The following is a 72,089-nucleotide window of genomic DNA, read 5'->3' as shown; positions in this document are numbered from 1 at the left end:
AGTAAAAGTTTCTCCTGCAACCCGTTCCCGTTGTGCTAGATGAACGAACGTCTCTCCACATGCTCAGTTCTGAGAGATAAGTGTGTGTGAAAGCCGTCCTTCACCTAGCTTGTTGGGAACACAAAGTTTCTTTTCAGTTGCAAACTCCACTCCATACATATATATGGGGAGGTACGAGCTCCAATTCGGTTTTACAGTGAAAACTGCAGGAACTTCAAACCGGCACTAGGAAACAGACAGAGAATCCAGAGTAAAAGTTTCTCCTGCAACCTGTTCCCTTTGACCTAGATGAACGAACGTCTCTCCACATGCTCAGTTCTGAGAGATAAGTGTGTGTGAAAGCCGTCCTTCACCTAGCTTGTTGAGAACACAAAGTTTCTTTTCAGTTGCCAACTCCAATCCATACATGTATATGGGGTGGTACGAGCTCCAACTCTGTTTTACAGGGAAAACTGCAGGAACTTCAAACCGGAACTAGGAAACAGTCTGAGCAACCAGAGTAATAATTTCCCCTGCAAACCGTTCCATTTGTGCTAGATGAACGAACGTCTCTCCACATGCTAGGTTCTGAGAGATAAGTGTGTGTGAAAGCCCTCCTTCAACTAGCTTGTTGGGAACACAAAGTTTCTTTTAAGTTGCAATCTCCACTACATACATATATATGGGGAGGTACGAGCTCCAACTCGGTTTTACAGTGAAAACTGCAGGAACTTCAAACCGGCACTAGGAAACAGACTGAGAAACCAGAGTAATAGTTTCTCCTGCAACCTGTTTCCTTTGTGCTAGATGACCGAACGGCTCTCCACATGCTCAGTTCTGAGAGAAAAGTGTGTGTGGAAGCCGTCCTTCACCTAGATTTTTGGAACACAAAGTTTCTTTTCACATACAAACTCCAATCCATACATATATATGGGGATGTAAGAGCTCCAACTCGGTTTTACAGTGAAACTGCAGGAAATTCAAACCGGCACTACGAAACAGACTGAAAAACCAGAGGAAAAGTTTCTCCTGGAACCCGTTCCGTTTGTGCTAAATGAACGAACGTCTCTACACTTGCTCAATTCTGAGAAATTATTGTGTGTGAAAGTCGTCCTTCACCTAGCTTGTTGGGAACACTAAGTTAATTTTCACTTGCCAACTCCACTCCATACATATATATGGGGAGGTACGAGCTCCAACTCGGTTTTACAGTGAAAACTGCAGGAACTTCAAACAGGCACTAGGAAACAGACTGAGATACCAGAGTAAAAGTTTCTCCTGCAACACGTTCCCGTTGTGCTAGATGAACGAACGTCTCTCCACATGCTCAGTTCTGAGAGATAAGTGTGTGTGAAAGCCGTCCCTCATCTAGATTGTTGGGAATACAAAGTTTCTTTTCACTTGAAAACTCCACTCCATACATATATATGGGGAGGTACGATCTCCAAATCGGTTTTACAGTGAAAACTGCAGGAACTTCAAACCGGCACTAGAAAACAGACTGAGAATCCAGAGTAAAAGTTTCCCCTGCAAACCGTTCCCTTTGTGCTAGATGAACGAATGTCTCTCCACATGCTCAGTTCTGAGAGATAAGTGTGTGTAAAAGCCGTCCTTAACCTAGCTTGTTGGGAACACAAAGTTTCTTTTCAGTTGCAAACTCCACTCCATACATATATATTGGGAGGTACGAGCTCCAAATCTGTTTTACAGTGAAAACTGCAGGAATTTCAAACCGGCACTAGGAAACAGACTGAGAATCCAGAGTAAAAGTTTCTCCTGCAAACCGTTCCCTTTTTGCTAGATGAACGAATGTCTCTCCACATGCTCAGTTCTGAGAGATAATTGTGTGTGAAAGCCGTCCTTCACCTAGCTTGTTGGGAACACATAGTTTCTTTTCAGTTGCAAACTCCACTCCATACATATATATGGTGAGTTACGAGCTCCAACTCTTTTTTACAGTGAAAAATGCTAGAACATCAAACCGGCAGTAGGAAACAGACTGAGAAACCAGAGTAAAATTTTCTCCTGCAAACCGTTCCATTAGTGCTAGATGAACGAACGTCTCTCCACATGCTCAGTTCTGAGAGATAATTGTGTGTGAAAGCCGTCCTTCACCTAGCTTGTTGGGAACACAATGTTTGTTTTCAGTTTCAAAAACCACTCCATGTATATATATGGGGAGGTACGAGCTCCAACTCGGTTTTACAGTGAAAACTGCTGGAACTTCAACCGGCAATAGGAAACATACTGAGAAACCAGAGTAATACTTTCTCCTGCAACCCATTCCCTTTGTGCTAGATGAACGAAAGTCTCTCCACATGCTCAGTTCTGAGAGATAAGAGGGTGTGAATGCCATCCTTCAACTACCTTGTTGGGAACACAAAGTTTCTCTTCATTGGCAGATACCACACCATAGATATATATGGGGAGGTACGAGCTCCAACACGGTTTTACAGAGAAAACATGCAGGAACTTCAAACCGGCACTAGGAAACAGAATGTGAAACCAGAGTAATAGTTTCTCGTGCAACCCGTTCCCTTTGTGCTAGATGAACGAAAGTCTCTCCACATGCTCAGTTCTGACAGATAAGTGTGTGTGAAAGCCGTCCTTCACCTAGCTTGTTGGGAACACATAGTTTCTTTTCAGTTGCAAACTCCACTCCATACATATATATGGGTAGGTACGAGCTCCAAATAGATTTTACAGTAAAAAAGGCAGGAACTTCAAACCGGCACTAGGGAACAGACTGAGATACAAGAGTAAAAGTGTGTCTTGCAACCCGTTCCCTTTGTGCTAGATGAACGAACGTGTCTCCACATGCTCAGTTCTGAGAGATAAGTGTGTGTGAAAGCCGTCCTTCACCTAGCTTGTTGGGAACACAAAGTTTCTTTTCAGTTGCAAACTCCACTCCATACATATATATGGGGAAGGTACGAGCTCCAACTCGGTTTTACAGTGAAAACTGCAGGAAATTCAAACCGGCACTAGGAAACAGACTGAGAATCCAGAGTAAAAGTTTCTCCTGCAACCTGTTCCCTTTGTGCTAGATGAACGAACGTCTCTCCACATGCTCAGTTCTGAGAGATAAGTGTGTGTGAAAGCCGTCCTTCACCTAGCTTGTTGGGAACACAAAGTTTCTTTTCAGTTGCAAACTCCACTCCATACATATATATGGTGTAGGTACGAGCTCCAACTCTGTTTTACAGTGAAAACTGCAGGAACTTCAAACCAGGCACTAGGAAACAGACTGAGCAACCAGAGTAATAATTTCTCCCTGCAACCCGTTCCATTTGTGCTAGATGAACGAACGTCTCTCCACATGCTAGGTTCTGAGAGATAAGTGTGTGTGAAAACCGTCCTTCAACTAGCTTGTTGGGAACACAAAGTTTCTTTTAAGTTGCAATCTCCACTCCATACATATATATGGGAAGGTACGAGCTCCAACTCGGTTTTACAGTGAAAACTGCAGGAACTTCAAACCGGCACTATGAAACAGACTGAGAAACCAGAGAAATAGTTTCTCCTGCAACCCGTTTCCTTTGTGCTAGATGACCGAACGCCTCTCCACATGCTCAGTTCTGAGAGAAAAGTGTGTGTGGAAGCCGTCCTTCACCTAGCTTTTTGGAACACAAAGTTTCTTTTCACTTGCAAACTATACTCCATACATATATATGGGGATGTACGAGCTCCAAATCTGTTTTAAAGTGAAAACGACATGAACTTCAAACCGGCACTAGGAAACAGACTGAGATACCAGATAAAAGTTTCTCCTGCAACCCGTTCCCGTTGTGCTAGATGAACGAACGTCTCTCCACATGCTCAGTTTTGAGAGATAAGTGTGTGTGAAAGCCGTCCCTCACCTAGATTGTTGGGAATACAAAGTTTCTTTTCACTTGCAAACTCCACTCCATACATATATATGGGGAGGTACGAGCTCCAAATCGGTTTTACAGTGAAAATTGCAGGAACTTCAAATCGGCACTAGGAAACAGACTGAGAATCCAGAGTAAAAGTTTCTCCTGCAACCCGTTCCCTTTTTGCTAGATGAATGAAAGTCTCTCCACATGCTCAGTTCTGAGAGATAAGTGTGTGTGAAAGCCGTCCTTCACCTAGCTTGTTGGGAACACAAAGTTTCTTTTCAGTTGCAAACTCCACTCCATACATATATATGGGGAGGTACGAGCTCCAATTCGGTTTTACAGTGAAAACTGCAGGAACTTCAAACCGGCACTAGGAAACAGACTGAGAATCCAGAGTAAAAGTTTCTCCTGCAACCTGTTCCCTTTGACCTAGATGAACGAACGTCTCTCCACATGCTCAGTTCTGAGAGATAAGTGTGTGTGAAAGCCGTCCTTCACACAGCTTGTTGGGAACACAAAGTTTCTTTTCAGTTGCAAACTCCACTCCATACATATATATGGTGAGGTACGAGCTCCAACTCGGTTTTACAGTGAAAAATGCTAGAACATCAAACCGGCAGTAGGAAACAGACTGAGAAACCAGAGTAAAATTTTCTCCTGCAACCCGTTCCATTTGTGCTAGATGAACGAACGTCTCTCCACATGCTCAGTTCTGAGAGTTAATTGTGTGTGAAAGCCGTCCTTCACCTAGCTTGTTGGGAACACAATGTTTCTTTTCAGTTTCAAAAACCACTCCATATATATATATGGGGAGGTACGAGCTCCAACTCTGTTTTACAGTGAAAACTGCAGGAACTTCAACCGGCAATAGGAAACATACTGAGAAACCAGAGTAATACTTTCTCCTGCAACCCATTCCCTTTGTGCTAGATGAACGAAAGTCTCTCCACATGCTCAGTTCTGAGAGATAAGAGGGTGTGAATGCCATCCTTCAACTACCTTGTTGGGAACACAAAGTTTCTCTTCATTGGAAGATTCCACTCCATACATATATATGGGGAGGTACGAGCTCCAACACGGTTTTACAGAGAAAACTGCAGGAACTTCAAACCGGCACTAGGAAACAGAATGAGAAACCAGAGTAATAGTTTCTCGTGCAACCCGTTCCCTTTGTGCTAGATGAAAGAACGTCTCTCCACATGCTCAGATCTGAGAGAAAATTGTGTGTGAAAGCCGTCCTTCACCTAGATTGTGGGAACACAAAGTTTCTTTTCACTTGCAAACTCAAATCTATACATATATATGGGGAGGTACGAGCTCCAACTCGATTTTACAGTGAAAACAGCTGGAACTTCAAACCGGCAGTAGGAAACAGACTGAGAAACCAGAGAAAAAAGTTTCTCCTACAACCCGTTCCCTTTGTGCTAGATGAACGAACGTCTCTCCACATGCTAGTTCTGAGAGCTAAGTGTGTGTGAAAGCCGTCCTTCACCTAGCTTGTTGGGAACACAAAGTTTCTTTTCAGTTGCAAAATCAACTCCATACATATGTATGGGGAGGTACGAACTCCAACTCGGTTTTACAGTGAAAACTGCAGGAACTTCAAACCGGCACTAAGAAACAGACTGAGATACCAGAGTAAAAGTTTCTCCTGCAAACATTTCCCGTTGTGCTAGATGAACGAAAGTCTCTCCACATGCTCAGTTCTGAGAGCTAAGTGTGTGTGAAATCCGTCCCTCACCAAGATTGTTGGGAATACAAAGTTTCTTTTCACTTGCAAACTCCACTCCATACATATATATGGGGAGGTACGAGCTCCAAATCGGTTTTACAGTGAAAACTGCAGGAACTTCAAACCGGCACTAGGAAACAGACTGAGAATCCAGAGTAAAAGTTTCTCCTGCAACCCGTTCCCTTTGTGCTAGATGAATGAAAGTCTCTCCACATGCTCAGTCTGAGAGATAAGTGTGTGTGAAAGCCGTTCTTCACCTTGCTTGTTGGGAACACAATGTTTCTTTTCAGTTTCAAAAACCACTCCATACATATATATGGGGAGGTACGAGCTCCAACTCGGTTTTACAGTGAAAACTGCAGGAACTTCAACCGGCTATAGGAAACATACTGAGAAACCAGAGTAATACTTTCTCCTGCAACCCATTCCCTTTGTGCTAGATGAACGAAAGTCTCTCCACATGCTCAGTTCTGAGAGATAAGAGGGTGTGAATGCCATCCTTCAACTACCTTGTTGGGAACACAAAGTTTCTCTTCATTGGCAGATTCCACACCATACATATATATGGGGAGGTACGAGCTCCAACTCGGTTTTACAGAGAAAACTGCAGGAACTTCAAACCGGCACTAGGAAACAGAATGAGAAACCAGAGTAAAAGTTTCTCCTGCAACCCGTTCCCTTTGTGCTAGATGAAAGAACGTCTCTCCACATGCTCAGTTCTGAGAGATAATTGTGTGTGAAAGCCGTCCTTCACGTAGCTTGTTGGGAACACAAAGTTTCTTTTCACTTGCAAACTCCACTCCATACATATATATGGGGAGGTACTAGCTCCAACTCGGTTTTACAGTGAAAACTGCAGGAACTTCAAACCGGCACTAGGAAACAGACTGAGAAACCAGAGTAAAAGTTTCTCCTGCAACCCGTTCCCTTTGTGCTAGATGAACGAACGTCTCTCCACATGCTCAGTTCTGAGAGATAAGTGTGTGTGAAAGCCGTCCTTCACCTAGCTTGTTGGGAACACAAAGTTTCTTTTCAGTTGCAAACTCACTCCATACATATATATGGGGAGGTACGAGCTCCAACTCGGTTTTACAGTGAAAACTGCAGGAACTTCAAACCGGCACTAGGAAACAGACTGAGAAACCAGAGTAAAAGTTTCTCCTGCAACCCGTTCCCTTTGTGCTAGATGAACGAACGTCTCTCCACATGCTCAGTTCTGAGAGATAAGTGTGTGTGAAAGCCGTCCTTCACCTAGCTTGTTGGGAACACAAAGTTTCTTTTCATTTGCAAACTCCACTCCATACATATATATGGGGAGGTACTAGCTCCAACTCGGTTTTACAGTGAAAACTGCAGGAACTTCAAACCGGCACTAGGAAACAGACTGAGAAACCAGAGTAAAAGTTTCTCCTGCAACCCGTTCCCTTTGTGCTAGATGAACGAACGTCTCTCCACATGCTCAGTTCTGAGAGATAAGTGTGTGTGAAAGCCGTCCTTCACCTAGCTTGTTGGGAACACAAAGTTTCTTTTCACTTGCAAACTCCACTCCATACATATATATGGGGAGGTACTAGCTCCAACTCGGTTTTACAGTGAAAACTGCAGGAACTTCAAACCGGCACTAGGAAACAGACTGAGAAACCAGAGTAAAAGTTTCTCCTGCAAACCGTTCCCTTTGTGCTAGATGAACGAACGTCTCTCCACATGCTCAGTTCTGAGAGATAAGTGTGTGTGAAAGCCGTCCTTCACCTAGCTTGTTGGGAACACAAAGTTTCTTTTCACTTGCAAACTCCACTCCATACATATATATGTGGAGGTACGAGCTACAACTCGGTTTTACAGTGAAAACTGCAGGAACTTCAAACCGGCACTAGGAAACAGACTGAGAATCCAGAGTAAAATTTCTCCTGCAACCCGTTCTCTTTGTGCTAGATGAACGAACGTCTCTCCACATGCTCAGTTCCGAGAGATAAGTGTGTGTGAAAGCCGTCCTTCACCTAGCTTGTTGGGAACACAAAGTTTCTTTTCAGTTGCAAACTCCACTCCATACATATATATGGGTAGGTACGAGCTCCAAATCGATTTTATAGTGAAAAACTGCAGGAACTTCAAACCGGCACTAGGAAACAGACTGAGATACCAGAGTAAAAGTTTGTCTCTGCAACCCGTTCCCTTTGTGCTAGATGAACGAACGTCTCTCCACATGCTCAGTTCTGAGAGATAAGTGTGTGTGAAAGCCAGTCCTTCACCTAGCTTGTTGGGAACACAAAGTTACTTTTCACTTGCAAACTCCACTCCATACATATATATGGGGAGGTACTAGCTCCAACTCGGTTTTACAGTGAAAACTGCAGGAACTTCAAACCGGCACTAGGAAACAGACTGAGAATACCAGAGTAAAAGTTTCTCCTGCAACCCGTTCCCTTTGTGCTAGATGAACGAACGTCTCTCCACATGCTCAGTTCTGAGAGATAAGTGTGTGTGAAAGCCGTCCTTCACCTAGCTTGTTGGGAACACAAAGTTTCTTTTCAGTTGCAAACTCCACTCCATACATATATATGGGGAGGTACTAGCTCCAACTCGGTTTTACAGTGAAAACTGCAGGAACTTCAAACCGGCACTAGGAAACAGACTGAGAACCAGAGTAAAAGTTTCTCCTGCAACCCGTTCCCTTTGTGCTAGATGAACGAACGTCTCTCCACATGCTCAGTTCTGAGAGATAAGTGTGTGTGAAAGCCGTCCTTCACCTAGCTTGTTGGGAACACAAAGTTTCTTTTCAGTTGCAAACTCCACTCCATACATATATATGGGGAGGTACTAGCTCCAACTCGGTTTTACAGTGAAAACTGCAGGAACTTCAAACCGGCACTAGGAAACAGACTGAGAAACCAGAGTAAAAGTTTCTCCTGCAACCCGTTCCCTTTGTGCTAGATGAACGAACGTCTCTCCACATGCTCAGTTCTGAGAGATAAGTGTGTGTGAAAGCCGTCCTTCACCTAGCTTGTTGGGAACACAAAGTTTCTTTTCAGTTGCAAACTCCACTCCATACATATATATGGGGAGGTACTAGCTCCAACTCGGTTTTACAGTGAAAACTGCAGGAACTTCAAACCGGCACTAGGAAACAGACTGAGAAACCAGAGTAAAAGTTTCTCCTGCAACCCGTTCCCTTTGTGCTAGATGAACGAACGTCTCTCCACATGCTCAGTTCTGAGAGATAAGTGTGTGTGAAAGCCGTCCTTCACCTAGCTTGTTGGGAACACAAAGTTTCTTTTCACTTGCAAACTCCACTCCATACATATATATGGGGAGGTACTAGCTCCAACTCGGTTTTACAGTGAAAACTGCAGGAACTTCAAACCGGCACTAGGAAACAGACTGAGAAACCAGAGTAAAAGTTTCTCCTGCAACCCGTTCCCTTTGTGCTAGATGAACGAACGTCTCTCCACATGCTCAGTTCTGAGAGATAAGTGTGTGTGAAAGCCGTCCTTCACCTAGCTTGTTGGGAACACAAAGTTTCTTTTCAGTTGCAAACTCCACTCCATACATATATATGGGGAGGTACGAGCTCCAACTCGGTTTTACAGTGAAAACTGCAGGAACTTCAAACCGGCACTAGGAAACAGACTGAGAAACCAGAGTAAAAGTTTCTCCTGCAACCCGTTCCCTTTGTGCTAGATGAACGAACGTCTCTCCACATGCTCAGTTCTGAGAGATAAGTGTGTGTGAAAGCCGTCCTTCACCTAGCTTGTTGGGAACACAAAGTTTCTTTTCAGTTGCAAACTCCACTCCATACATATATATGGTGAGGTACGAGCTCCAACTCGGTTTTACAGTGAAAACTGCTAGGAACTTCAAACCGGCACTAGGAAACAGACTGAGAAACCAGAGTAAAATTTTCTCCTGCAACCCGTTCCCTTTGTGCTAGATGAACGAACGTCTCTCCACATGCTCAGTTCTGAGAGATAAGTGTGTGTGAAAGCCGTCCTTCACCTAGCTTGTTGGGAACACAATGTTTCTTTTCAGTTTGCAAACTCCACTCCATATATATATATGGGGAGGTACTAGCTCCAACTCGGTTTTACAGTGAAAACTGCAGGAACTTCAACCGGCACTAGGAAACATACTGAGAAACCAGAGTAATACGTTTCTCCTGCAACCCATTCCCTTTGTGCTAGATGAACGAAAGTCTCTCCACATGCTCAGTTCTGAGAGATAAGTGTGTGTGAATGCCGTCCTTCAACTAGCTTGTTGGGAACACAAAGTTTCTCTTTCATTGCAAATTCCACACCATACATATATATGGGGAGGTACTAGCTCCAACTCGGTTTTACAGTAGAAAACTGCAGGAACTTCAAACCGGCACTAGGAAACAGACTGAGAAACCAGAGTAAAAGTTTCTCCTGCAACCCGTTCCCTTTGTGCTAGATGAACGAACGTCTCTCCACATGCTCAGTTCTGAGAGATAAGTGTGTGTGAAAGCCGTCCTTCACCTAGCTTGTTGGGAACACAAAGTTTCTTTTCACTTGCAAACTCCACTCCATACATATATATGGGGAGGTACGAGCTCCAACTCGGTTTTACAGTGAAAACTGCAGGAACTTCAAACCGGCACTAGGAAACAGACTGAGAAACCAGAGTAAAAGTTTCTCCTGCAACCCGTTCCCTTTGTGCTAGATGAACGAACGTCTCTCCACATGCTCAGTTCTGAGAGATAAGTGTGTGTGAAAGCCGTCCTTCACCTAGCTTGTTGGGAACACAAAGTTTCTTTTCAGTTGCAAACTCCACTCCATACATATATATGGGGAGGTACTGGCTCCAACTCGGTTTTACAGTGAAAACTGCAGGAACTTCAAACCGGCACTAGGAAACAGACTGAGAAACCAGAGTAAAAGTTTCTCCTGCAACCGTTCCCTTTGTGCTAGATGAACGAACGTCTCTCCACATGCTCAGTTCTGAGAGATAAGTGTGTGTGAAAGCCGTCCTTCACCTAGCTTGTTGGGAACACAAAGTTTCTTTTCAGTTGCAAACTCCACTCCATACATATATATGGGGAGGTACTAGCTCCAACTCGGTTTTACAGTGAAAACTGCAGGAACTTCAAACCGGCACTAGGAAACAGACTGAGAAACCAGAGTAAAAGTTTCTCCTGCAACCCGTTCCCTTTGTGCTAGATGAACGAACGTCTCTCCACATGCTCAGTTCTGAGAGATAAGTGTGTGTGAAAGCCGTCCTTCACCTAGCTTGTTGGGAACACAAAGTTTCTTTTCAGTTGCAAACTCCACTCCATATATATATATGGGGAGGTACGAGCTCCAACTCGGTTTTACAGTGAAAACTGCAGGAACTTCAACCGGCATAGGAAACATACTGAGAAACCAGAGTAATAATTTCTCCTGCAACCCATTCCCTTTGTGCTAGATGAACGAAAGTCTCTCCACATGCTCAGTTCTGAGAGATAAGAGGGTGTGAATGCCATCCTTCAACTAGCCTTGTTGGGAACACAAAGTTTCTCTTCAGTTGCAGATTCCACATCCATACATATATATGGGGAGGTACAAGCTCCAACTCGGTTTTACAGATGAAAACTGCAGGAACTTCAAACCGGCACTAGGAAACAGAATGAGAAACCAGAGTAATAGTTTCTCCTGCAACCCGTTCCCTTTGTGCTAGATGAACGAATGTCTCTCCACATGCTCAGATTCTGAGAGATAATTGTGTGTGAAAGCCGTCCTTCACCTAGATTGTGGGAACACAAAGTTTCTTTTCACTTGCAAACTCCAATCCATACATATATATGGGGAGGTACTAGCTCCAACTCGATTTTACAGTGAAAACTGCAGGAACTTCAAACCGGCACTAGGAAACAGACTGAGAAACCAGAGTAAAATGTTTCTCCTGCAACCCGTTCCCTTTGTGCTAGATGAACGAACGTCTCTCCACATGCTCAGTTCTGAGAGATAAGTGTGTGTGAAAGCCGTCCTTCACCTAGCTTGTTGGGAACACAAAGTTTCTTTTCAGTTGCAAACTCCACTCCATACATATATATGGGGAGGTACGAGCTCCAACTCGGTTTTACAGTGAAAACTGCAGGAACTTCATACCGGCACTAGGAAACAGCATGAGAAACCAGAGTAAAAGTTTCTCCTGCTAACCCGTTCCCTTTGTGCTAGATGAACGAACGTCTCTCCACATGCTCAGTTCTGAGAGATAAGTGTGTGTGAAAGCCGTCCTTCACCTAGCTTGTTGGGAACACAAAGTTTCTTTTCAGTTGCAAACTCCACTCCATACATATATATGGGTAGGTACGAGCTCCAAATCGATTTTACAGTGAAAACTGCAGGAACTTCAAACCGGCACTAGGAAACAGACTGAGAACCAGAGTAAAAGTTTCTCCTGCAACCCGTTCCCTTTGTGCTAGATGAACGAACGTCTCTCCACATGCTCAGTTCTGAGAGATAAGTGTGTGTGAAAGCCGTCCTTCACCTAGCTTGTTGGGAACACAAAGTTTCTTTTCACTTGCAAACTCCACTCCATACATATATATGGGGAGGTACGAGCTCCAACTCGGTTTTACAGTGAAAACTGCAGGAACTTCAAACCGGCACTAGGAAACAGACTGAGAAACCAGAGTAAAAGTTTCTCCTGCAACCCGTTCCCTTTGTGCTAGATGAACGAACGTCTCTCCACATGCTCAGTTCTGAGAGATAAGTGTGTGTGAAAGCCGTCCTTCACCTAGCTTGTTGGGAACACAAAGTTTCTTTTCAGTTGCAAACTCCACTCCATACATATATATGGGGAGGTACGAGCTCCAACTCGGTTTTACAGTGAAAACTGCAGGAACTTCAAACCGGCACTAGGAAACAGACTGAGAACCAGAGTAAAAGTTTCTCCTGCAACCCGTTCCCTTTGTGCTAGATGAACGAACGTCTCTCCACATGCTCAGTTCTGAGAGATAAGTGTGTGTGAAAGCCGTCCTTCACCTAGCTTGTTGGGAACACAAAGTTTCTTTTCAGTTGCAAACTCCACTCCATACATATATATGGTGAGGTACGAGCTCCAACTCGGTTTTACAGTGAAAACTGCAGGAACTTCAAACCGGCACTAGGAAACAGACTGAGAAACCAGAGTAAAAGTTTCTCCTGCAACCCGTTCCCTTTGTGCTAGATGAACGAACGTCTCTCCACATGCTCAGTTCTGAGAGATAAGTGTGTGTGAAAGCCGTCCTTCACCTAGCTTGTTGGGAACACAAGTTTCTTTTCAGTTGCAAAACTCCACTCCATACATATATATGGGGAGGTACGAGCTCCAACTCGGTTTTACAGTGAAAACTGCAGGAACTTCAAACCGGCACTAGGAAACAGATCTGAGCAACCAGAGTAATAATTTCCCCTGCAACCCGTTCCATTTGTGCTAGATGAACGAACGTCTCTCCACATGCTAGGTTCTGAGAGATAAGTGTGTGTGAAAGCCCTCCTTCAACTAGCTTGTTGGGAACACAAAGTTTCTTTTAAGTTGCAATCTCCACTACATACATATATATGGGGAGGTACGAGCTCCAACTCGGTTTTACAGTGAAAACTGCAGGAACTTCAAACCGGCACTAGGAAACAGACTGAGAAACCAGAGTAATAGTTTCTCCTGCAACCTGTTTCCCTTTGTGCTAGATGACCGAACGGCTCTCCACATGCTCAGTTCTGAGAGAAAAGTGTGTGTGGAAGCCGTCCTTCACCTAGATTTTTGGAACACAAAGTTTCTTTTCACATACAAACTCCAATCCATACATATATATGGGGATGTAAGAGCTCCAACTCGGTTTTACAGTGAAACTGCAGGAAATTCAAACCGGCACTAGGAAACCGACTGAAAACCAGAGTAAAAGTTTCTCCTGCAACCCGTTCCGTTTGTGCTAAGATGAACGAACGTCTCTACACTTGCTCAGTTCTGAGAATTATTGTGTGTGAAAGTCGTCCTTCACCTAGCTTGTTGGGAACACTAAGTTAATTTTCACTTGCCAACTCCACTCCATACATATATATGGGGAGGTACGAGCTCCAACTCGGTTTTACAGTGAAAACTGCAGGAACTTCAAACCGGCACTAGGAAACAGACTGAGATACCAGAGTAAAAGTTTCTCCTGCAACACGTTCCCTTTGTGCTAGATGAACGAACGTCTCTCCACATGCTCAGTTCTGAGAGATAAGTGTGTGTGAAAGCCGTCCTCATCTAGATTGTTGGGAACACAAAGTTTCTTTTCACTTGCAAACTCCACTCCATACATATATATGGGGAGGTACGATCTCCAAATCGGTTTTACAGTGAAAACTGCAGGAACTTCAAACCGGCACTAGGAAACAGACTGAGAATCCAGAGTAAAAGTTTCTCCTGCAACCCGTTCCCTTTGTGCTAGATGAACGAACGTCTCTCCACATGCTCAGTTCTGAGAGATAAGTGTGTGTGAAAGCCGTCCTTCACCTAGCTTGTTGGGAACACAAAGTTTCTTTTCAGTTGCAAACTCCCACTCCATACATATATATGGGGAGGTACTAGCTCCAAATCGTGTTTTACAGTGAAAACTGCAGGAACTTCAAACCGGCACTAGGAAACAGACTGAGAATCCAGAGTAAAAGTTTCTCCTGCAACCAGTTCCCTTTGTGCTAGATGAACGAACGTCTCTCCACATGCTCAGTTCTGAGAGATAAGTGTGTGTGAAAGCCGTCCTTCACCTAGCTTGTTGGGAACACAAAGTTTCTTTTCAGTTGCAAACTCCACTCCATACATATATATGGGGAGGTACGAGCTCCAACTCGGTTTTACAGTGAAAACTGCAGGAACTTCAAACCGGCACTAGGAAACAGACTGAGAATCCAGAGTAAAAGTTTCTCCTGCAACCCGTTCCCTTTGTGCTAGATGAACGAACGTCTCTCCACATGCTCAGTTCTGAGAGATAAGTGTGTGTGAAAGCCGTCCTTCACCTAGCTTGTTGGGAACACAAAGTTTCTTTTCAGTTGCAAACTCCACTCCATACATATATATGGGGAGGTACGAGCTCCAACTCGGTTTTACAGTGAAAACTGCAGGAACTTCAAACCGGCACTAGGAAACAGACTGAGAAACCAGAGTAAAATTTTCTCCTGCAACCCGTTCCATTTGTGCTAGATGAACGAACGTCTCTCCACATGCTCAGTTCTGAGAGATAAGTGTGTGTGAAAGCCGTCCTTCACCTAGCTTGTTGGGAACACAAGTTTCTTTTCAGTTGCAAACTCCACTCCATATATATATATGGGGAGGTACTAGCTCCAACTCGGTTTTACAGTGAAAACTGCAGGAACTTCAAACCGGCACTAGGAAACAGACTGAGAAACCAGAGTAATAAGTTTCTCCTGCAACCCGTTCCCTTTGTGCTAGATGAACGAAAGTCTCTCCACATGCTCAGTTCTGAGAGATAAGTGTGTGTGAAAGCCGTCCCTTCACCTAGCTTGTTGGGAACACAAAGTTTCTTTTCACTTGCAAACTCCACTCCATACATATATATGGGGAGGTACTAGCTCCAACTCGGTTTTACAGTGAAAACTGCAGGAACTTCAAACCGGCACTAGGAAACAGACTGAGAATCCAGAGTAAAAGTTTCTCCTGCAACCCGTTCCCTTTGTGCTAGATGAACTGAAAGTCTCTCCACATGCTCAGTTCTGAGAGATAAGTGTGTGTGAAAGCCGTCCTTCACCTAGCTTGTTGGGAACACAATGTTTCTTTTCAGTTGCAAACTCCACTCCATACATATATATGGGGAGGTACTAGCTCCAACTCGGTTTTACAGTGAAAACTGCAGGAACTTCAAACCGGCTACTAGGAAACAGACTGAGAAACCAGAGTAAAAGTTTCTCCTGCAACCCATTCCCTTTGTGCTAGATGAACGAAAGTCTCTCCACATGCTCAGTTCTGAGAGATAAGTGTGTGTGAATGCCATCCTTCAACTAGCTTGTTGGGAACACAAAGTTTCTCTTTCATTGCAAACTCCACTCCATACATATATATGGGGAGGTACGAGCTCCAACTCGGTTTTACAGTGAAAACTGCAGGAACTTCAAACCGGCACTAGGAAACAGACTGAGAAACCAGAGTAAAAGTTTCTCCTGCAACCCGTTCCCTTTGTGCTAGATGAACGAACGTCTCTCCACATGCTCAGTTCTGAGAGATAATTGTGTGTGAAAGCCGTCCTTCACCTAGCTTGTTGGGAACACAAAGTTTCTTTTCACTTGCAAACTCCACTCCATACATATATATGGGGAGGTACGTAGCTCCAACTCGATTTTACAGTGAAAACTGCAGGAACTTCAAACCGGCACTAGGAAACAGACTGAGAAACCAGAGTAAAAGTTTCTCCTGCAACCCGTTCCCTTTGTGCTAGATGAACGAACGTCTCTCCACATGCTCAGTTCTGAGAGATAAGTGTGTGTGAAAGCCGTCCTTCACCTAGCTTGTTGGGAACACAAAGTTTCTTTTCAGTTGCAAACTCCACTCCATACATATATATGGGGAGGTACGAGCTCCAACTCGGTTTTACAGTGAAAACTGCAGGAACTTCAAACCGGCACTAGGAAACAGACTGAGAAACCAGAGTAAAAGTTTCTCCTGCAACCCGTTCCCTTTGTGCTAGATGAACGAACGTCTCTCCACATGCTCAGTTCTGAGAGATAAGTGTGTGTGAAAGCCGTCCTTCACCTAGCTTGTTGGGAACACAAAGTTTCTTTTCAGTTGCAAACTCCACTCCATACATATATATGGGGAGGTACTAGCTCCAACTCGGTTTTACAGTGAAAACTGCAGGAACTTCAAACCGGCACTAGGAAACAGACTGAGAAACCAGAGTAAAAGTTTCTCCTGCAACCCGTTCCCTTTGTGCTAGATGAACGAACGTCTCTCCACATGCTCAGTTCTGAGAGATAAGTGTGTGTGAAAGCCGTCCTTCACCTAGCTTGTTGGGAACACAAAGTTTCTTTTCACTTGCAAACTCCACTCCATACATATATATGGGGAGGTACTAGCTCCAACTCGGTTTTACAGTGAAAACTGCAGGAACTTCAAACCGGCACTAGGAAACAGACTGAGAACCAGAGTAAAAGTTTCTCCTGCAACCCGTTCCCTTTGTGCTAGATGAACGAACGTCTCTCCACATGCTCAGTTCTGAGAGATAAGTGTGTGTGAAAGCCGTCCTTCACCTAGCTTGTTGGGAACACAAAGTTTCTTTTCAGTTGCAAACTCCACTCCATACATATATATGGGGAGGTACTAGCTCCAACTCGGTTTTACAGTGAAAACTGCAGGAACTTCAAACCGGCACTAGGAAACAGACTGAGAACCAGAGTAAAAGTTTCTCCTGCAACCCGTTCCCTTTGTGCTAGATTAACGAACGTCTCTCCACATGCTCAGTTCTGAGAGATAAGTGTGTGTGAAAGCCGTCCTTCACCTAGCTTGTTGGGAACACAAAGTTTCTTTTCAGTTGCAACTCCACTCCATACATATATATGGGGAGGTACTAGCTCCAACTCGGTTTTACAGTGAAAACTGCAGGAACTTCAAACCGGCACTAGGAAACAGACTGAGAAACCAGAGTAAAAGTTTCTCCTGCAACCCGTTCCCTTTGTGCTAGATGAACGAACGTCTCTCCACATGCTCAGTTCTGAGAGATAAGTGTGTGTGAAAGCCGTCCTTCACCTAGCTTGTTGGGAACACAAAGTTTCTTTTCAGTTGCAAACTCCACTCCATACATATATATGGGGAGGTACGAGCTCCAACTCGGTTTTACAGTGAAAACTGCAGGAACTTCAAACCGGCACTAGGAAACAGACTGAGAAACCAGAGTAAAAGTTTCTCCTGCAACCCGTTCCCTTTGTGCTAGATGAACGAACGTCTCTCCACATGCTCAGTTCTGAGAGATAAGTGTGTGTGAAAGCCGTCCTTCACCTAGCTTGTTGGGAACACAAAGTTTCTTTTCACTTGCAAACTCCACTCCATACATATATATGGGGAGGTACTAGCTCCAACTCGGTTTTACAGTGAAAACTGCAGGAACTTCAAACCGGCACTAGGAAACAGACTGAGAAACCAGAGTAAAAGTTTCTCCTGCAACCCGTTCCCTTTGTGCTAGATGAACGAACGTCTCTCCACATGCTCAGTTCTGAGAGATAAGTGTGTGTGAAAGCCGTCCTTCACCTAGCTTGTTGGGAACACAAAGTTTCTTTTCACTTGCAAACTCCACTCCATACATATATATGGGGAGGTACTAGCTCCAACTCGGTTTTACAGTGAAAACTGCAGGAACTTCAAACCGGCACTAGGAAACAGACTGAGAAACCAGAGTAAAAGTTTCTCCTGCAACCCGTTCCCTTTGTGCTAGATGAACGAACGTCTCTCCACATGCTCAGTTCTGAGAGATAAGTGTGTGTGAAAGCCGTCCCTTCACCTAGCTTGTTGGGAACACAAAGTTTCTTTTCACTTGCAAACTCCACTCCATACATATATATGGGGAGGTACGAGCTCCAACTCGGTTTTACAGTGAAAACTGCAGGAACTTCAAACCGGCACTAGGAAACAGACTGAGAACCAGAGTAAAAGTTTCTCCTGCAACCCGTTCCCTTTGTGCTAGATGAACGAATGTCTCTCCACATGCTCAGTTCTGAGAGATAAGTGTGTGTGAAAGCCGTCCTTCACCTAGCTTGTTGGGAACACAAAGTTTCTTTTCAGTTGCAAACTCCACTCCATACATATATATGGGGAGGTACGAGCTCCAACTCGGTTTTACAGTGAAAACTGCAGGAACTTCAAACCGGCACTAGGAAACAGACTGAGAATCCAGAGTAAAAGTTTCTCCTGCAACCCGTTCCCTTTGTGCTAGATGAACGAACGTCTCTCCACATGCTCAGTTCTGAGAGATAAGTGTGTGTGAAAGCCGTCCTTCACCTAGCTTGTTGGGAACACAAAGTTTCTTTTCAGTTGCAAACTCCACTCCATACATATATATGGGGAGGTACGAGCTCCAACTCGGTTTTACAGTGAAAACTGCAGGAACTTCAAACCGGCACTAGGAAACAGACTGAGAAACCAGAGTAAAAGTTTCTCCTGCAACCCGTTCCCTTTGTGCTAGATGAACGAACGTCTCTCCACATGCTCAGTTCTGAGAGATAAGTGTGTGTGAAAGCCGTCCTTCACCTAGCTTGTTGGGAACACAAAGTTTCTTTTCAGTTGCAAACTCCACTCCATACATATATATGGGGAGGTACGAGCTCCAACTCGGTTTTACAGTGAAAACTGCAGGAACTTCAAACCGGCACTAGGAAACAGACTGAGAAACCAGAGTAAAAGTTTCTCCTGCAACCCGTTCCCTTTGTGCTAGATGAACGAACGTCTCTCCACATGCTCAGTTCTGAGAGATAAGTGTGTGTGAAAGCCGTCCTTCACCTAGCTTGTTGGGAACACAAAGTTTCTTTTCAGTTGCAAACTCCACTCCATACATATATATGGGGAGGTACGAGCTCCAACTCGGTTTTACAGTGAAAACTGCAGGAACTTCAAACCGGCACTAGGAAACAGACTGAGAAACCAGAGTAAAAGTTTCTCCTGCAACCCGTTCCCTTTGTGCTAGATGAACGAACGTCTCTCCACATGCTCAGTTCTGAGAGATAAGTGTGTGTGAAAGCCGTCCTTCACCTAGCTTGTTGGGAACACAAAGTTTCTTTTCAGTTGCAAACTCCACTCCATACATATATATGGGGAGGTACGAGCTCCAACTCGGTTTTACAGTGAAAACTGCAGGAACTTCAAACCGGCACTAGGAAACAGACTGAGAAACCAGAGTAAAAGTTTCTCCTGCAACCCGTTCCCTTTGTGCTAGATGAACGAACGTCTCTCCACATGCTCAGTTCTGAGAGATAAGTGTGTGTGAAAGCCGTCCTTCACCTAGCTTGTTGGGAACACAAAGTTTCTTTTCACTTGCAAACTCCACTCCATACATATATATGGGGAGGTACTAGCTCCAACTCGGTTTTACAGTGAAAACTGCAGGAACTTCAAACCGGCACTAGGAAACAGACTGAGAAACCAGAGTAAAAGTTTCTCCTGCAACCCGTTCCCTTTGTGCTAGATGAACGAACGTCTCTCCACATGCTCAGTTCTGAGAGATAAGTGTGTGTGAAAGCCGTCCTTCACCTAGCTTGTTGGGAACACAAAGTTTCTTTTCAGTTGCAAACTCCACTCCATACATATATATGGGGAGGTACTAGCTCCAACTCGCTTTTAATGTGAAAACTGCAGGAACTTCAAACCGGCACTAGGAAACAGACTGAGAAACCAGAGTAAAAGTTTCTCCTGCAACCCGTTCCCTTTGTGCTAGATGAACGAACGTCTCTCCACATGCTCAGTTCTGAGAGATAAGTGTGTGTGAAAGCCGTCCTTCACCTAGCTTGTTGGGAACACAAAGTTTCTTTTCAGTTGCAAACTCCACTCCATACATATATATGGGGAGGTACGAGCTCCAACTCGGTTTTACAGTGAAAACTGCAGGAACTTCAAACCGGCACTAGGAAACAGACTGAGAAACCAGAGTAAAAGTTTCTCCTGCAACCCGTTCCCTTTGTGCTAGATGAACGAACGTCTCTCCACATGCTCAGTTCTGAGAGATAAGTGTGTGTGAAAGCCGTCCTTCACCTAGCTTGTTGGGAACACAAAGTTTCTTTTCAGTTGCAAACTCCACTCCATACATATATATGGGGAGGTACGAGCTCCAACTCGGTTTTACAGTGAAAACTGCAGGAACTTCAAACCGGCACTAGGAAACAGACTGAGAAACCAGAGTAAAAGTTTCTCCTGCAACCCGTTCCCTTTGTGCTAGATGAACGAACGTCTCTCCACATGCTCAGTTCTGAGAGATAAGTGTGTGTGAAAGCCGTCCTTCACCTAGCTTGTTGGGAACACAAAGTTTCTTTTCAGCTTGCAAACTCCACTCCATACATATATATGGGGAGGTACTAGCTCCAACTCGGTTTTACAGTGAAAACTGCAGGAACTTCAAACCGGCACTAGGAAACAGACTGAGAAACCAGAGTAAAAGTTTCTCCTGCAACCCGTTCCCTTTGTGCTAGATGAACGAACGTCTCTCCACATGCTCAGTTCTGAGAGATAAGTGTGTGTGAAAGCCGTCCTTCACCTAGCTTGTTGGGAACACAAAGTTTCTTTTCACTTGCAAACTCCACTCCATACATATATATGGGGAGGTACTAGCTCCAACTCGGTTTTACAGTGAAAACTGCAGGAACTTCAAACCGGCACTAGGAAACAGACTGAGAAACCAGAGTAAAAGTTTCTCCTGCAACCCGTTCCCTTTGTGCTAGATGAACGAACGTCTCTCCACATGCTCAGTTCTGAGAGATAAGTGTGTGTGAAAGCCGTCCTTCACCTAGCTTGTTGGGAACACAAAGTTTCTTTTCAGTTGCAAACTCCACTCCATACATATATATGGGGAGGTACGAGCTCCAACTCGGTTTTACAGTGAAAACTGCAGGAACTTCAAACCGGCACTAGGAAACAGACTGAGAACCAGAGTAAAAGTTTCTCCTGCAACCCGTTCCCTTTGTGCTAGATGAACGAACGTCTCTCCACATGCTCAGTTCTGAGAGATAAGTGTGTGTGAAAGCCGTCCTTCACCTAGCTTGTTGGGAACACAAAGTTTCTTTTCAGTTGCAAACTCCACTCCATACATATATATGGGGAGGTACGAGCTCCAACTCGGTTTTACAGTGAAAACTGCAGGAACTTCAAACCGGCACTAGGAAACAGACTGAGAAACCAGAGTAAAAGTTTCTCCTGCAACCCGTTCCCTTTGTGCTAGATGAACGAACGTCTCTCCACATGCTCAGTTCTGAGAGATAAGTGTGTGTGAAAGCCGTCCTTCACCTAGCTTGTTGGGAACACAAAGTTTCTTTTCAGTTGCAACTCCACTCCATACATATATATGGGAGGTACGAGCTCCAACTCGGTTTTACAGTGAAAACTGCAGGAACTTCAAACCGGCACTAGGAAACAGACTGAGAAACCAGAGTAAAAGTTTCTCCTGCAACCCGTTCCCTTTGTGCTAGATGAACGAACGTCTCTCCACATGCTCAGTTCTGAGAGATAAGTGTGTGTGAAAGCCGTCCTTCACCTAGCTTGTTGGGAACACAAAGTTTCTTTTCACTTGCAAACTCCACTCCATACATATATATGGGGAGGTACGAGCTCCAACTCGGTTTTACAGTGAAAACTGCAGGAACTTCAAACCGGCACTAGGAAACAGACTGAGAAACCAGAGTAAAAGTTTCTCCTGCAACCCGTTCCCTTTGTGCTAGATGAACGAACGTCTCTCCACATGCTCAGTTCTGAGAGATAAGTGTGTGTGAAAGCCGTCCTTCACCTAGCTTGTTGGGAACACAAAGTTTCTTTTCACTTGCAAACTCCACTCCATACATATATATGGGGAGGTACGAGCTCCAAATCGGTTTTACAGTGAAAACTGCAGGAACTTCAAACCGGCACTAGGAAACAGACTGAGAACCAGAGTAAAAGTTTCTCCTGCAACCCGTTCCCTTTGTGCTAGATGAACGAAAGTCTCTCCACATGCTCAGTTCTGAGAGATAAGTGTGTGTGAAAGCCGTCCTTCACCTAGCTTGTTGGGAACACAAAGTTTCTTTTCAGTTGCAAACTCCACTCCATACATATATATGGGGAGGTACGAGCTCCAACTCGGTTTTACAGTGAAAACTGCAGGAACTTCAAACCGGCACTAGGAAACAGACTGAGAATCCAGAGTAAAAGTTTCTCCTGCAACCCGTTCCCTTTGTGCTAGATGAACGAACGTCTCTCCACATGCTCAGTTCTGAGAGATAAGTGTGTGTGAAAGCCGTCCTTCACCTAGCTTGTTGGGAACACAAAGTTTCTTTTCAGTTGCAAACTCCACTCCATACATATATATGGGGAGGTACTAGCTCCAACTCGGTTTTACAGTGAAAACTGCAGGAACTTCAAACCGGCACTAGGAAACAGACTGAGAAACCAGAGTAAAAGTTTCTCCTGCAACCCGTTCCCTTTGTGCTAGATGAACGAACGTCTCTCCACATGCTCAGTTCTGAGAGATAAGTGTGTGTGAAAGCCGTCCTTCACCTAGCTTGTTGGGAACACAAAGTTTCTTTTCAGTTGCAAACTCCACTCCATACATATATATGGGGAGGTACTAGCTCCAACTCGGTTTTACAGTGAAAACTGCAGGAACTTCAAACCGGCACTAGGAAACAGACTGAGAAACCAGAGTAAAAGTTTCTCCTGCAACCCGTTCCCTTTGTGCTAGATGAACGAACGTCTCTCCACATGCTCAGTTCTGAGAGATAAGTGTGTGTGAAAGCCGTCCTTCACCTAGCTTGTTGGGAACACAAAGTTTCTTTTCAGTTGCAAACTCCACTCCATACATATATATGGGGAGGTACTAGCTCCAACTCGGTTTTACAGTGAAAACTGCAGGAACTTCAAACCGGCACTAGGAAACAGACTGAGAAACCAGAGTAAAGTTTCTCCTGCAACCCGTTCCCTTTGTGCTAGATGAACGAACGTCTCTCCACATGCTCAGTTCTGAGAGATAAGTGTGTGTGAAAGCCGTCCTTCACCTAGCTTGTTGGGAACACAAAGTTTCTTTTCACTTGCAAACTCCACTCCATACATATATATGGGGAGGTACTAGCTCCAACTCGATTTTACAGTGAAAACTGCAGGAACTTCAAACCGGCACTAGGAAACAGACTGAGAAACCAGAGTAAAAGTTTCTCCTGCAACCCGTTCCCTTTGTGCTAGATGAACGAACGTCTCTCCACATGCTCAGTTCTGAGAGATAAGTGTGTGTGAAAGCCGTCCTTCACCTAGCTTGTTGGGAACACAAAGTTTCTTTTCAGTTGCAAACTCAACTCCATACATATATATGGGGAGGTACGAGCTCCAACTCGGTTTTACAGTGAAAACTGCAGGAACTTCAAACCGGCACTAGGAAACAGACTGAGATACCAGAGTAAAAGTTTCTCCTGCAAACAGTTCCCTTTGTGCTAGATGAACGAACGTCTCTCCACATGCTCAGTTCTGAGAGATAAGTGTGTGTGAAATCCGTCCCTCACCAAGATTGTTGGGAATACAAAGTTTCTTTTCACTTGCAAACTCCACTCCATACATATATATGGGGAGGTACGAGCTCCAAATCGGTTTTACAGTGAAAACTGCAGGAACTTCAAACCGGCACTAGGAAACAGACTGAGAATCCAGAGTAAAAGTTTCTCCTGCAACCCGTTCCCTTTGTGCTAGATGAATGAAAGTCTCTCCACATGCTCAGTTCTGAGAGATAAGTGTGTGTGAAAGCCGTCCTTCACCTAGCTTGTTGGGAACACAATGTTTCTTTTCAGTTGCAAACTCCACTCCATACATATATATGGGGAGGTACGAGCTCCAACTCGGTTTTACAGTGAAAACTGCAGGAACTTCAAACCGGCACTAGGAAACAGACTGAGAAACCAGAGTAAAAGTTTCTCCTGCAACCCGTTCCCTTTGTGCTAGATGAACGAACGTCTCTCCACATGCTCAGTTCTGAGAGATAAGTGTGTGTGAAAGCCGTCCTTCAACTAGCTTGTTGGGAACACAAAGTTTCTTTTCAGTTGCAAACTCCACTCCATACATATATATGGGGAGGTACGAGCTCCAACTCGGTTTTACAGTGAAAACTGCAGGAACTTCAAACCGGCACTAGGAAACAGACTGAGAAACCAGAGTAAAAGTTTCTCCTGCAACCCGTTCCCTTTGTGCTAGATGAACGAACGTCTCTCCACATGCTCAGTTCTGAGAGATAAGTGTGTGTGAAAGCCGTCCTTCACCTAGCTTGTGGGAACACAAAGTTTCTTTTCACTTGCAAACTCCACTCCATACATATATATGGGGAGGTACGTAGCTCCAACTCGATTTTACAGTGAAAACTGCATGGAACTTCAAACCGGCACTAGGAAACAGACTGAGAAACCAGAGTAAAATGTTTCTCCTGCAACCCGTTCCCTTTGTGCTAGATGAACGAACGTCTCTCCACATGCTCAGTTCTGAGAGCTAAGTGTGTGTGAAAGCCGTCCTTCACCTAGCTTGTTGGGAACACAAAGTTTCTTTTCAGTTGCAAAATCCACCTCCATACATATATATGGGGAGGTACGAGCTCCAACTCGGTTTTACAGTGAAAACTGCAGGAACTTCAAACCGGCACTAGGAAACAGACTGAGAAACCAGAGTAAAAGTTTCTCCTGCAACCCGTTCCCTTTGTGCTAGATGAACGAACGTCTCTCCACATGCTCAGTTCTGAGAGATAAGTGTGTGTGAAAGCCGTCCTTCACCTAGCTTGTTGGAACACAAAGTTTCTTTTCATTTGCAAACTCCACTCCATACATATATATGGGGAGGTACGAGCTCCAACTCGGTTTTACAGTGAAAACTGCAGGAACTTCAAACCGGCACTAGGAAACAGACTGAGAATACCAGAGTAAAAGTTTCTCCTGCAACCCGTTCCCTTTGTGCTAGATGAACGAACGTCTCTCCACATGCTCAGTTCTGAGAGATAAGTGTGTGTGAAAGCCGTCCTTCACCTAGCTTGTTGGGAACACAAAGTTTCTTTTCAGTTGCAAACTCCACTCCATACATATATATGGGGAGGTACGAGCTCCAACTCGGTTTACAGTGAAAACTGCAGGAACTTCAAACCGGCACTAGGAAACAGACTGAGAAACCAGAGTAAAAGTTTCTCCTGCAACCCGTTCCCTTTGTGCTAGATGAACGAACGTCTCTCCACATGCTCAGTTCTGAGAGATAAGTGTGTGTGAAAGCCGTCCTTCACCTAGCTTGTTGGGAACACAAAGTTTCTTTTCACTTGCAAACTCCACTCCATACATATATATGGGGAGGTACGAGCTCCAACTCGGTTTTACAGTGAAAACTGCAGGAACTTCAAACCGGCACTAGGAAACAGACTGAGAAATCCAGAGTAAAAGTTTCTCCTGCAACCCGTTCCCTTTGTGCTAGATGAACGAACGTCTCTCCACATGCTCAGTTCTGAGAGATAAGTGTGTGTGAAAGCCGTCCTTCACCTAGCTTGTTGGGAACACAAAGTTTCTTTTCAGTTGCAAACTCCACTCCATACATATATATGGGGAGGTACTAGCTCCAACTCGGTTTTACAGTGAAAACTGCAGGAACTTCAAACCGGCACTAGGAAACAGACTGAGAAACCAGAGTAAAAGTTTCTCCTGCAACCTGTTCCCTTTGTGCTAGATGAACGAACGTCTCTCCACATGCTCAGTTCTGAGAGATAAGTGTGTGTGAAAGCCGTCCTTCACCTAGCTTGTTGGGAACACAAAGTTTCTTTTCAGTTGCAAACTCCACTCCATACATATATATGGGGAGGTACTAGCTCCAACTCGGTTTTACAGTGAAAACTGCAGGAACTTCAAACCGGCACTAGGAAACAGACTGAGAAACCAGAGTAAAAGTTTCTCCTGCAACCCGTTCCCTTTGTGCTAGATGAACGAACGTCTCTCCACATGCTCAGTTCTGAGAGATAAGTGTGTGTGAAAGCCGTCCTTCACCTAGCTTGTTGGGAACACAAAGTTTCTTTTCAGTTGCAAACTCCACTCCATACATATATATGGGGAGGTACTAGCTCCAACTCGGTTTTACAGTGAAAACTGCAGGAACTTCAAACCGGCACTAGGAAACAGACTGAGAAACCAGAGTAAAAGTTTCTCCTGCAACCCGTTCCCTTTGTGCTAGATGAACGAACGTCTCTCCACATGCTCAGTTCTGAGAGATAAGTGTGTGTGAAAGCCGTCCTTCACCTAGCTTGTTGGGAACACAAAGTTTCTTTTCAGTTGCAAACTCCACTCCATACATATATATGGGGAGGTACTAGCTCCAACTCGGTTTTACAGTGAAAACTGCAGGAACTTCAAACCGGCACTAGGAAACAGACTGAGAAACCAGAGTAAAAGTTTCTCCTGCAACCCGTTCCCTTTGTGCTAGATGAACGAACGTCTCTCCACATGCTCAGTTCTGAGAGATAATTGTGTGTGAAAGCCGTCCTTCACCTAGCTTGTTGGGAATACAAAGTTTCTTTTCAGCTTGCAAACTCCACTCCATACATATATATGGGGAGGTACGAGCTCCAACTCGGTTTTACAGTGAAAACTGCAGGAACTTCAAACCGGCACTAGGAAACAGACTGAGAAACCAGAGTAAAAAGTTTCTCCTGCAACCCGTTCCCTTTGTGCTAGATGAACGAACGTCTCTCCACATGCTCAGTTCTGAGAGATAAGTGTGTGTGAAAGCCGTCCTTCACCTAGCTTGTTGGGAACACAAAGTTTCTTTTCAGTTGCAAACTCCACTCCATACATATATATGGGGAGGTACGAGCTCCAACTCGGTTTTACAGTGAAAACTGCAGGAACTTCAAACCGGCACTAGGAAACAGACTGAGATACCAGAGTAAAAGTTTCTCCTGCAACCCTTTCCCTTTGTGCTAGATGAACGAACGTCTCTCCACATGCTCAGTTCTGAGAGATAAGTGTGTGTGAAATCCGTCCTTCACCTAGCTTGTTGGGAACACAAAGTTTCTTTTCACTTGCAAACTCCACTCCATACATATATATGGGGAGGTACGAGCTCCAACTCGGTTTTACAGTGAAAACTGCAGGAACTTCAAACCGGCACTAGGAAACAGACTGAGAATCCAGAGTAAAAGTTTCTCCTGCAACCCGTTCCCTTTGTGCTAGATGAACGAACGTCTCTCCACATGCTCAGTTCTGAGAGATAAGTGTGTGTGAAAGCCGTCCTTCACCTAGCTTGTTGGGAACACAAAGTTTCTTTTCAGTTGCAAAACTCCACTCCATACATATATATGGGGAGGTACTAGCTCCAACTCGGTTTTACAGTGAAAACTGCAGGAACTTCAAACCGGCACTAGGAAACAGACTGAGAAACCAGAGTAAAAGTTTCTCCTGCAACCCGTTCCCTTTGTGCTAGATGAACGAACGTCTCTCCACATGCTCAGTTCTGAGAGATAAGTGTGTGTGAAAGCCGTCCTTCACCTAGCTTGTTGGGAACACAAAGTTTCTTTTCAGTTGCAAACTCCACTCCATACATATATATGGGGAGGTACTAGCTCCAACTCGGTTTTACAGTGAAAACTGCAGGAACTTCAAACCGGCACTAGGAAACAGACTGAGAAACCAGAGTAAAAGTTTCTCCTGCAACCCGTTCCCTTTGTGCTAGATGAACGAACGTCTCTCCACATGCTCAGTTCTGAGAGATAAGTGTGTGTGAAAGCCGTCCTTCACCTAGCTTGTTGGGAACACAAAGTTTCTTTTCAGTTGCAAACTCCACTCCATACATATATATGGGGAGGTACTAGCTCCAACTCGGTTTTACAGTGAAAACTGCAGGAACTTCAAACCGGCACTAGGAAACAGACTGAGAAACCAGAGTAAAAGTTTCTCCTGCAACCCGTTCCCTTTGTGCTAGATGAACGAACGTCTCTCCACATGCTCAGTTCTGAGAGATAAGTGTGTGTGAAAGCCGTCCTTCACCTAGCTTGTTGGGAACACAAAGTTTCTTTTCAGTTGCAAACTCCACTCCATACATATATATGGGGAGGTACGAGCTCCAACTCGGTTTTACAGTGAAAACTGCAGGAACTTCAAACCGGCACTAGGAAACAGACTGAGAAACCAGAGTAAAAGTTTCTCCTGCAACCCGTTCCCTTTGTGCTAGATGAACGAACGTCTCTCCACATGCTCAGTTCTGAGAGATAAGTGTGTGTGAAAGCCGTCCTTCACCTAGCTTGTTGGGAACACAAAGTTTCTTTTCAGTTGCAAACTCCACTCCATACATATATATGGGGAGGTACGAGCTCCAAATCGATTTTACAGTGAAAACTGCAGGAACTTCAAACCGGCACTAGGAAACAGACTGAGATACCAGAGTAAAAGTTTCTCCTGCAACCCGTTCCCTTTGTGCTAGATGAACGAACGTCTCTCCACATGCTCAGTTCTGAGAGATAAGTGTGTGTGAAAGCCTTCCTTCACCTAGCTTGTTGGGAACACAAAGTTTCTTTTCAGTTGCAAACTCCACTCCATACATATATATGGGGAGGTACTAGCTCCAACTCGGTTTTACAGTGAAAACTGCAGGAACTTCAAACCGGCACTAGGAAACAGACTGAGAAACCAGAGTAAAAGTTTCTCCTGCAACCCGTTCCCTTTGTGCTAGATGAACGAACGTCTCTCCACATGCTCAGTTCTGAGAGATAAGTGTGTGTGAAAGCCGTCCTTCACCTAGCTTGTTGGGAACACAAAGTTTCTTTTCACTTGCAAACTCCACTCCATACATATATATGGGGAGGTACGAGCTCCAACTCGGTTTTACAGTGAAAACTGCAGGAACTTCAAACCGGCACTAGGAAACAGACTGAGAATCCAGAGTAAAAGTTTCTCCTGCAACCCGTTCCCTTTGTGCTAGATGAACGAACGTCTCTCCACATGCTCAGTTCTGAGAGATAAGTGTGTGTGAAAGCCGTCCTTCACCTAGCTTGTTGGGAACACAAAGTTTCTTTTCAGTTGCAAACTCCACTCCATACATATATATGGGGAGGTACGAGCTCCAACTCGGTTTTACAGTGAAAACTGCAGGAACTTCAAACCGGCACTAGGAAACAGACTGAGAAACCAGAGTAAAGTTTCTCCTGCAACCCGTTCCCTTTGTGCTAGATGAACGAACGTCTCTCCACATGCTCAGTTCTGAGAGATAAGTGTGTGTGAAAGCCGTCCTTCACACTAGCTTGTTGGGAACACAAAGTTTCTTTTCAGTTGCAAACTCCACTCCATACATATATATGGGTAGGTACGAGCTCCAACTCGGTTTTACAGTGAAAACTGCAGGAACTTCAAACCGGCACTAGGAAACAGACTGAGAAACCAGAGTAAAAGTTTCTCCTGCAACCCGTTCCCTTTGTGCTAGATGAACGAACGTCTCTCCACATGCTCAGTTCTGAGAGATAAGTGTGTGTGAAAGCCGTCCTTCACCTAGCTTGTTGGGAACACAAGTTTCTTTTCAGTTGCAAACTCCACTCCATACATATATATGGGGAGGTACTAGCTCCAACTCGGTTTTACAGTGAAAACTGCAGGAACTTCAAACCGGCACTAGGAAACAGACTGAGAAACCAGAGTAAAGTTTCTCCTGCAACCCGTTCCCTTTGTGCTAGATGAACGAACGTCTCTCCACATGCTCAGTTCTGAGAGATAAGTGTGTGTGAAAGCCGTCCTTCACCTAGCTTGTTGGGAACACAAAGTTTCTTTTCAGTTGCAAACTCCACTCCATACATATATATGGGGAGGTACTAGCTCCAACTCGGTTTTACAGTGAAAACTGCAGGAACTTCAAACCGGCACTAGGAAACAGACTGAGAAACCAGAGTAAAGTTTCTCCTGCAACCCGTTCCCTTTGTGCTAGATGAACGAACGTCTCTCCACATGCTCAGTTCTGAGAGATAAGTGTGTGTGAAAGCCGTCCCTTCACCTAGATTGTTGGGAACTACAAAGTTTCTTTTCACTTGCAAACTCCACTCCATACATATATATGGGGAGGTACGAGCTCCAACTCGGTTTTACAGTGAAAACTGCAGGAACTTCAAACCGGCACTAGGAAACAGACTGAGAATCCAGAGTAAAAGTTTCTCCTGCAACCCGTTCCCTTTGTGCTAGATGAACGAACGTCTCTCCACATGCTCAGTTCTGAGAGATAAGTGTGTGTGAAAGCCGTCCTTCACCTAGCTTGTTGGGAACACAAAGTTTCTTTTCAGTTGCAAACTCCACTCCATACATATATATGGGGAGGTACTAGCTCCAATTCGGTTTTACAGTGAAAACTGCAGGAACTTCAAACCGGCACTAGGAAACAGACTGAGAAACCAGAGTAAAAGTTTCTCCTGCAACCCGTTCCCTTTGTGCTAGATGAACGAACGTCTCTCCACATGCTCAGTTCTGAGAGATAAGTGTGTGTGAAAGCCGTCCTTCACCTAGCTTGTTGGGAACACAAAGTTTCTTTTCAGTTGCAAACTCCACTCCATACATATATATGGGGAGGTACGAGCTCCAACTCGGTTTTACAGTGAAAACTGCAGGAACTTCAAACCGGCACTAGGAAACAGACTGAGAAACCAGAGTAAAAGTTTCTCCTGCAACCCGTTCCCTTTGTGCTAGATGAACGAACGTCTCTCCACATGCTCAGTTCTGAGAGATAAGTGTGTGTGAAAGCCGTCCTTCACCTAGCTTGTTGGGAACACAAAGTTTCTTTTCAGTTGCAAACTCCACTCCATACATATATATGGGGAGGTACGAGCTCCAACTCGGTTTTACAGTGAAAACTGCAGGAACTTCAACCGGCACTAGGAAACAGACTGAGAAACCAGAGTAAAAGTTTCTCCTGCAACCCGTTCCCTTTGTGCTAGATGAACGAACGTCTCTCCACATGCTCAGTTCTGAGAGATAAGTGTGTGTGAAAGCCGTCCTTCACCTAGCTTGTTGGGAACACAAAGTTTCTTTTCAGTTGCAAACTCCACTCCATACATATATATGGGGAGGTACTAGCTCCAACTCGGTTTTACAGTGAAAACTGCAGGAACTTCAAACCGGCACTAGGAAACAGACTGAGAAACCAGAGTAAAAGTTTCTCCTGCAACCCGTTCCCTTTGTGCTAGATGAACGAACGTCTCTCCACATGCTCAGTTCTGAGAGATAAGTGTGTGTGAAAGCCGTCCTTCACCTAGCTTGTTGGGAACACAAAGTTTCTTTTCAGTTGCAAACTCCACTCCATACATATATATGGGAGGTACTAGCTCCAACTCGGTTTTACAGTGAAAACTGCAGGAACTTCAAACCGGCACTAGGAAACAGACTGAGAAACCAGAGTAAAATGTTTCTCCTGCAACCCGTTCCCTTTGTGCTAGATGAACGAACGTCTCTCCACATGCTCAGTTCTGAGAGATAAGTGTGTGTGAAAGCCGTCCTTCACCTAGCTTGTTGGGAACACAAAGTTTCTTTTCACTTGCAAACTCCACTCCATACATATATATGGGGAGGTACTAGATCCAACTTCGGTTTTACAGTGAAAACTGCAGGAACTTCATACCGGCACTAGGAAACAGCATGAGAAACCAGAGTAAAAGTTTCTCCTGCAACCCGTTCCCTTTGTGCTAGATGAACGAACGTCTCTCCACATGCTCAGTTCTGAGAGATAAGTGTGTGTGAAAGCCGTCCTTCACCTAGCTTGTTGGGAACACAAAGTTTCTATTCAGTTGCAAACTCCACTCCATACATATATATGGGTAGGTACGAGCTCCAACTCGATTTTACAGTGAAAAATGCAGGAACTTCAAACCGGCATTAGGAAACAGACTGAGAAACCAGAGTAAAAGTTTCTCCTGCAACCCGTTCCCTTTGTGCTAGATGAACGAACGTCTCTCCACATGCTCAGTTCTGAGAGATAAGTGTGTGTGAAAGCCGTCCTTCACCTAGCTTGTTGGGAACACAAAGTTTCTTTTCACTTGCAAACTCCACTCCATACATATATATGGGGAGGTACGAGCTCCAACTCGGTTTTACAGTGAAAACTGCAGGAACTTCAAACCGGCACTAGGAAACAGACTGAGAACCAGAGTAAAAGTTTCTCCTGCAACCCGTTCCCTTTGTGCTAGATGAACGAAAGTCTCTCCACATGCTCAGTTCTGAGAGATAAGTGTGTGTGAAAGCCGTCCTTCACCTAGCTTGTTGGGAACACAAAGTTTCTTTTCAGTTGCAAACTCCACTCCATACATATATATGGGGAGGTACTGAGCTCCAACTCGGTTTTACAGTGAAAACTGCAGGAACTTCAAACCGGCACTAGGAAACAGACTGAGAATCCAGAGTAAAAGTTTCTCCTGCAACCGTTCCCTTTGTGCTAGATGAACGAACGTCTCTCCACATGCTCAGTTCTGAGAGATAAGTGTGTGTGAAAGCCGTCCTTCACCTAGCTTGTTGGGAACACAAAGTTTCTTTTCAGTTGCAAACTCCACTCCATACATATATATGGGGAGGTACTAGCTCCAACTCGGTTTTACAGTGAAAACTGCAGGAACTTCAACCGGCACTAGGAAACAGACTGAGAAACCAGAGTAAAAGTTTCTCCTGCAACCCGTTCCCTTTGTGCTAGATGAACGAACGTCTCTCCACATGCTCAGTTCTGAGAGATAAGTGTGTGTGAAAGCCGTCCTTCACCTAGCTTGTTGGGAACACAAAGTTTCTTTTCAGTTGCAAACTCCACTCCATACATATATATGGGGAGGTACTAGCTCCAACTCGGTTTTACAGTGAAAACTGCAGGAACTTCAACCGGCACTAGGAAACAGACTGAGAAACCAGAGTAAAAGTTTCTCCTGCAACCCGTTCCCTTTGTGCTAGATGAACGAACGTCTCTCCACATGCTCAGTTCTGAGAGATAAGTGTGTGTGAAAGCCGTCCTTCACCTAGCTTGTTGGGAACACAAAGTTTCTTTTCAGTTGCAAACTCCACTCCATACATATATATGGGGAGGTACTAGCTCCAACTCGGTTTTACAGTGAAAACTGCAGGAACTTCAAACCGGCACTAGGAAACAGACTGAGAACCAGAGTAAAAGTTTCTCCTGCAACCCGTTCCCTTTGTGCTAGATGAACGAACGTCTCTCCACATGCTCAGTTCTGAGAGATAAGTGTGTGTGAAAGCCGTCCTTCACCTAGCTTGTTGGGAACACAAAGTTTCTTTTCAGTTGCAAACTCCACTCCATACATATATATGGGAGGTACGAGCTCCAACTCGGTTTTACAGTGAAAACTGCAGGAACTTCAAACCGGCACTAGGAAACAGACTGAGAAACCAGAGTAAAAGTTTCTCCTGCAACCCGTTCCCTTTGTGCTAGATGAACGAACGTCTCTCCACATGCTCAGTTCTGAGAGATAAGTGTGTGTGAAAGCAGTCCTTCACCTAGCTTGTTGGGAACACAAAGTTTCTTTTCACTTGCAAACTCCACTCCATACATATATATGGGGAGGTAAGAGATCCAACTCGGTTTTACAGTGAAAACTGCAGGAACTTCATACCGGCACTTAGGAAACAGACTGAGAAACCAGAGTAAAAGTTTCTCCTGCTACCCGTTCCCTTTGTGCTAGATGAACGAACGTCTCTCCACATGCTCAGTTCTGAGAGATAAGTGTGTGTGAAAGCCGTCCTTCACCTAGCTTGTTGGGAACACAAAGTTTCTTTTCAGTTGCAAACTCCACTCCATACATATATATGGGTAGGTACGAGCTCCAACTCGATTTTACAGTGAAAACTGCAGGAACTTCAAACCGGCACTAGGAAACAGACTGAGAATACCAGAGTAAAAGTTTCTCCTGCAACCCGTTCCCTTTGTGCTAGATGAACGAACGTCTCTCCACATGCTCAGTTCTGAGAGATAAGTGTGTGTGAAAGCCATCCTTCACCTAGCTTGTTGGGAACACAAAGTTTCTTTTCACTTGCAAGCTCCACTCCATACATATATATGGGGAGGTACGAGCTCCAACTCGGTTTTACAGTGAAAACTGCAGGAACTTCAAACCGGCACTAGGAAACAGACTGAGAACCAGAGTAAAAGTTTCTCCTGCAACCCGTTCCCTTTGTGCTAGATGAACGAACGTCTCTCCACATGCTCAGTTCTGAGAGATAAGTGTGTGTGAAAGCCGTCCTTCACCTAGCTTGTTGGAACACAAAGTTTCTTTTCAGTTGCAAACTCCACTCCATACATATATATGGGGAGGTACTGAGCTCCAATTCGGTTTTACAGTGAAAACTGCAGGAACTTCAAACCGGCACTAGGAAACAGACTGAGAATCCAGAGTAAAAGTTTCTCCTGCAACCTGTTCCCTTTGTGCTAGATGAACGAACGTCTCTCCACATGCTCAGTTCTGAGAGATAAGTGTGTGTGAAAGCCGTCCTTCACCTAGCTTGTTGGGAACACAAAGTTTCTTTTCAGTTGCAAACTCCACTCCATACATATATATGGGGAGGTACTAGCTCCAACTCGGTTTTACAGTGAAAACTGCAGGAACTTCAAACCGGCACTAGGAAACAGACTGAGAAACCAGAGTAAAATTTTCTCCTGCAACCCGTTCCCTTTGTGCTAGATGAACGAACGTCTCTCCACATGCTCAGTTCTGAGAGATAAGTGTGTGTGAAAGCCGTCCTTCACCTAGCTTGTTGGGAACACAAAGTTTCTTTTCAGTTGCAAACTCCACTCCATACATATATATGGGGAGGTACTAGCTCCAACTCGGTTTTACAGTGAAAACTGCAGGAACTTCAAACCGGCACTAGGAAACAGACTGAGAAACCAGAGTAAAAGTTTCTCCTGCAACCCGTTCCCTTTGTGCTAGATGAACGAACGTCTCTCCACATGCTCAGTTCTGAGAGATAAGTGTGTGTGAAAGCCGTCCTTCACCTAGCTTGTTGGGAACACAAAGTTTCTTTTCAGTTGCAACTCCACTCCATACATATATATGGGGAGGTACTAGCTCCAACTCGGTTTTACAGTGAAAACTGCAGGAACTTCAAACCGGCACTAGGAAACAGACTGAGAAACCAGAGTAAAGTTTCTCCTGCAACCCGTTCCCTTTGTGCTAGATGAACGAACGTCTCTCCACATGCTCAGTTCTGAGAGATAAGTGTGTGTGAAAGCCGTCCTTCACCTAGCTTGTTGGGAACACAAAGTTTCTTTTCAGTTGCAAACTCCACTCCATACATATATATGGGGAGGTACTAGCTCCAACTCGGTTTTACAGTGAAAACTGCAGGAACTTCAAACCGGCACTAGGAAACAGACTGAGAAACCAGAGTAAAAGTTTCTCCTGCAACCCGTTCCCTTTGTGCTAGATGAACGAACGTCTCTCCACATGCTCAGTTCTGAGAGATAAGTGTGTGTGAAAGCCGTCCTTCACCTAGCTTGTTGGGAACACAAAGTTTCTTTTCAGTTGCAAACTCCACTCCATACATATATATGGGGAGGTACGAGCTCCAACTCGGTTTACAGTGAAAACTGCAGGAACTTCATAACCGGCACTAGGAAACAGACTGAGAAACCAGAGTAAAAGTTTCTCCTGCAACCCGTTCCCTTTGTGCTAGATGAACGAACGTCTCTCCACATGCTCAGTTCTGAGAGATAAGTGTGTGTGAAAGCCGTCCTTCACCTAGCTTGTTGGGAACACAAAGTTTCTTTTCAGTTGCAAACTCCACTCCATACATATATATGGGAGGTACTAGCTCCAACTCGGTTTTACAGTGAAAACTGCAGGAACTTCAAACCGGCACTAGGAAACAGACTGAGAAACCAGAGTAAAAGTTTCTCCTGCAACCCGTTCCCTTTGTGCTAGATGAACGAACGTCTCTCCACATGCTCAGTTCTGAGAGATAAGTGTGTGTGAAAGCCATCCTTCACCTAGCTTGTTGGGAACACAAAGTTTCTTTTCACTTGCAAACTCCACTCCATACATATATATGGGGAGGTACTAGATCCAACTCAGTTTTACAGTGAAAACTGCAGGAACTTCAAACCGGCACTAGGAAACAGACTGAGATACCGAGAGTAAAAGTTTCTCCTGCAACCCGTTCCCTTTGTGCTAGATGAACGAAAGTCTCTCCACATGCTCAGTTCTGAGAGATAATTGTGTGTGAAAGCCGTCCTTCACCTAGCTTGTTGGGAACACAAAGTTTCTTTTCAGTTGCAAACTCCACTCCATAATATATATGGGGAGGTACTGAGCTCCAATTCGGTTTTACAGTGAAAACTGCAGGAACTTCAAACCGGCACTAGGAAACAGACTGAGAATCCATAGTAAAAGTTTCTCCTGCAACCCTGTTCCCTTTGACTAGATGAACGAACGTCTCTCCACATGCTCAGTTCTGAGAGATAGGTGTGTGTGAAAGCCGTCATTCACCTAGCTTGTTGGGAACACAAAGTTTCTTTTCAGTTGCAAACTCCACTCCATACATATATATGGGTAAGGTACTAGCTCCAACTCGGTTTTACAGTGAAAACTGCAGGAACTTCAAACCGGCACTAGGAAACAGACTGAGAAACCAGAGTAAAGTTTCTCCTGCAACCCGTTCCCTTTGTGCTAGATGAACGAACGTCTCTCCACATGCTCAGTTCTGAGAGATAAGTGTGTTTGAAAGCCGTCCTTCACCTAGCTTGTTGGGAACACAAAGTTTCTTTTCACTTGCAAACTCCTACTCCATACATATATATGGGGAGGTACTAGCTCCAACTCGGTTTTACAGTGAAAACTGCAGGAACTTCAAACCGGCACTAGGAAACAGACTGAGAATACCAGAGTAAAAGTTTCTCTTGCAACCCGTTCCCTTCGTGCTAGATGAACGAACGTCTCTCCACATGCTCAGTTCTGAGAGATAAGTGTGTGTGAACGCCGTCCTTCACCTATCTTGTTGGGAACACAAAGGTTCTTTTCACTTGCAAACTCCACTCCATACATATATATGGGTAGGTACGAGCTCCAATTCGGTTTTACAGTGAAAACTGCAGGAACTTCAAACCGGCACTAGGAAACAGACTGAGAATACCAGAGTAAAAGTTTCTCCTGCAACCCGTTCCATTGCTGCTAGATGAACGAACGTCTCTCCACATGCTCAGTTCTGAGAGATAAGTGTGTGTGAAAGCCGTCCTTCACCTTAGCTTGTTGGGAACACACAGTTTCTTTTCAGTTGCAAACTCCACTCCATACATATATATGGGGAGGTACGAGCTCCAACTCTGTTTTACAGTGATAACTGCAGGAACTTCAAACCGGCACTAGGAAACAGACTGAGAAACCAGAGTAATAGTTTCTCCTGCAACCCGTTCCCTTTGTGCTAGATGAACGAACGTCTCTCCACATGCTCAGTTCTGAGAGATAAGTGTGTGTGAAAGCCGTCCTTCACCTAGCTTGTTGGGAACACAAAGTTTCTTTTCAGTTGCAAAACTCCACTCCATATATATATATGGGGAGGTACGAGCTCCAACTCGGTTTTACAGTGAAAACTGCAGGAACTTCAAACCGGCACTAGGAAACAGACTGAGAAACCAGAGTAATACGTTTCTCCTGCAACCCATTCCCTTTGTGCTAGATGAACGAAAGTCTCTCCACATGCTCAGTTCTGAGAGATAAGTGTGTGTGAAAGCCTGTCCTTCACCTAGCTTGTTGGGAACACAAAGTTTCTCTTCAGTTGCAAACTCCACTCCATACATATATATGGGGAGGTACTAGCTCCAACTCGGTTTTACAGTGAAAACTGCAGGAACTTCAAACCGGCACTAGGAAACAGACTGAGAAACCAGAGTAATAGTTTCTCCTGCAACCCGTTCCCTTTGTGCTAGATGAACGAACGTCTCTCCACATGCTCATTTCTGAGAGATAAGTGTGTGTGAAAGCCGTCCTTCACCTAGCTTGTTGGGAACACACAGTTTCTTTTCAGTTGCAAACTCCACTCCATTACATATATATGGGGAGGTACGAGCTCCAAATCTGTTTTACAGTGATAACTGCAGTAATTTCAAACCGGCACTAGGAAACAGACTGAGAAACCAGAGTAATAGTTTCTCCTGCAACGCGTTCCCTTTGTGCTAGATGAACGAACGTCTCTCCACATGCTCATTTCTGAGAGATAAGTGTGTGTGAAATCTGTCCTTCACCTAGCTTGTTGGGAACACAAATGTTTCTTTTCAGTTGCAAAACTCCACTCCATACTATATATATGGGGAGGTACGAGCTCCAACTCGGTTTTACAGTGAAAACTGCAGGAACTTCAACCGGCACTAGGAAACATACTGTAGAAACCAGAGTAATACGTTTCTCCTGCAACCCGTTCCCTTTGTGCTAGATGAACGAAAGTCTCTCCACATGCTCAGTTCTGAGAGATAAGTGGGTGTGAATGCCTGTCCTTCAACTAGCTTGTTGGGAACACAAAGTTTCTTTTCAGTTGCAAATCCACATCCATACATATATATGGGGAGGTACTAGCTCCAACTCGGTTTTACAGTGAAAACTGCAGGAACTTCAAACCGGCACTAGGAAACAGACTGAGAAACCAGAGTAATAGTTTCTCCTGCAACCCGTTCCCTTTGTGCTAGATGAAAGAACGTCTCTCCACATGCTCAGTTCTGAGAGATAAGTGTGTGTGAAAGCCGTCCTTCACCTAGCTTGTTGGGAACACAAAGTTTCTTTTCACTTGCAAACTCCAATCCATACATATATATGGGGAGGTACTAGCTCCAACTCGATTTTACAGTGAAAACTGCAGGAACTTCAAACCGGCACTAGGAAACAGACTGAGAAACCAGAGTAAAATGTTTCTCCTGCAACCCGTTCCCTTTGTGCTAGATGAACGAACGTCTCTCCACATGCTAGGTTCGGAGAGATAAGTGTGTGTGAAAGCCGTCCTTCACCTAGCTTGTAGGGATCACAAAGTTTCTTTTCAGTTGCAAATTCAACTCCATACATATATATGGGGAGGTACGAACTCCAACTCGGTTTTACAGTGAAAACTGCAGGAACTTCAAACCGGCACTAGGAAACACATGAGAAACCAGAGTAAAAGTTTCTACTGCTACCCGTTCCCTTTGTGCTAGATGAACGAACGTCTCTCCACATGCTCAGTTCTGAGAGATAAGTGTGTGTGAAAGCCACCTTCACCTAGCTTGTTTGGAACACAAAGTTTCTTTTCAGTTGCAAACTCCACTCCATACATATATATGGGTAGGTACGAGCTCCAAATCGATTTTACAGTAAAAATGCAGGAACTTCAAACCGGCACTAGGAAACAGACTGAGATACCAGAGTAAAAGTTTGTCTTGCAAACCGTTCCCTTTGTGCTAGATGAACGAATGTCTCTCCACATGCTCAGTTCTGAGAGATAAGTGTGTGTGAAAGCCATCCTTCACCTAGCTTGTTGGGAACACTAAGTTTCTTTTCACTTGCAAACTCCACTCCATACATATATATGGGGAGGTACGAGATCCAATTCGGTTTTACAGTGAAAACTGCAGGAACTTCAAACCGGCACTAGGAAACAGACTGAGATACCAGAGTAAAAGTTTCTCCTGCAACCCGTTCCCGTTGTGCTAGATGAACGAACGTCTCTCCACATGCTCAGTTCTGAGAGATAAGTGTGTGTGAAAGCCGTCCCTCACCTAGATTGTTGGGAATACAAAGTTTCTTTTCACTTGCAAACTCCAATCCATACATATATATGGGGAGGTACGAGCTCCAAATCGGTTTTTCAGTGAAAACTGCAGGAACTTCAAACCGGCACTAGGATACATACTGACAATCCAGAGTATAAGTTTCTCCTGCAACCTGTTCCCTTTGTGCTAGATGAACGAACGTCTCTCCACATGCTCAGTTCTTAGAGATAAGTGTGTGTGAAATCCGTCCTTCATTTAGCTTGTTGGGAACACAATGTTTCTTTTCAGTTGCAAAAACCACTCCATATATATATATGGGGAGGTACGATCTCCAACTCTGTTTTACAGTGAAATCTGCAGGAACTTCAAACCGGCAATAGGAAACATACTGAGAAACCAGAGTAATACTTTTCCCCTGCAACCTATTCCCTTTGTGCTAGATGAAAGAAAGTCTCTCCACATGCTCAGATCTGAGAGATAAGTGGGTGTGAATGCCGTCCTTTAACTACCTTGTTGGGAACAAAAATTTTCTCTTCATTGGCAGATTCCACACCATACGTATATATGGGGAGGTACGAGCTCCAACTCGGTTTTACAGAGAAAACTGCAGGAACTTCAACCGGCACTAGGAAACAGAATGAGAAACCAGAGTAGTAGTTTCTCGTGCAACACGTTCCCTTTGCGCTAGATGAAAGAACGTCTCTCCACATGCTCAGATCTGAGAGAAAATTGTGTGTGAAAGCCGTCCTTCACCTAGATTGTGGGAACACAAAGTTTCTTTTCACTTGCAAATTCCAATCCATACATATATATGGGGAGGTACGAGCTCCAACTCGATTTTACAGTGAAAACAGCTGGAACTTCAAACCGGCACTAGGAAACAGACTGAGAAACCAGAGAAAATGTTTCTCCTGCAACCCGTTCCCTTTGTGCTAGATGAACGAACGTCTCTCCACATGCTAGGTTCTGAGAGATAAGTGTGTGTGAAAGCCGTCCTTCACCTAGCTTGTTGGGAACACAAAGTTTCTTTTCAGTTGCAAACTCAACTCCATACATATATATGGGGAGGTACGAACTCCTACTCGGTTTTACTGTGATAACTGCAGGAACTTCAACCGGCAATAGGAAACATACTGAGAAACCAGAGTAATACTTTCTCCTGCAACCCATTCCCTTTGTGCTAGATGAACGAAAGTCTCTTCACATGCTCAGTTCTGAGAGATAAGAGGGTGTGAATGCCATCCTTCAACTACCTTGTTGGAAACACAAAGTTTCTCTTCATTGGCAGATTCCACACCATACATATATATGGGGAGGTATGAGCTCCAACTCGGTTTTACAGAGAAAACTGCAGGAACTTCAAACCGGCACTAGGAAACAGAATGAGAAACCAGAGTAATAGTTTCTCGTGCAACCGGTTCCCTTTGTGCTAGATGAAAGAACGTCACTCAACATGCTCAGATGTGAGAGAAAATTGTTTGTGAAAGCCGTCCTTCACCTAGATTGTGGGAACACAAAGTTTCTTTTCACTTGCAAACTCCAATCCATACATGTATATGGGGTGGTACGAGCTCCAAATCTTTTTTACAGGGAAAACTGCGGGAACTTCAACCCGGAACTAGGAAACAGACTGAGAAAACAGAGTAATAGTTTCTCCTGCAACCCGTTCCATTTGTGCTAGATGACCGAACGGCTCTCCACATGCTCAGTTCTGAGAGAAAAGTGTGTGTGGAAGCCGTCCTTCACCTAGCTTTTTGGAACACAAAGTTTCTTTTCACTTGCAAACTATACTCCATACATATATATGGGGATGTACGAGCTCCAAATCGGTTTTAAAGTGAAAACGGCATGAACTTCAAATCGGCACTAGGAAACAGACTGATATACCAGAGTAAAAGTTTGACTTGCAACACGTTCCGTTCGTGCTAGATGAACGAACGTCTCTCCACATGCTCAGTTCTGAGAGATAAGTGTGTGTGAAAGCCGTCCTTCATCTTGCTTGTTGGGAACACACAGTTTCTTTTCAGTTGCAAACTACACTCCATTCATATATATGGGGAGGTACGAGCTCCAACTCGGTTTTACAGTGATAACTGCAGTAACTTCAAACCGGCACTAGGAAACATACTGAGAAACCAGAGTAAAAGTTACCCCTGCAACCCGTTCACTTTGTGCTAGATGAGCGAAATTCTCTCCACATGCTCAGTTCTGAGAGATAAGTGTGTGTGAATGCCGTCCTTCACCTACCTTGTTGGGAACACAAAGTTTCTCTTCATTGGCAGATTCCACTCCATACATATATATGGGGAGGTACGAGCTCCAAATCGGTTTTACAGTGAAAACTGCAGGAACTTCAAACCGGCACTAGGATACAGACTGACAATCCAGAGTATAAGTTTCTCCTGCAACCCGTTCCCTTTGTGCTAGATGAACGAACGTCTCTCCACATGCTCAGTTCTTAGAGATAAGTGTGTGTGAAATCCGTCCTTCATTTAGCTTGTTGGGAACACAATGTTTCTTTTCATTTGCAAAAACCACTCCATATATATATATGGGGAGGTACGATCTCCAACTCTGTTTTACAGTGAAATCTGCAGGAACTTCAACCGGCAATAGGAAACATACTGAGAAACCAGAGTAATACTTTCCCCTGCAACCTATTCCCTTTGTGCTAGATGAAAGAAAGTCTCTCCACATGCTCAGATCTGAGAGATAAGTGGGTGTGAATGCCGTCCTTTAACTAACTTGTTGGGAACACAAATTTTCTCTTCATTGGCAGATTCCACACCATACGTATATATGGGGAGGTACGAGCTCCAACTCGGTTTTACAGAGAAAACTGCAGGAACTTCAAACCGGCACTAGGAAACAGAATGAGAAACCAGAGTAGTAGTTTCTCGTGCAACACGTTCCCTTTGCGCTAGATGAAAGAACGTCTCTCCACATGCTCAGATCTGAGAGAAAATTGTGTGTGAAAGCCGTCCTTCACCTAGATTGTGGGAACACAAAGTTTCTTTTCACTTGCAAATTCCAATCCATACATATATATGGGGAGGTACGAGCTCCAACTCGATTTACAGTGAAAACAGCTGGAACTTCAAACCGGCACTAGGAAACAGACTGAGAAACCAGAGAAAATGTTTCTCCTGCAACCCGTTCCCTTTGTGCTAGATGAACGAACGTCTCTCCACATGCTAGGTTCTGAGAGATAAGTGTGTGTGAAAGCCGTCCTTCACCTAGCTTGTTGGGAACACAAAGTTTCTTTTCAGTTGCAAACTCAACTCCATACATATATATGGGGAGGTACGAACTCCTACTCGGTTTTACTGTGAAAACTGCAGGAACTTCAACCGGCAATAGGAAACATACTGAGAAACCAGAGTAATACTTTCTCCTGCAACCCATTCCCTTTGTGCTAGATGAACGAAAGTCTCTTCACATGCTCAGTTCTGAGAGATAAGAGGGTGTGAATGCCATCCTTCAACTACCTTGTTGGAACACAAAGTTTCTCTTCATTGGCAGACTCCACACCATACATATATATGGGGAGGTATAGCTCCAACTCGGTTTTACAGAGAAAACTGCAGGAACTTCAAACCGGCACTAGGAAACAGAATGAGAAACCAGAGTAATAGTTTCTCGTGCAACCGGTTCCCTTTGTGCTAGATGAAAGAACGTCATCTCAACATGCTCAGATGTGAGAGAAATTGTTTGTGAAAGCCGTCCTTCACCTAGATTGTGGGAACACAAAGTTTCTTTTCACTTGCAAACTCCAATCCATACATGTATATGGGGTGGTACGAGCTCCAAATCTTTTTTACAGGGAAAACTGCAGGGAACTTCAACCCGGAACTAGGAAACAGACTGAGAAAACAGAGTAAATAGTTTCTCCTGCAACCCGTTCCATTTGTGCTAGATGACCGAACGTCTCTCCACATGCTCAGTTCTGAGAGAATAAGTGTGTGTGGAAAGCCGTCCTTCACCTAGCTTTTTGGAACACAAAGTTTCTTTTCAGCTTGCAAACTATACTCCATACATATATATGGGGATGTACGAGCTCCAAATCGGTTTTACAGTGAAAACTGCAGGAACTTCAAATCCGGCACTAGGAAACAGACTGATATATCAGAGTAAAAGTTTGACTTGCAACACGTTCCTTTCGTGCTAGATGAACGAACGTCTCTCCACATGCTCAGTTCTGAGAGATAAGTGTGTGTGAAAGCCGTCCTTCATCTTAGCTTGTTGGGAACACACAGTTTCTTTTCAGTTGCAAACTACACTCCATTACATATATATGGGGAGGTACGAGCTCCAACTCGGTTTTACAGTGAATAACTGCAGGAACTTCAAACCGGCACTAGGAAACATACTGAGAAACCAGAGTAAAAGTTACCCCTGCAACCCGTTCACTTTGTGCTAGATGAGCGAAATTCTCTCCACATGCTCAGTTCTGAGAGATAAGTGTGTGTGAATGCCGTCCTTCACCTAGCTTGTTGGGAACACAAAGTTTCTTTTCAGTTGCAAACTCCACTCCATAAATATATATGGGGAGGTACGAGCTCCAATTCGGTTTTACAGTGAAAACTGCAGGAAATTCAAACCGGCACTAGGAAACAGACTGAGAATCCAGAGTAAAATTTTTTCCTGCAACCTGTTCCCTTTGACCTAAATGAACGAACGTCTCTCCACATGCTCAGTTCTGAGAGATAAGTGTGTGTGAAAGCCGTCCTTCACCTAGCTTGTTGGGAACACAAAGTTTCTTTTCAGTTGCAAACTCCACTCCATACATGTATATGGGGTGGTACGAGCTCCAACTCTGTTTTACAGGGAAAACTGCAGGAACTTCAAACCGGCACTAGGAAACAGACTGAGGAAACCAGAGTAATAATTACTCATGCACACATCCCTTTCCTTGGCCTAACTGAACGAAGTCTCTCCAAAACTCATGTTCTGAGAGATTAGTGTGTGGTGGAAAGTCCGTCTTCACCTAGCGTGTGGGAACAAAAAGTTTTCTTTCACTTGCAAACTCCTACTCCATACATTTATAAAAAAGGGAGGTAGCCATCTCCACCGTTTTAAACGTGTAAACTGGCAGAACTCAAACCTCACTGAAACAGACTGAGAAACAGAGTAAAGTTCTCCTGCACCCGTACCCTTTGTTCAAGATGAACGAACGTCTCCCCACATGCTCAGTTCTGAGAGAGAAGTGTGTTGAAAGCCGTCTTCAACTAACTTGTTTGGGAACACAAGTCTTTTCACTTGTCAAACCCCTTCCATACATATAATAATTGGGGAGGTACTGAGCTCCACTCGTTTTACAGGTGAAAAACTGAAGGAACTTCAATCGGCACTAGGAAACACATGAGAAACCAGAGTAAAAGTTCCACCTGCTACCCGTTCCCTTTGTGATAGATGAAACAAACGTCACTCCACATGCTCAGTTCTGAGAGATATGTGTGTGTGAAAGCCGTACTTCACCTAGCTTGTTTGGAACACAAAGTTTCTTTTCAGTTGCAAACTCCACTCCATACATTATATATGGGTAGGTACGAGCTCCAAATCGATTTTACAGTAAAAAAGGCAGGAACTTCAAACCGGCACTATGAAACAGACTGAGATACCAGAGTAAAAGTTGACTTGCAACCCGTTCCCTTTTTGCTAGATGAACGAACGTTTCTCCACATGCTCAGTTCTGAGAGATAATTGTGTGTGAAAGCCATCCTTCACCTAGCTTGTTGGGAACACAAAGTTTCTTTTCACTTGCAAAATCCACTCCATACATATATATGGGGAGGTACGAGATCCAATTCGGTTTACAGTGAAAACTGCAGGAACTTCAAACCGGCACTAGGAAACTGACTGAAATACCAGAGTAAAAGTTTCTCCTGCAACCCGTTCCCGTTGTGCTAGATGAACGAACGTCTCTCCACATGCTCAGTTCTGAGAGATAAGTGTGTGTGAAAGCCGTCTTTCACCTAGATTGTTGGGAATACAAATTTCTTTTCACTTGCAAACTCCACTCCATACATATATATGGGGAGGTACGAGCTCCAAATCAGTTTTACAGTGAAAACTGCAGGAACTTCAAACCGGCACTAGGAAACAGACTGAGAATCCAGAGTAAAAGTTTTTCTTGCAACCCTTTCCCTTTGTGCTAGATGAACGAACATCTCTCCACATGCTCAGTTCTGAGAGATAAGTGTGTGTGAAAGCCATCCTTCACCTAGCTGGTTGGGAACACAAAGTTTCTTTTCACTTGCAAACTCCACTCCATACATATATATGGGGAGGTACGAGATCCAATTCGGTTTACAGTGAAAACTGCAGGAACTTCAAACCGGCACTAGGAAACAGACTGAGATACCAGAGAAAAAGTTTCTCCTGCAACCCGTTCCCTTTGTGCTAGATGAAAGAAAGTCTCTCCACATGCTCAGTTCTGAGAGATAAGTGTGTGTGAAAGCCGTCCTTCACCTAGCTTGTTGGGAACACAAAGTTTCTTTTCAGTTGCAAACTCCACTCCATACATGTATATGGGGTGGTACGAGCTCCAACTCTTTTTTACAGGGAAAACTGCAGGAACTTCAAACCAGAACTAGGAAACAGACTGAGAAAACAGAGTAATACTTTCTCCTGCAACCCGTTCCATTTGTGCTAGATGAACGAACGGCTCTCCACATGCTCAGTTCTGAGAGAAAAGTGTGTGTGGAAGCCGTCCTTCACCTAGCTTTTTGGAACACAAAGTTTCTTTTCACTTGCAAACTATACTCCATACATATATATGGGGATGTACGAGCTCCAAATCGGTTTTAAAGTGAAAACAGCATGAACTTCAATCCGGCACTAGGAAACAGACTGATATACCAGAGTAAAAGTTTGACTTGCAAACCGTTCCCTTCGTGCTAGATGAACGAACGTCTCTCCACATGCTCAGTTCTGAGAGATAAGTGTGTGTGAAAGCCGTACTTCACCTAGCATGTTGGGAACACAAAGTTTCTTTTCAGTTGCAAACTCCACTCCATACATATATATGGGTAGGTACGAGCTCCAAATCGGTTTTACAGTGAAAACTGCAGGAACTTCAAACCGGCACTAGGAAACATACTGAGAAGCCAGAGTAGAAGTTCACCCTGCAACCCGTTCAATTTGTGCTAGATGAGCGAAATTCTCTCCACATTCTCAGTTCTGAGAGATAAGTGTGTGTGAATGCCGTCCTACATCTACCTTGTTGGGAACACAAAGTTTCTCTTCATTGGCTGATTCCACTCCATACATATATATGGGGAGGTACGAGCTCCAAATCGGTTTTACAGTGAAAACTGCAGGAACTTCAAACCGGCACTAGGAAACAGACTGAGAATCCAGAGTAAAAGTTTCCCCTGCAACCCGTTCCCTTTTTGCTAGATGAACGAAAGTCTCTCCACATGCTCAGTTCTGAGAGATAAGTGTGTGTGAAAGCCGTACTTCACCTGGCTTGTTGGGAACACAAAGTTTCTTTTCAGTTGCAAACTCCACTCCATACATATATATGGGGAGGTACGAGCTCCAATTCGGTTTTACAGTGAAAACTGCAGGAAATTCAAACCGGCACTAGGAAACAGACTGAGAATCCAGAGTAAAACTTTCTCCTGCAACCTGTTCCCTTTGACCTAAATGAACGAACGTCTCTCCACATGCTCAGTTCTGAGAGATAATTGTGTGTGAAAGCCGTCCTTCACCTAGCTTGTTGGGAACACAAAGTTTCTTTTCAGTTGCAAACTCCACTCCATACATGTATATGGGGTGGTACGAGCTCCAACTCTGTTTTACAGGGAAAACTGCAGGAACTTCAAACCGGAACTAGGAAACAGACTGAGCAACCAGAGTAATAATTTCCCCTGCAACCCGTTCCATTTGTGCTAGATGAACGAACTTCTCTCCACATGCTATGTTCTGAGAGATAAGTGTTTTTGAAAGCCGTACTTCAACTAGCTTGTTGGGAACACAAAGTTTCTTTTCAGTTGCAATCTCCACTCCATACATATATATGGGGAGGTACGAGCTCCAACTCGGTTTTACAGTAAAAACTGCAGGAAATTCAAACCGGCACTAGGAAACAGACTGAGAAACCAGAGTAATAGTTTCTCCTGCAACCCATTCCCTTTGTGCTAGATGACCGAACGGCTCTCCACATGCACAGTTCTGAGAGAAAAGTGTGTGTGGAAGCCGTCCTTCACCTAGCTTTTTGGAACACAAAGTTTCTTTTCACTTGCAAACTATACTCCATACATATATATGGGGATGTACGAGCTCCAAATCTGTTTTAAAGTGAAAACGGCATGAACTTCAAACCGGCACTAGGAAACAGACTGAGATACCAGAGTAAAAGTTTGACTTGCAACCCGTTCCCTTCATGCTAGATGAACGAACGTCTTTCCACATGCTCAGTTCTGAGAGTTAAGTGTGTGTGAAAGCCGTCCTTCACCTATCTTGTTGGGAACACAAAGATTCTTTTCACTTGCAAACTCCACTCCATACACATATATGGGTAGGTACGAGCTCCAATTCGGTTTTACAGTGAAAACTGCAGGGACTTCAAACCGGCACTAGGAAACACACTGAGATACCAGAGAAAAAGTTTCTCCGGAAACCCGTTCCATTTGTGCTAGATGAACGAACGTCTATCCACATGCTCAGTTCTGAGAGATAAGTGTGTGTGAAAGCCGTCCTTCACCTAGCTTGTGGGGAACACAAAGTTTCTTTTTATTTGCAAACTCCACTCCATACATATATATGGGGAGGTATGAGCTCCAACACCGATTTACTGTGAAAACTGCAGGAACTTCAAACCGGCACTAGGAAACAGACTGAGAATCCAGAGAAAAATTTCCCCTGCAACCTGTTCCCTTTGTGCTAAATGAAAGGAAGTCTCTCCACATGCTCAGTTCTGAGAGATAAGTGTGTGTGAAAGCAGTCCTTCACCTAGCTTGTTGGGAACACAAAGTTTCTTTTCACTTGCAAACTCCACTCCATACATATACATGGGGATGTACGAGCTCCAACTCGGTTTTACAGTGAAAACTGCAGTAACATCAAACCGGCACTAGGAAACAGAGTGAGAAACCAGAGTAAAATTTCTCCTGCAAACAGTTCCCTTTGTGCTAGATGAACGAACGTCTCTCCACATGCTTAGTTCTGAGAGATAAGTGTGTGTGAAAGCCGTCCTTCACCTATCATATTGGGAAAACAAAGATTCTTTTCATTTGCAAACTCCACTCCATACATACATATGGGGAGGTACGAACTCCAACTCGGTTTTGAAGTGAAAACTGCAGTAACTTCAAAACGGGACTAGGAAACAGACTGAGAAACCAGAGAAAATATTTCCCCTTCTACCCGTTCCCTTTGTCCTAGATGAAAGAACGTCTATCCACATGCTAAGTTCTGAGAGATAAATTTGTGTGAATGCCGTCATTCAAATAGATTGTTGGGAACACAAAGATTCTTTTCACTTGCAAATTCCACTTCATACATATATATGGGGTGGTACGAGCTCCAACTCGGTTTTACAGTGAAAACTTCTGGAACTTCAAACCGGCACTAGAAACAGACTGAGAAACCAGAGTAAAAGTTTCTCCTGCAAAACGTTCCCTTTGTGCTAGATGAACGAACGTCTCTCCACATGCTCAGTTCTGAGAGATAATTGTGTGTGAAAGCCGTCCTTCACCTAGCTTGTTGGGAACACAAAGTTTCTTTTCACTAGCAAACTCCACTCCATACATATAAATGGGGAGGTAACAGCTCCAAATCGGTTTTACTGTGAAAACTGCAGGAACTTCAAACCGGCACTAGGAAACAGACTGAGAAACCAGAGTAAATGTTTTCCCTGCAATCCATTCCCCTTGTGCTAGATGAACGAACTTCTCTCCACATCCTCAGTTCTGAGAGATAATTGTGTGTGAAAGCCGTCCCTCAACAAGCTTGTTGGGAACACAAAGTTTCTTTTCATTTGCAAACTCTACTCCATACATATATATGGGGAGGTACGAGCTCCAACAAGTTTTCACAGTGTAAAATGCAGGAACTTCAAACCAGCACTAGGAAACAGACTGAGAACCAGAGAAAAAGTTTCAGCTACAACCCGTTCCCTTTGTGCTAGAGGAACGAACGTCTCTCCACATGCTCAGTTCTGAGAGATATGTGTGTGTGAAAGCCGTACTTCACCTAGCTTGTTGGGAACACAAAGTTTCTTTTCACTTGCAAACAACACTCCATACATATATATGGGGAGGTACGAGCTCCAACTCGGTTTTACAGTGAAAACTGCAGGATCTTCAAACCGGCACTAGGAAACAGACTGAGAAACCAGAGTAAAAGTTTCCCCTGCAACCCGTTCCCTCTATGCCAGATGAACGAACGTCTTTCCACATGCTCATTTCTGAGAGATAACTATGTGTGAAAGAAGTCCTTCACCTAGCTTGTTGGGAACACAAAGTTTCTTTTCAGTTGCTAACTCCACTCCATACATATATATGGGGAGGTACGAGCTCCAACTCTGTTTTACAGTGAAAACTGCAGGAACTTCAAACCGGCTCAATGAAACAGACTGAGAAAACAGAGAATAGTTTCCCCTGCAACCCGTTCCTTTGTGCTAGATGAACGAGCGTCTCTCCACATGCTCAGTTCTGAGAGATAATTGAGTGTGAAAGCCGTCCTTCAACTAGCTTGTTGGGAACACAAATTTTCTTTTCAGTTGCAAACACCACTCCATACATAAATAAGGGTTGGTAAGAGCTCCAACTCGGTTTTACAGTGAATACTGCAGGAACTTCAAACCGGCACTAGGAAACACACTGAGAAACCAGAATTAATTTCCCCTGCAACCCGTTCCCTTTGTGCTAGATGAACGAACGTCTCTCCACATGTTCAGTTCTGAGAGATAAGTGTGTTTGAAAGCCGCCCTTCACCTAGCTTGTTGGGAACACAAAGTTACTTTTCAGTTCCAAACTCCACTCCAAATATATATATGTTGAGATACGAGCTCCAAGTCGGTTTTACAGTGAAAACTGCAGGAAATTCAAACCGGCACTAGGAAAAAGACTGAGAAACCAGAGTAATAGTTTCTCCTGCAACCCATTCCCTTTGTGCTGGATGACCGAACGGCTCTCCACATGCACAGTTCTGAGAGAAATGTGTGAGTGGAAGCAATCCTTCACCTAGCTTTTTGGAACACAAAGTTTCTTTTCACTTGCAAACTATACTCCATACATATATATGGGGATGTACGAGCTCCAAATCTGTTTTAAAGTGAAACGGCATGAACTTCAAACCGGCACTAGGAAACAGAATGAGATTCCAGAGTAAAAGTTTGACTTGCAACCCGTTCCCTTCATGCTAGATGAACGAACGTCTTTCCACATGCTCAGTTCTGAGAGTTAAGTGTGTGTGAAAGCCGTCCTTCACCTATCTTGTTGGGAACACAAAGATTCTTTTCACTTGCAAACTCCACTCCATACATATATATGGGTAGGTACGAGCTCCAATTCGGTTTTACAGTGAAAACTGCAGGAACCTCAAACCGGCACTAGGAAACACACTGAGATACCAGAGAAAAAGTTTCTCCGGCAACCCGTTCCATTTGTGCTAGATGAACGAACGTCTCTCCACATGCTAGTTTCTGAGGGATAAGTGTGTGTGAAAGCCGTCCTTCAAATAGCTTGTTGGGAACACAAAGTTTCTTTTCAGTTGCAATCTCCACTCCATACTTATATATGGGGAGGTACGAGCTCCAACTCGGTTTTACAGTGATAACTGCAGTAACTTCAAACCGGCAATAGGAAACAGACTGAGAAACCAGAGAAATAGTTTATCCTGCAACCCGTTCCCTTTGAGCTAGATGAACGAAAGTCTCTCCACATGCTCAGTTCTGAGAGATAAGTGTGTGTGAATGCCGTCCTTCACCTACCTTGTTGGGAACACAAAGTTTCTCTTCATTGGCAGATTCCACTCCATACATATATATGGGGAGGTACGAGCTCCAAATCGGTTTTACAGTGAAAACTGCAGGAACTTCAAACCGGCACTAGGAAACAGACTGAGAATCCAGAGTAAAAGTTTCTCCTGCAACCCGTTCCCTTTTTGCTAGATGAATGAAAGTCTCTCCACATGCTCAGTTCTGAGAGATAATTGTGTGTGAAAGCCGTCCCTCACCTAGCTTGTTGCGAACACAAAGTTTCTTTTCAGTTGCAAACTCCACTCCATACATATATATGGGGAGGTACGAGCACCAATTCGGTTTTACAGTGAAAACTGCAGGAACTTCAAACCGGCACTAGGAAACAGACTGAGAATCCAGAGTAAAAGTTTCACCTGCAACCTGTTCCCTTTGACCTAGATGAACGAACGTCTCTCCACATGCTCAGTTCTGAGAGATAAGTGTGTGTGAAAGCCGTCCTTCACCTAGCTTGTTGGGAACACAAAGTTTCTTTTCAGTTGCAAACTCCACTCCATACATGTATATGGGTTGGTACGAGCTCCAACTCTGTTTTACAGGGAAAACTGCAGGAACTTCAAACCGGAACTAGGAAACAGACTGAGCAACCAGAGTAATAATTTCCCCTGCAACCCGTTCCATTTGTGCTAGATGAACGAACGTCTCTCCACATGCTAGGTTCTGAGAGATATGTGTGTGTGAAATCCGTCCTTCAAATACCTTGTTGGGAACACAAAATTTCTTTTCAGTTGCAATCTCCACTCCATACATATATATGGGGAGGTACGAGCTCCAACTCTGTTTTACAGTGAAAACTGCAGGAACTTCAAACCGGCACTAGGAAACACAATGAAAAACCAGAGTAATAGTTTCTCGTGCAACCGGTTCCCTTTGTGCTAGATGAAAGAACGTCACTCCACATGCTCAGATCTGAGAGAAAATTGTGTGTGAAAGCCGTCCTTCACCTAGATTGTGGGAACACAAAGATTCTTTTCACTTTCAAACTCCAATCCATACATATATATGGGGAGGTACGAGCTCCAACTCGATTTTACAGTGAAAACAGCTGGAAGTTCAAAACGGCACTAGGAAACAGACTGAGAAACCAGAGAAAATGTTTCTCCTGCCACCCGTTCCCTTTGTGCTAGATGAACGAACGTCTCTCCACATGCTAAGTTCTGAGAAATAAGTGTGTGTGAAAGCCGTCCTTCACCTAGCTTGTTATGAACACAAAGTTTCTTTTCAGTTGCAAACTCAACTCCATACATATATATGGGGAGGTACGAACTCCTACTCGGTTTTACAGTGAAAACTGCAGGAACTTCAAACCGGCACTAGGAAACACATGAGAAACCAGAGTAAAAGTTCCTCCTGCTACCCGTTCCCTTGGTGATAGATGAACAAACGTCACTCCACATGCTCAGTTCTGAGAGATAAGTGTGTGTAAAAGCCGTACTTCACCTAGCTTGTTTGGAACACAAAGTTTCTTTTCAGTTGCAAACTCCACTCCATACATATATATGGGTAGGTACGAGTTCCAAATCGATTTTACAGTAAAAAAGGCAGGAACTTCAAACCGGCACTGGGAAACAGACTGAGAATCCAGAGTAAAAATTTCTCCTGCAACCTGTTCCCTTTGACCTAGATGAACGAACGTCTCTCCACATGCTCAGTTCTGAGAGATAAGTGTGTGTGAAAGCCGTCCTTCACCTAGCTTGTTGGGAACACAAAGTTTCTTTTCAGTTGCAAACTCCACTCCATACATGTATATGGGATTGTACGAGCTCCAACTCTGTTTTACAGGGAAAACTGCAGGAACTTCAAACCGGAACTAGGAAACAGACTGAGCAACCAGAGTAATAATTTCCCCTGCAACCCGTTCCCTTTTTGCTAGATGAATGAAAGTCTCTCCACATGCAAAGTTCTGAGAGATAAGTGTGTGTGAATGCCGTCCTTCACCTACCTTGTTGGGAACACAAAGTTTCTCTTCATTGGCAGATTCCACTCCATACATATATATGGGTAGGTACGAGCTCCAAATCGGTTTTACAGTGAAAACTGCAGGAACTTCAAACCGGCACTAGGAAACATACTGAGAAACCAGAGTAGAAGTTCACCCTGCAACCCGTTCAATTTGTGCTAGATGAGCGAAATTCTCTCCACATGCTCAGTTCTGAGAGATAAGTGTGTGTGAATGCCGTCCTACATCTACCTTGTTGGGAACACAAAGTTTCTCTTCATTGGCTGATTCCACTCCATACATATATATGGGGAGGTACGAGCTCCAAATCGGTTTTACAGTGAAAACTGCAGGAACTTCAAACCGGCACTAGGAAACAGACTGAGAATCCAGAGTAAAAGTTTCCCCTGCAACCCGTTCCCTTTTTGCTAGATGAACGAAGGTCTCTCCACATGCTCAGTTCTGAGAGATAAGTGTGTGTGAAAGCCGTACTTCACCTGGCTTGTTGGGAACACAAAGTTTCTTTTCAGTTGCAAACTCCACTCCATACATATATATGGGGAGGTACGAGCTCCAATTCGGTTTTACAGTGAAAACTGCAGGAAATTCAAACCGGCACTAGGAAACAGACTGAGAATCCAGAGTAAAACTTTCTCCTGCAACCTGTTCCCTTTGACCTAAATGAACGAACGTCTCTCCACATGCTCAGTTCTGAGAGATAATTGTGTGTGAAAGCCGTCCTTCACCTAGCTTGTTGGGAACACAAAGTTTCTTTTCAGTTGCAAACTCCACTCCATACATGTATATGGGGTGGTACGAGCTCCAACTCTGTTTTACAGGGAAAACTGCAGGAACTTCAAACCGGAACTAGGAAACAGACTGAGCAACCAGAGTAATAATTTCCCCTGCAACCCGTTCCATTTGTGCTAGATGAACGAACTTCTCTCCACATGCTATGTTCTGAGAGATAAGTGTTTTTGAAAGCCGTACTTCAACTAGCTTGTTGGGAACACAAAGTTTCTTTTCAGTTGCAATCTCCACTCCATACATATATATGGGGAGGTACGAGCTCCAACTCGGTTTTACAGTGAAAACTGCAGGAAATTCAAACCGGCACTAGGAAACAGACTGAGAAACCAGAGTAATAGTTTCTCCTGCAACCCATTCCCTTTGTGCTAGATGACCGAACGGCTCTCCACATGCACAGTTCTGAGAGAAAAGTGTGTGTGGAAGCCGTCCTTCACCTAGCTTTTTGGAACACAAAGTTTCTTTTCACTTGCAAACTATACTCCATACATATATATGGGGATGTACGAGCTCCAAATCTGTTTTAAAGTGAAAACGGCATGAACTTCAAACCGGCACTAGGAAACAGACTGAGATACCAGAGTAAAAGTTTGACTTGCAACCCTTTCCCTTCATGCTAGATGAACGAACGTCTTTCCACATGCTCAGTTCTGAGAGTTAAGTGTGTGTGAAAGCCGTCCTTCACCTATCTTGTTGGGAACACAAAGATTCTTTTCACTTGCAAACTCCACTCCATACACATATATGGGTAGGTACGAGCTCCTATTCGGTTTTACAGTGAAAACTGCAGGGACTTCAAACCGGCAGTAGGAAACACACTGAGATACCAGAGAAAAAGTTTCTCCGGAAACCCGTTCCATTTGTGCTAGATGAACGAACGTCTATCCACATGCTCAGTTCTGAGAGATAAGTGTGTGTGAAAGCCGTCCTTCACCTAGCTTGTGGGGAACACAAAGTTTCTTTTTATTTGCAAACTCCACTCCATACATATATATGGGGAGGTATGAGCTCCAACACCGATTTACAGTGAAAACTGCAGGAACTTCAATCCGGCACTAGGAAACAGACTGAGAATCCAGAGAAAAATTTCCCCTGCAACCTGTTCCCTTTGTGCTAAATGAAAGGAAGTCTCTCCACATGCTCAGTTCTGAGAGATAAGTGTGTGTGAAAGCAGTCCTTCACCTAGCTTGTTGGGAACACAAAGTTTCTTTTCACTTACAAACTCCACTCCATACATATACATGGGGATGTACGAGCTCCAACTCGGTTTTACAGTGAAAACTGCAGTAACATCAAACCGGCACTAGGAAACAGAGTGAGAAACCAGAGTAAAATTTCTCCTGCAAACAGTTCCCTTTGTGCTAGATGAACGAACGTCTCTCCACATGCTTAGTTCTGAGAGATAAGTGTGTGTGAAAGCCGTCCTTCACCTAGCATATTGGGAAAACAAAGATTCTTTTCATTTGCAAACTCCACTCCATACATACATATGGGGAGGTACGAACTCCAACTCGGTTTTGAAGTGAAAACTGCAGTAACTTCAAAACGGGACTAGGAAACAGACTGAGAAACCAAAGAAAATATTTCCCCTTCTACCCGTTCCCTTTGTCCTAGATGAAAGAACGTCTATCCACATGCTAAGTTCTGAGAGATAAATTTGTGTGAATGCCGTCATTCAAATAGATTGTTGGGAACACAAAGATTCTTTTCACTTGCAAATTCCACTCCATACATATATATGGGGTGGTACGAGCTCCAACTCGGTTTTACAGTGAAAACTTCTGGAACTTCAAACCGGCACTAGAAACAGACTGAGAAACCAGAGTAAAAGTTTCTCCTGCAAAACGTTCCCTTTGTGCTAGATGAACGAACGTCTCTCCACATGCTCAGTTCTGAGAGATAATTGTGTGTGAAAGCCGTCCTTCACCTAGCTTGTTGGGAACACAAAGTTTCTTTTCACTAGCAAACTCCACTCCATACATATACATGGGGAGGTAACAACTCCAAATCGGTTTTACTGTGAAAACTGCAGGAACTTCAAACCGGCACTAGGAAACAGACTGAGAAACCAGAGTAAATGTTTTCCCTGCAATCCATTCCCCTTGTGCTAGATGAACGAACTTCTCTCCACATCCTCAGTTCTGAGAGATAATTGTGTGTGAAAGCCGTCCCTCAACAAGCTTGTTGGGAACACAAAGTTTCTTTTCATTTGCAAACTCTACTCCATACATATATATGGGGAGGTACGAGCTCCAACAAGTTTTTACAGTGTAAAATGCAGGAACTTCAAACCAGCACTAGGAAACAGACTGAGAACCAGAGAAAAAGTTTCAGCTACAACCCGTTCCCTTTGTGCTAGAGGAACGAACGTCTCTCCACATGCTCAGTTCTGAGAGATATGTGTGTGTGAAAGCCGTACTTCACCTAGCTTGTTGGGAACACAAAGTTTCTTTTCACTTGCAAACAACACTCCATACATATATATGGGGAGGTACGAGCTCCAACTCGGTTTTACAGTGAAAACTGCAGGATCTTCAACCGGCACTAGGAAACAGACTGAGAAACCAGAGTAAAAGTTTCCCCTGCAACCCGTTCCCTCTATGCCAGATGAACGAACGTCTTTCCACATGCTCATTTCTGAGAGATAACTATGTGTGAAAGAAGTCCTTCACCTAGCTTGTTGGGAACACAAAGTTTCTTTTCAGTTGCTAACTCCACTCCATACATATATATGGGGAGGTACGAGCTCCAACTCTGTTTTACAGTGAAAACTGCAGGAACTTCAAACCGGCTCAATGAAACAGACTGAGAAAACAGAGAATAGTTTCCCCTGCAACCCGTTCCTTTGTGCTAGATGAACGAGCGTCTCTCCACATGCTCAGTTCTGAGAGATAATTGAGTGTGAAAGCCGTCCTTCAACTAGCTTGTTGGGAACACAAATTTTCTTTTCAGTTGCAAACACCACTCCATACATAAATAAGGGTTGGTAAGAGCTCCAACTCGGTTTTACAGTGAATACTGCAGGAACTTCAACCCGGCACTAGGAAACACACTGAGAAACCAGAATTAATTTCCCCTGCAACCCGTTCCCTTTGTGCTAGATGAACGAACGTCTCTCCACATGTTCAGTTCTGAGAGATAAGTGTGTTTGAAAGCCGCCCTTCACCTAGCTTGTTGGGAACACAAAGTTACTTTTCAGTTCCAAACTCCACTCCAAACATATATATGTTGAGATACGAGCTCCAAGTCGGTTTTACAGTAAAAACTGCAGGAAATTCAAACCGGCACTAGGAAAAAGACTGAGAAACCAGAGTAATAGTTTCTCCTGCAACCCATTCCCTTTGTGCTGGATGACCGAACGGCTCTCCACATGCACAGTTCTGAGAGAAATGTGTGAGTGGAAGCCGTCCTTCACCTAGCTTTTTGGAACACAAAGTTTCTTTTCACTTGCAAACTATACTCCATAAATATATATGGGGATGTACGAGCTCCAAATCTGTTTTAAAGTGAAACGGCATGAACTTCAAACCGGCACTAGGAAACAGAATGAGATTCCAGAGTAAAAGTTTGACTTGCAACCCGTTCCCTTCATGCTAGATGAACGAACGTCTTCCACATGCTCAGTTCTGAGAGTTAAGTGTGTGTGAAAGCCGTCCTTCACCTATCTTGTTGGGAATACAAAGATTCTTTTCACTTGCAAACTCCACTCCATACATATATATGGGTAGGTACGAGCTCCAATTCGGTTTTACAGTGAAAACTGCAGGAACCTCAAACCGGCACTAGGAAACACACTGAGATACCAGAGAAAAAGTTTCTCCGGCAACCCGTTCCATTTGTGCTAGATGAACGAACGTCTCTCCACATGCTAGTTTCTGAGGGATAAGTGTGTGTGAAAGCCGTCCTTCAAATAGCTTGTTGGGAACACAAAGTTTCTTTTCAGTTGCAATCTCCACTCCATACTTATATATGGGGAGGTACGAGCTCCAACTCGGTTTTACAGTGATAACTGCAGTAACTTCAAACCGGCAATAGGAAACAGACTGAGCAACCAGAGTAATAGTTTATCCTGCAACCCGTTCCCTTTGAGCTAGATGAACGAAAGTCTCTCCACATGCTCAGTTCTGAGAGATAAGTGTGTGTGAATGCCGTCCTTCACCTACCTTGTTGGGAACACAAAGTTTCTCTTCATTGGCAGATTCCACTCCATACATATATATGGGGAGGTACGAGCTCCAAATCGGTTTTACAGTGAAAACTGCAGGAACTTCAAACCGGCACTAGGAAACAGACTGAGAATCCAGAGTAAAAGTTTCTCCTGCAACCCGTTCCCTTTTTGCTAGATGAATGAAAGTCTCTCCACATGCTCAGTTCTGAGAGATAAGTGTGTGTGAAAGCCGTCCCTCACCTAGCTTGTTGCGAACACAAAGTTTCTTTTCAGTTGCAAACTCCACTCCATACATGTATATGGGTTGGTACGAGCTCCAACTCTGTTTTACAGGGAAAACTGCAGGAACTTCAAACCGGAACTAGGAAACACATGAGAAACCAGAGAAAATGTTTCTCCAGCCACCCGTTCCCTTTGTGCTAGATGAACGAACGTCTCTCCACATGCTAGGTTCTGAGAAATAAGTGTGTGTGAAAGCCGTCCTTCACCTAGCTTGTTATGAACACAAAGTTTCTTTTCAGTTGCAAACTCAACTCCATACATATATATGGGGAGGTACGAACTCCTACTCGGTTTTACAGTGAAAACTGCAGGAACTTCAAACCGGCACTAGGAAACACATGAGAAACCAGAGTAAAAGTTCCTCCTGCTACCCGTTCCCTTTGTGATAGATGAACAAACGTCACTCCACATGCTCAGTTCTGAGAGAAAAGTGTGTGTAAAAGCCGTACTTCACCTAGCTTGTTTGGAACACAAAGTTTCTTTTCAGTTGCAAACTCCACTCCATACATATATATGGGTAGGTACGAGCTCCAAATCGATTTTACAGTAAAAAAGGCAGGAACTTCAAACCGGCACTAGGAAACAGACTGAGAATCCAGAGTAAAAATTTCTCCTGCAACCTGTTCCCTTTGACCTAGATGAACGAACGTCTCTCCACATGCTCAGTTCTGAGAAATAAGTGTGTGTGAAAGCCGTCCTTCACCTAGCTTGTTGGGAACACAAAGTTTCTTTTCAGTTGCAAACTCCACTCCATACATGTATATGGTGTGGTACGAGCTCCAACTCTGTTTTACAGGGAAAACTGCAGGAACTTCAAACCGGAACTAGGAAACAGACTGAGCAACCAGAGTAATAATTTCCCCTGCAACCCGTTTCATTTGTGCTAGATGAACGAACGTCTCTCCACATGCTAGGTTCTGAGAGATATGTGTGTGTGAAAGCCGTCCTTCAAATACCTTGTTGGGTACACAAAATTTCTTTTCAGTTGCAATCTCCACTCCATACATATATATGGGGAGGTACGAGCTCCAACTCTGTTTTACAGTGAAAACTGCAGGAACTTCAAACCGGCACTAGGAAACAGAATGAAAAACCAGAGTAATAGTTTCTCGTGCAACCGGTTCCCTTTGTGCTAGATGAAAGAACGTCACTCCACATGCTCAGATCAGAGAGAAAATTGTGTGTGAAAGCCGTCCTTCACCTAGATTGTGGGAACACAAAGATTCTTTTCACTTGCAAACTCCAATCCATACATATATATGGGGAGCTACGAGCTCCAACTCGATTTTACAGTGAAAACAGCTGGAAATTCAAAACGGCACTAGGAAACAGACTGATAAACCAGAGAAAATGATTCTCCTGCCACCCGTTCCCTTTGTGCTAGATGAACGAACGTCTCTCCACATGCTAGGTTCTGAGAAATAAGTGTGGGTGAAAGCCGTCCTTCACCTAGCTTGTTATGAACACAAAGTTTCTTTTCAGTTGCAAACTCAACTCCATACATATATATGGGGAGGTACGAACTCCTACTCGGTTTTACAGTGAAAACTGCAGGAACTTCAAACCGGCACTAGGAAACACATGAGAAACCAGAGTAAAAGTTCCTCCTGCTACCCGTTCCCTTTGTGATAGATGAACAAACGTCACTCCACATGCTCAGTTCTGAGAGATAATTGTGTGTGAAAGCCGTACTTCACCTAGCTTGTTTGGAACACAAAGTTTCTTTTCAGTTGCAAACTCCACTCCATAATTATATATGGGTAGGTACGAGCTCCAAATCGATTTTACAGTAAAAAAGGCAGGAACTTCAAACCGGCACTAGGAAACAGACTGAGATACCAGAGTAAAAGTTTGACTTGCAACCCGTTCCCTTTGTGCTAGATGAACGAACGTTTCTCCACATGCTCAGTTCTGAGAGATAAGTGTGTGTGAAAGCCATCCTTCACCTAGCTTGTTGGGAACACAAAGTTTCTTTTCACTTGCAATATCCACTCCATACATATATATGGGGAGGTACGAGATCCAATTCGGTTTACAGTGAAAACTGCATTAACTTTAAACCGGCACTAGGAAACTGACTGAAATACCAGAGTAAAAGTTTCTCCTGCAACCCTTTCCCGTTGTGCTAGATGAACGAACGTCTCTCCACATGCTCAGTTCTGAGAGATAAGTGTGTGTGAAAGCCGTCTTTCACCTAGATTGTTGGGAATACAAAGATTCTTTTCACTTGCAAACTCCACTCCATACATATATATGGGGAGGTACGAGCTCCAAATCAGTTTTACAGTGAAAACTGCAGGAACTTCAAACCGGCACTAGGAAACAGACTGAGAATCCAGAGTAAATGTTTGTCTTGCAACCCTTTCCCTTTGTGCTAGATGAACGAACGTCTCTCCACATGCTCAGTTCTGAGAGATAAGTGTGTGTGAAAGCCATTATTCACCTAGCTGGTTGGGAACACAAAGTTTCTTTTCAGTTGCAAACTCAACTCCATACATATATATGGGGAGGTACGAGATCCAATTCGGTTTACAGTGAAAACTGCAGGAACTTCAAACCGGCACTAGGAAACAGACTGAGATACCAGGGAAAAGTTTCTCCTGCAACCCGTTCCCTTTGTGCTAGATGAAAGAAAGTCTCTCCACATGCTCAGTTCTGAGAGATAAGTGTGTGTGAAAGCCGTCCTTCACCTAGCTTGTTGGGAACTCAAAGTTTCTTTTCAGTTGCAAACTCCACTCCATACAGGTATAAGGGGTAGGTACGAGCTCCAAATCGTTTTTACAGTGAAAACTGCAGGAACTTCAAACCAGGCACTAGGAAACAGACTGAGAAACCAGAGTAATAGTTTCTCCTGCAACCCGTTCCATTTGTGCTAGATGACCGAACGTCTCTCCACATGCTCAGTTCTGAGAGATAATGTGTGTGTGAAGCCGTCCTTCACCTAGCTTTTTGGGAACACAAGTTTCTTTTCAGCTTGCAAACTCCACTCCATACATATATATGGGGATGTACGAGCTCCAAATCGGTTTTACAGTGAAAACTGCAGGAACTTCAAACCGGCACTAGGAAACAGACTGAGAACCAGAGTAAAAGTTTCTCCTGCAACCCGTTCCCTTCGTGCTAGATGAACGAACGTCTCTCCACATGCTCAGTTCTGAGAGATAAGTGTGTGTGAAAGCCGTCCTTCACCTAGCATGTTGAGAACACAAAGTTTCTTTTCAGTTGCAAACTCCACTCCATACATATATATGGGTAGGAACGAGCTCCAAATCGGTTTTACAGTGAAAACTGCAGGAACTTCAAACCGGCACTAGGAAACAGACTGAGATAACAGAGAAAAAGTTTCTCCGGCAACCCGTTCCATTTGTGCTAGATGAACGAACGTCTCTCCACATGCTCAGTTCTGAGAGATAAGTGTGTGTGAAAGCCGTCCTTCATCTTGCATGTTGGGAACACACAGTTTCTTTTCAGTTGCAAACTACACTCCATTCATATATATGGGGAGGTACGAGCTCCAACTCGGTTTTACAGTGATAACTGCAGTAACTTCAAACCGGCACTAGGAAACATACTGAGAAACCAGAGTAAAAGTTCACCCTGCAACCCGTTCAATTTGTGCTAGATGAGCGAAATTCTCTCCACATGCTTAGTTCTGAGAGATAAGTGTGTGTGAATGCCGTCCTACACCTACCTTGTTGGGAACACAAAGTTTCTCTTCATTGGCTGATTCCACTCCATACATATATATGGGGAGGTACGAGCTCCAAATCGGTTTTACAGTGAAAACTGCAGGAACTTCAAACCGGCACTAGGAAACAGACTGAGAATCCAGAGTAAAAGTTTCCCCTGCAAACCGTTCCCTTTTTGCTAGATGAACGAAAGTCTCTCCACATGTTCAGTTCTGAGACATAAGTGTGTGTGAAAGCCGTCCTTCACCTGGCTTGTTGGGAACACAAAGTTTCTTTTCAGTTGCAAACTCCACTCCATACATATATATGGGGAGGTACGAGCTCCAATTCGGTTTTACAGTGAAAACTGCAGGAAATTCGAACCGGCACTAGGAAACAGACTGAGAATCCAGAGTAAAAGTTTCTCCTGCAACCTGTTCCCTTTGACCTAAATGAACGAACGTCTCTCCACATGCTCAGTTCTGAGAGATAATTGTGTGTGAAAGCCGTCCTTCACCTAGCTTGTTGGGAACACAAAGTTTCTTTTCAGTTGCAAACTCCACTCCATACATGTATATGGGGTGGTACGAGCTCCAACTCTGTTTTACAGGGAAAACTGCAGGAACTTCAAACCGGAACTAGGAAACAGACTGAGCAACCAGAGTAATAATTTCCCCTGCAACCCGTTCCATTTGTGCTAGATGAACGAACGTCTCTCCACATGCTAGGTTCTGAGAGATAAGTGTTTTTGAAAGCCGTACTTCAACTAGCTTGTTGGGAACACAAAGTTTCTTTTCAGTTGCAATCTCCACTCCATACATATATATGGGGAGGTACGAGCTCCAACTCGGTTTTACAGTGAAAACTGCAGGAAATTCAAACCGGCACTAGGAAACAGACTGAGAAACCAGAGTAATAGTTTCCCCTGCAACCCATTCCCTTTGTGCTAGATGACAGAACGGCTCTCCACATGCACAGTTCTGAGAGAAAAGTGTGTGTGGAAGCCGTCCTTCACCTAGCTTTTTGGAACACAAAGTTTCTTTTCACTTGCAAACTATACTCCATACATATATATGGGGATGTACGAGCTCCAAATCTGTTTTAAAGTGAAAACGGCATGAACTTCAAACCGGCACTAGGAAACAGACTGAGAATCCAGAGAAAAATTTCCCCTGCAACCTGTTCCCTTTGTGCTAAATGAAAGGAAGTCTCTCCACATGCTCAGTTCTGAGAGATAAGTGTGTGTGAAAGCAGTCCTTCACCTAGCTTGTTGGGAACACAAAGATTCTTTTCACTTGCAAACTCCACTCCATACATATATATGGGTAGGTACGAGCTCCAATTCGGTTTCACAGTGAAAACTGCAGGGACTTCAAACCGGCACTAGGAAACACACTGAGATACCAGAGAAAAAGTTTCTCCGGCAACCCGTTCCATTTGTGCTAGATGAACGAACGTCTATCCACATGCTCAGTTCTGAGAGATAAGTGTGTGTGAAAGCCGTCCTTCACCTAGCTTGTGGGAAACACAAAGTTTCTTTTTAGTTGCAAACTCCACTCCATACATATATATGGGGAGGTATGAGCTCCAACACCGATTTACAGTGAAAACTGCAGGAACTTCAAACCGGCACTAGGAAACAGACTGAGAATCCAGAGAAAAATTTCCCCTGCAACCTGTTCCCTTTGTGCTAAATGAAAGGAAGTCTCTCCACATGCTCAGTTCTGAGAGATAAGTGTGTGTGAAAGCAGTCCTTCACCTAGCTTGTTGGGAACACAAAGTTTCTTTTCACTTGCAAGCTCCACTCCATACATATACATGGGGATGTACGAGCTCCAACTCGGTTTTACAGTGAAAACTGCAGTAACATCAAACCGGCACTAGGAAACAGAGTGAGAAACCAGAGTAAAATTTCTCCTCAAACAGTTCCCTTTGTGCTAGATGAACGAACGTCTCTCCACATGCTTAGTTCTGAGAGATAAGTGTGTGTGAAAGCCGTCCTTCACCTAGCATATTGGGAAAACAAAGATTCTTTTCAGTTGCAAACTCCACTCCATACATACATATGGGGAGGTACGAACTCCAACTCGGTTTTGCAGTGAAAACTGCAGTAACTTCAAAACGGGACTAGGAAACAGACTGAGAAACCAGAGAAAATATTTCCCCTTCTACCCGTTCCCTTTGTCCTAGATGAAAGAACGTCTATCCACATGCTAAGTTCTGAGAGATAAATTTGTGTGAATGCCGTCATTCAAATAGCTTGTTGGGAACACAAAGATTCTTTTCACTTGCAAATTCCACTCCATACATATATATGGGGTGGTACGAGCTCCAACTCTGTTTTAAAGTGAAAACTGCTGGAACTTCAAACCGGCACTAGGTAACAGACTGAGAAACCAGAGTAAAAGTTTCTCCTGCAAAAAGTTCCCTTTGTGCTAGATGAACGAACGTCTCTCCACATGCTCATTTCTGAGAGATAATTGTGTGTGAAAGCCGTCCTTCACCTAGCTTGTTGGGAACACAAAGTTTCTTTTCACTAGCAAACTCCACTCCATACATATACATGGGGAGGTAACAGCTCCAAATCGGTTTTACTGTGAAAACTGCAGGAACTTCAAACCGGCACTAGGAAACAGACTGAGAAACCAGAGTAAATGTTTTCCCTGCAATCCATTCCCCTTGTGCTAGATGAACGAACGTCTCTCCACATCCTCAGTTCTGAGAGATAATTGTGTGTGAAAGCCGTCCCTCAAAAAGCTTGTTGGGAACACAAAGTTTCTTTTCATTTGCAAACTCTACTCCATACATATATATGGGGAGGTATGAGCTCCAACAAGTTTTTACAGTGAAAACAGCAGGATCTTCAAACCGGCACTAGGGAACAGACTGAGAAACCAGAGTAAAAGTTTCCCCTGCAACCCGTTCCCTCTATGCCAGATGAACGAACGTCTTTCCACATGCTCATTTCTGAGAGATAACTATGTGTGAAAGAAGTCCTTCACCTAGCTTGTTGGGAACACAAACTTTCTTTTCAGTTGCTAACTCCACTCCATACATATATATGGGGAGGTACGAGCTCCAAATCTGTTTTACAGTGAAAACTGCAGGAACTTCAAACCGGCTCAATGAAACAGACTGAGAAAACAGAGAATAGTTTCCCCTGCAACCCGTTCCCTTTGTGCTAGATGAACGAGTGTCTCTCCACATGCTCAGTTCTGAGAGATAATTGTGTGTGAAAGCCGTCCTTCAACTAGCTTGTTGGGAACACAAATTTTCTTTTCAGTTGCAAACTCCACTCCATACATAAATAAGGGTTGGTAAGAGCTCCAACTCGGTTTTACAGTGAATACTGCAGGAACTTCAAACCGGCACTAGGAAACACACTGAGAAACCAGAATTAATTTCCCCTGCAACCCGTTCCCTTTGTGCTAGATGAACGAACGTCTCTCCACATGTTCAATTCTGAGAGATAAGTGTGTTTGAAAGCCGCCCTTCACCTAGCTTGTTGGGAACACAAAGTTACTTTTCAGTTCCAAACTCCACTCCAAACATATATATGTTGAGATACGAGCTCCAAGTCGGTTTTACAGTGAAAACTGCAGGAAATTCAAACCGGCAGTAGGAAACAGACTGAGAAATCAGAGTAAAAGTTTCTCCTGCAAACCGTTCCCTTTGTGCTAGATGAACGAACGTCTCTCGACATGCTCAGTTCTAAGAGATAATTGTGAAGTGAAAGCCGCCCTTCAGCTAGCTTGTTGGGAACACAATGTTCCTTTTCACTTGCAAACTCCACTCCATACATATATATGGGGATGTACGAGCTCCAACTCGGTTTTACAGTGAAAACTGCAGTAACATCAAAACGGCACTAGGAAACAGAGTGAGAAACCAGAGTAAAATTTCTCCTGCAACCCGTTCCCTTTGTGCTAAATGAATGAACGTCTCTCCACATGCTTAGTTCTGAGAGATAAGTGTGTGTGAAAGCCGAACTTCACATAGCTTGTGGGGAACACAAACATTCTTTTCAGTTGCAAACTCTACTCCATACATACATATGGGGAGGTACGAGCTCCAACAAATTTTTACAGTGTAAAATGCAGCAACTTCAAACCGGCACTAGGAAACAGACTGAGAATACAGAGTAAAATTACTACTGCAATCCGTTCCCTTTGTGCTAGATGAACGAACGTCTATCCACATGCTCAGTTCTGAGAGATAAGTGTGTGTGAAAGCCGTCCTTCACCTAGCTTGTTGGGACACAAAGTTTCTTTTCACTTGCAAACAACACTCCATACATATATATGGGGTGTTACGAGCTCCAACTCGGTTTTACAGTGAAAACTGCAGGAACTTCAAACCGGAACTAGGAAAAAGACTGAGAAACCAGAGAAAAGTTTCCCCTGCAACCCGTTCCCTTTGTGCTAGATGAACTAGCGTCTCTCCACATGCTTAGTTCTGAGAGATAAGTGTGTGTGAAAGCCGTCCTTCACCTAGCATATTGGGAAAACAAAGATTCTTTTCAGTTGCAAACTCCACTCCATACATACATATGGGGAGGTACGAACTCCAACCCGGTTTTGCAGTGAAAACTGCAGTAATTTACAAAACGGGACTAGGAAACAGACTGAGAAACCAGAGAAAATATTTCCCCTTCTACCCGTTCCCTTTGTGCTAGATGAACGAACGTCTCTCCACATGCTCAGTTCTGAGAGATAAGTGTGTTTGAAAGCCGTCCTACACCTAGCTTGTTGGGAACACAAAGTTACTTTTCAGTTCCAAACTCCACTCCAAACATATATATGTTGTGGTACGAGCTCCAAGTCGGTTTTACAGTGAAAACTGCAGGAAATACAAACCGGCAGTAGGAAACAGACTGAGAAATCAGAGTAAAAGTTTCTCCTGCAAACCGTTCCCTTTGTGCTAGATAAACGAACGTCTCTCCACATGCTCAGTTCTGAGAGATAAGTGTGTGTGAAAGCCGTTCTTCACCTAGCTTGTTGGGAACACAATGTTTCTTTTCACTTTCAAACTCCACTCCTTACATATATATGGGGAGGTACGAGCTCCAACTCGGTTTTACAGTGAAAACTGCAGGAACTTCAAACCGGCACTAGGTAACACACTGAGAAACCAGAAAAAATTTCCCCTGCAACCCGTTCCATTTGTGCTAGGTTAAAGAACGTCTCTCCACATGATCAGTTCTGAGAGATAAGTGTGTGTGAAAGCCGTCCTTCAGCTAGCTTGTTGGGAACACAATGTTCCTTTTCAATTGCAAACTGCACTCCATACATATATATGGGGATGTACGAGCTCCAACTCGGTTTTACAGTGAAAACTGCAGTAACATCAAAACGGCACTAGGAAACAGTGTGAGAAACCAGAGTACAATTTCTCCTGAAAACCGTTCCCTTTGTGCTAAATGAATGAACGTCTCTCCACATGCTTAGTTCTGAGAGATAAGTGTGTGTGAAAGCCGAAATTCACCTAGCTTTTTGGGAACACAAAGATTCTTTTCATTTGCAAACTCTACTTCATACATACATATGGGGAGGTACGAGCTAGAACAAGTTTTTACAGTGTAAAATGCAGGAACTTCAAACCGGCACAAGGAAACAGACTGAGAACCAGAGAAAAAGTTTCAGCTACAACCCTTTCCCTTTGTTCTAGATGAACGAACGTCTCTCCACATGCTCAGATCTGAGAGATAATTGTGTGTGAAAGCCGTCCTTCACCTAGCTTGTTGGGAACACAAAGTTTCTTTTCCCTTGCAAACTCCAATCCTTACTTATATATGGGAGTTACGAGCTCCAACTCGATTTTACAGTGAAAACTGCAGGAACTTCAAACCGGCACTAGGAAACAGACTGAGAAACCAGAGTAAAAGTTTCACCTGCAACCCGTTCCCTCTGTGCTAGATGAACGAACGTCTCTCCACATGCTCATTTCTGAGAGATAAGTATGTGTGAAAGCCTTCCTTCACCCAGCTGATTGGGAATACAAAGTTACTTTTCAGTTGCTAACTCCACTCCATACATATATGGGGAGGTACGAGCTCCAACTCGGTTTTACAGTGAAAACTGCAGGAACTTCAAACCGGCTCAAGGAAACAGACTGAGAAACCAGAGAAAAGTTTCCCCTGCAACCCGTTCCCTTTGTGCTAGATGAACGAGCGTCTCTCCAAATGCTCAGTTCTGAGAGATAATTGTGTGTGAAAGCCGTCCTTCAACTAGCTTGTTGGGAACACAAATTTTCTTTTCAGTTGCAAACTCCACTCCATACATAAATAAGGGTTGGTAAGAGCTCCAACTCGGTTTTACAGTGAAGACTGCAGGAACTTCAAACCGGCACTAGGAAACACACTGAGAAACCACAATTAATTTCCCCTGCAACCTGTTCCCTTTGTGCTAGATGAACGAACGTCTCTCCACATGCTCAGTTCTGAGAGTTAAGTGTGTTTGAAAGCCGTCCTTCACCTAGCTTGTTGGGAACACAGAGTTACTTTTCAGTTCCAAACACCACTCCAAACATATATATGTTGAGGTACGACCTCCAAGTCTGTTTTACAGTGAAAACTGCAGGAAATTCAAACCGGCAGTAGGAAAAAGACTGAGAAATCAGAGTAAAAGTTTCTCCTGCAAACCGTTCCCTTTGTGCTAGATGAACGAACGTCTCTCCACATGCTCAGTTCTGAGAGATAAGTGTGTTTGAAAGCCGTCCTTCACCTAGCTTGTTGGGAACACCAAGTTCTTTTCACTTGCAAACTCCACTCCATACATATATATGGGGATGTACGAGCTCCAACTCGGTTTTACAGTGAAAACTGCAGTAACAACAAAACGGCACTAGGAAACAGAGTGAGAAACCAGAGTAAAATTTCTCCTGCAAACCGTTCCCTTTGCGCTAAATGAACGAACGTCTCTCCACATGCTTAGTTCTGAGAGATAAGTGTGTGTGAAAGCCGAACTTCACATAGCTTTTTGGGAACACAAAGATTCTTTTCAGTTGCAAACTCTACTCCATACATACATATGGGGAGGTACGAGCTAGAACAAATTTTTACAGTGTAAAATGCAGGAACTTCAAACCGGCACTAGGAAACAGACTGAGAACCAGAGAAAAAGTTTCAGCTACAACCCATTCCCTTTGTGCTAGATGAACGAACGTCTCTCCACATGCTCAGTTCTGAGAGATAAGTGTGTGTGAAAGCCGTCCTTCACCTAGCTTGTTGGGAACACAAAGTTTCTTTTCCCTTGCAAACTCCAATCCATACATATATATGGGGAGTTACGAGCTCCAACTCGGTTTTACAGTGAAAACTGCAGTAACTTTAAACCGACCCTAGGAAAAAGACTGAGAATACAGAGTAAAAGTTACTACTGCAATCCGTTCCCTTTGTGCTACATGAACGAACGTCTCTCCACATGCTCAGTTCTGAGAGTTAAGTGTGTTTGAAAGCCGTCCTTCACCTAGCTTGTTGGGAACACAAAGTTACTTTTCAGTTCCAAACTCCACTCCAAACATATATATGTTGAGGTACGAGCTCCAAGTCTGTTTTACAGTGAAAACTGCAGGAATTTCAAACCGGCAGTAGGAAAAAGACTGAGAAATCACAGTAATGGTTTCTCCTGCAAACCGTTCCCTTTGTGCTAGATGAACGAACGTCTCTCCACATGCTCAGTTCTGAGAGATAAGTGTGTGTGAAAGCCTTCCTTCACCTAGCATGATGGGATCACAATGTTTCTTTTCACTTGCAAACTCCAATCCTTACATATATATGGGGAGGTACGAGCTCCAACTCGGTTTTACAGTGAAAACTGCAGGAACTTCTAACCGGCACTAGGAAACAGACTGAGAAACCAGAGTAAAAGTTTCAACTGCAACCCGTTCCTTTTGTGCTAGATGAACGAACGTCTCTCCACATGCTCAGTTCTGAGAGATAAGTGTGTGTGAAAGCCGGCCTTCACCTAGCTTTTTGTGAGCACAAAATTTCTTTTCACTTGCAAATTCCACTCCATAAATATATATATGGGGAGGTACGAGTTCCAACTCGGTTTTACAGTGAGTACTGCAGGAACATCAAACCGGCAGTAGGAAACATACATAAAAACCAGAGTAAAAATTTTCCTGCAATCCGTTCCCGTTGTGCTTGATGAACGAAAGTCTCTCCACATGCTAAGTTCTGAGAGATAAGTGTGAGTGAAAGCCGTCCTTCACATAGATTGTTGGGAACACAAAGTTTCTTTACACTTGCAAACTAAAATCCATACATATATATGGGGAGGTTCGAGCTCCATCTCGGATTTACAGTGAAAACTGCAGGAAATTCAAACCGGCTCTAGGAAACAGACTGAGAAACCAGAGTAAATGTTTCTCCTGCAACCCGTTCCTTTGTGCTAGATGAACGAACGTCTCTCCACATGCTCAGTTCTGAGAGGTAAGTGTGTTTGAAAGCCGTCCTTCACCTAGCTTGTTGGGAACACAAAGTTTATTTTCAGTTGCAAACTCCACTCCATACATATATATGGGGAGCTACGAGCTCCAAGTCGGTTTTACAGTGAAAACTGCAGGAACTTCAAACCGGCACTAGGAAACAGACTGAGAAATCAGAGAAAAAGTATCTCCTGCAAACCGTTCCATTTGTGCTAGATGAACGAACGTCTCTCCACATGCTCAGTTCTGAGAGATAAGTGTGTATGAAAGCCGAACTTCACCTAGCTTGTTGGGAACACAATGTTTCTTTTCACTTGCAAACACCACTCCATACATATATAGGGGAGGTACTAGCTCCAAATCGGTTTTACAGTGAAAACTGCAGGAACTTCAAACCGGCACTAGGAAAGAGACTGAGAAACCAGAGTAAAAGTTTCTCCTGCAACCCTTTCACTTTGAGCAAGATGAACGAACAATTCTCCATATGCTCAGTTCTGAGAGATAAGTGTGTGTGAAAGCCGTCCTTCACCTAGCTTGTTGGGAACACAAAGTTTCTTTTCAGTTCCAAACTCAAGTCCATACATATATATGGGGAGGTACGAGCTCTAAGTCGGTTTTACAGTGAAAACTGCAGGAACTTCAAACCGGCATTAGGAAACAGTGTGAGAAACCAGAGTAAAATTTCTCCTGCAAACCGTTCCCTTTGCGCTAAATGAACGAACGTCTCTCCACATGCTTAGTTCTGAGAGATAAGTGTGTGTGAAAGCCGAACTTCACCTAGCTTTTTGGGAACACAAAGATTCTTTTCAGTTGCAAACTCTACTCCATACATACATATGGGGAGGTACGAGCCAAAACAAC

The sequence above is a fragment of the Camelus ferus genome, chromosome 36 (assembly GCF_009834535.1).
Source record: "Camelus ferus isolate YT-003-E chromosome 36, BCGSAC_Cfer_1.0, whole genome shotgun sequence".
Taxonomy (NCBI): Eukaryota; Metazoa; Chordata; class Mammalia; order Artiodactyla; family Camelidae; genus Camelus; species Camelus ferus.
This window is presented reverse-complemented; position numbering follows the sequence as displayed.